Source organism: Diachasmimorpha longicaudata, chromosome 1 (genome assembly GCF_034640455.1).
Source record: "Diachasmimorpha longicaudata isolate KC_UGA_2023 chromosome 1, iyDiaLong2, whole genome shotgun sequence".
NCBI lineage: Eukaryota > Metazoa > Arthropoda > Insecta > Hymenoptera > Braconidae > Diachasmimorpha > Diachasmimorpha longicaudata.
The window spans coordinates 2,737,425-2,809,513 of NC_087225.1; the positions used below are offsets into that span (position 1 = coordinate 2,737,425).

The 72,089-nt window shown below is 42.2% G+C and overlaps 2 protein-coding genes across 2 annotated transcripts; both read right to left on the minus strand.

Annotated features, from left to right (window-relative positions):
* Nucleotides 1-3,741: 3,741 nt before the first annotated feature.
* LOC135162537 (uncharacterized) lies at nucleotides 3,742-7,215 on the minus strand. Its single transcript, XM_064121139.1, has 3 exons — nucleotides 6,867-7,215; nucleotides 5,686-6,559; nucleotides 3,742-3,874 (listed from the first exon to the last, which is right to left on the minus strand). The coding sequence occupies exons 1-2, from the start codon at nucleotides 7,081-7,083 to the stop codon at nucleotides 5,691-5,693; spliced, it is 1,086 nt and encodes a 361-aa protein (XP_063977209.1). The 5' UTR covers nucleotides 7,084-7,215; the 3' UTR covers nucleotides 3,742-3,874; nucleotides 5,686-5,690.
* A 3,932-nt stretch (nucleotides 7,216-11,147) lies between these two features.
* On the minus strand, nucleotides 11,148-14,621 carry LOC135162530 (uncharacterized). The gene is made up of 3 exons (XM_064121129.1): nucleotides 14,273-14,621; nucleotides 13,092-13,965; nucleotides 11,148-11,280 (listed from the first exon to the last, which is right to left on the minus strand). The coding sequence occupies exons 1-2, from the start codon at nucleotides 14,487-14,489 to the stop codon at nucleotides 13,097-13,099; spliced, it is 1,086 nt and encodes a 361-aa protein (XP_063977199.1). The 5' UTR covers nucleotides 14,490-14,621; the 3' UTR covers nucleotides 11,148-11,280; nucleotides 13,092-13,096.
* Nucleotides 14,622-72,089: the final 57,468 nt, after the last annotated feature.

The window sequence follows — 72,089 nt, forward strand, 5'->3', positions numbered from 1 at the left end:
ATGATTGAGTTTTTCTTGAGCTGTGGTCGCGAAGAAAACGATGTTGCATCAGTTTCCTTGGTTATTCGACGTGCTGAAACCGAATACGATGCCAGATTTTGTCTAGGTGCAGCAAAAAGAAAATGATTCCCACGATGTCGTAAAAACGCATATGTATAATCGACTTTTTCTCGAAGACAATTTGTTCCCACGCAAACTTCGACCATTGAACTCGTGTAGTTCGACGAGTCGAAGCCATTGAACGCGGTTTTATCGGCATACGACAATGTGTACTCACGTAATATGCCATCATATCGAACCCGAAAATAAACTTCTATGATTGAGTTTTTCGTGAGCTGTGGTTACGAAGGAAACGATGATGCATCAGTTTCCATGGTTCTTCGACGTGCTGAAACCGAATATGATGCGAGATTTCACCTAGGTGCAGCCGAAAAAAAGTGATTCCCACGATGTCGTAAAAACGCATATGTATAATCGACTTTTTCTTGGAGACAAATCGTTTACACGCAAACTTTGCGCATTGAACTCGTGTAGTTCGACGAAACGATGCTATTGCACGCGGTTTCATCGGCCTACGATAATGTGTACTCAAGTTATATGCCATCATATCGGACACGAATATTAACTTCTATGATTGAGTTTTTCGTGAGCTGTGGTCGCGAAAAAAACGATGTTGCATCAGTTTCCTTGGTTATTCGACGTCCTGAAACCGAATATGATGCCAGATTTCGCCTAGGTGCAGCCGAAAAAAAGTGATTCCCACGATGTCGTAAAAACGCATATGTATAATCGACTTTTTCTCGAAGACAAATCGTTCACACGCAAACTTCGCGCATTGCACTCGTGTAGTTCGACGAAACGAAGCTATTGCACGCGGTTTTATCGGCCTACGACAATGTGTACTCAAGTTATATGCCATCCTATCGGACACGAATATTAACTTCTATGATTGAGTTTTTCGTGAGCTGTGGTTGCGAAGGAAACGATGATGCATCAGTTTCCATGGTTCTTCGACGTGCTGAAACCGAATATGACGCCAGATTTCGTCCAGGTGCAGCCAAAAAAAATGATTCCCACGATGTCGTAAAAACACATATGTATAATGGACTTTTTCTCGAAGACAAGTTGTTCCCACGCAAACTTCGACCGTTGAACTCGTGTAGTTGGACGAGACGAAGCCATTGAACGCGGTTTTATCGGCATACGACAATGTGTACTCACGTAATCTGCCATCATATCGAACCCGAAAATAAACTTCTATGATTGAGTTTTTCGTGAGCTGTGGTTACGAAGGAAACGATGATGCATCAGTTTCCATGGTTCTTCGACGTGCTGAAACCGAATATGATGCCAGATTTCACCTAGGTGCAGCCAAAAAAAAGTCATTCCCACGATGTCGTGAAAACGCATATGTATAATCGACTTTTTCTTGGAGACAAATCGTTTACACGCAAACTTTGCGCATTGAACTCGTGTAGTTCGACGAAACGATGCTATTGCACGCGGTTTCATCGGCCTACGATAATGTGTACTCAAGTTATATGCCATCATATCGGACACGAATATTAACTTCTATGATTGAGTTTTTCGTGAGCTGTGGTCGCGAAAAAAACGATGTTGCATCAGTTTCCTTGGTTATTCGACGTCCTGAAACCGAATATGATGCCAGATTTCGCCTAGGTGCAGCCGAAAAAAAGTGATTCCCACGATGTCGTAAAAACGCATATGTATAATCGACTTTTTCTCGAAGACAAATCGTTCACACGCAAACTTCGCGCATTGCACTCGTGTAGTTCGACGAAACGAAGCTATTGCACGCGGTTTTATCGGCCTACGACAATGTGTACTCAAGTTATATGCCATCCTATCGGACACGAATATTAACTTCTATGATTGAGTTTTTCGTGAGCTGTGGTTGCGAAGGAAACGATGATGCATCAGTTTCCATGGTTCTTCGACGTGCTGAAACCGAATATGACGCCAGATTTCGTCCAGGTGCAGCCAAAAAAAATGATTCCCACGATGTCGTAAAAACACATATGTATAATGGACTTTTTCTCGAAGACAAGTTGTTCCCACGCAAACTTCGACCGTTGAACTCGTGTAGTTGGACGAGACGAAGCCATTGAACGCGGTTTTATCGGCATACGACAATGTGTACTCACGTAATCTGCCATCATATCGAACCCGAAAATAAACTTCTATGATTGAGTTTTTCGTGAGCTGTGGTTACGAAGGAAACGATGATGCATCAGTTTCCATGGTTCTTCGACGTGCTGAAACCGAATATGATGCCAGATTTCACCTAGGTGCAGCCAAAAAAAAGTCATTCCCACGATGTCGTGAAAACGCATATGTATAATTGAAAGATCAAACGAGCCCGCCGAAGGCGGGCGAAGTTTGATCAAAATTATATGAAAAGTCTCGTTCGAAGATGATAATTATTGTAGTCATGCTTGTCATGCTTAATATCACAACGTTCAACGCTAAAAATTTTATATTTTGGCGCCATCCGCCATTTTATCCCTATATTTCATCCTCCACCACCTTCATATTGTTTTGGCGTAACGATTTTCCGGATTATCACGGTAATCTGAAGATGATAATGGGAAGATGTTTTTTTTTTTTTTTTTTTTTTTTTTTTTTTTGGGAATAATTCCGGGTGGGAGAATTATCATCTTCGAACGAGACTTTTCATATAATTTTGATCAAACTTCGCCCGCCTTCCGCGGGCTCGTTTGATCTTTCAATTATATTGCAAGTCTCGTTCTCAATGATAATTATTGTAGGGTTTTAAAGGCTGTGATAATTCGAGATAATGCACTTTTAGAGAATGACATTATTTATTTTTCAAGCCTAAAAATTTTTTACCCAAAATTGTACAAGCAAATTGGTCATTGCGGGGCTGGATGGGTCTATTATAAAACTTGGAAAACATCTCAGACCCGGTGGACCATCCAGCAGTACGCCTAATAACAGCTATGTCAACGCCTCTTTGATGAGCAGCAGACACTGCAGCGTGTTTGGTGCTATAAGCAGAGAATATTTTAGTGTCAATCCCTGCTTTGCCTAAAAGAGATTTGACCCAATGACCTAAAGTTTGTGTACATACTTCTGTGAATGGCTTTTTAGTTGTAATAAATAACTTTTTCATTTCTGGATCTCGTAATTCTTTTGTAATATCGATATAATCTAAAATAGCAGATGCCACACACAGTCCTGGTTTCTCTCGGAAGAAAGGTAGGATCAAGTCAGGCTGAAAAGATCTTGGACATGACGTTTTGAGAGGGTCTGTAATTTTGATACTTATGCTAGTATCAGAAATTGAAATATTGTCAATATTTATGACACTTAGGGTTTGAAATCTCTGCGCTGTTGTCAGAGCTAGCAATGTTATCACCTTTTCAGCGGCATCTTTCAGTTTTAGGTCCTTCAGAGGATATAATTTATTCAAATACTCCAGGACCGGTGTGACATCCCAAGTTGTAGTGTATCTTGGCGTGGTCGGTTTTTGTTTGAAGACACCTTTCATAAAACGTGAAATTAAGCCATCCTTATTATTATCAGAAATCGAAATCAGAGAAATTGCCGATCGCGCCGTGTTCAGAGTACTATAACTAGCTCCCATGCGGAGTTTAAATGTCAAAAATGCAATAATTTCTGAAGAATTTGTGTCATGAATGTCCAGATTATTTTTGTGTACATAGTCCCACCAGTGCTTGAGACTGCAATTATATTGCTTGAGAGTTGAGTTAGTGACGGAGTTGACCATAACATCTAGGGAGTCTTCCGGTACTCCTTTCTTTAAGAACGCTGACCGGACAATTTCCCTGCCACCAGGGAAAGGCGGGATGCCAATGGGTGTATCTCGTTCCTATAAGGAGATTTTAATAAGCAGTTATCAGGTGAGAAAGTTATAGGTAATTCAGTAAGAAGAGATTGGAAAAGAGGATACCATGGCTGCGTTGGCCATAATGGTACTACAAGTACACCTGTGGCTTTGTCATTTAGAATTTTTCTCAATGTGCGGAGAATCATTGAAAATGGAGGGAATGCATAAAAGAACTCACTGTTCCAGTCGACAGTGAAGGCGTCAACTGAATGGGCTTCAGGATCCGGAAAACGAGAGAAAAATTTTTTACATTTTTTATTAATTCTGGAAGCGAATAAATCTACTGAAAAACAACCGAAACGTTTTTCAATTATCTCAAAATAAGATTGAGAAATTTCCCATTCAGTTTCGACCCTTACAATGCGTGAAGCTTTATCAGCATCACTATTACTCGCTGAACTAATGTATGAGGCCTTTATCCACAGATTTCTTAATTCGCACCACTCCCAAATACTTCTAGCTAAATTACTTAAATGTGGGAATTGTACACCGCCCGCTCTGTTTATATACGAAATTGCGGTTGTATTGTCCAGTCGGAGCAAAATTTCGCACTTAGATAAATCGAACGCAAAACATTTTAATGCGTAAAAGGCGGCGAGCAATTCCAGGTAATTTATATGCTTATTCTTTTCTTCCTCATCCCAAAAACCGTGAGCAGATACATTATTGCAATAACACCCCCAACCTGACAATGAAGCATCTGAGAAAATTTCTATGCTGAAATTATTTTTTCTAATTGGATTGCGGCCAATGTGGGCGTTCTGTTTCCACCAATTAAGATCGTTAAGCATACAATCCCTTATGTATAAACTTGCGTCATAATCCCCACCATTAAATTTTAGGGCTAGAAATTTCTGTCGCTCTAGGATCTTGCAGTGGATGAAACCATAACCTACAGCGGGGCAAGCTGCGGTTATCACTCCTAAAAATTTGGCAAAATCACGAATTTTGTAACTTTTTCCTACGTGGAAAGAAGAAGCTAAAAGAGATATTTGTTTCATCTTTTTGTCAGTTAAATTTAGTGAATAATCTACTGAGTCAATCACGAAACCTAAGTATTTGCATTTTTGTTTTCCAATCACAGAACTTTTTTCCCAATTTATCAAGAAACCTAAATCTTCCAGAAATTTCGATGCTTTAGATATTTGCAGTTCGCATGTGTCTTTTGCACTGTTCATAAATAAAAAATCATCTAGATACAGTACTAATAAAAAACCTTTCGATCTCAATACATTGACTACAGGTTTCATTATTTTGGTGAAAATGTAGGGACTAGTGCAAAGTCCGAATGGGAGGCACGTGAACTCAAAATGTGTTCCTTCAAATTCAAACCTGAGAAATTTTCTGTGGTGTTTATACATGGGTACTACAAAGTAGGCATCTTGAAGATCCACCGTTCCCATAAAATCGTTGGGTGATAAGAGATTCATAGCGGCCCTGATATCTTCAAGTTTAAAATGCGGAGCAACAATGAATTTGTTCAAGTTTTTTAAATTGAAAATAAAACGATACGATCCGTCAGGTTTTGGGACAAGAAAGTAAGAAGAGATGAATTGATCCTCACACGGAGTACATTCTTCAATGGCCCCTTTTGATAATAATTTATCAATTTCTATTCGCAACTGTTCCATTTCTTCATTAGAAAAGACATGTGCCTTTGGAGGATTCAACTGATAGGGTTTATGAGTAAATGGAATTCGATATCCTTCCAGATAACTCAAAATATATTTATCCGAGGTGATTTTTCGCCAGTTGTCTATAAAGAAACTCAGGCGTCCAGCTGGTTTCCGTACCTGCGTTACTTCTTTGATGAAGATTGGGTTGTCGTCCGAGAGCTCATCTTGGCTGAGCTGGAGGATGCACCTTGATTCGACCTCTTCTTGAATAGGAACTTCCGAGATTTCTGATGGTACCCCGTCTGACGAGAGTTCGTAGACGGGTACCTCGAGTTTCCCTGGACCTGTGATCTCATGATAGTTTTAGGCTGGGGTTTCTCCTTAATCTGTTCGCAAGCTTTGGCGATTTCTTTGACATCCTTCACTTTATCTTTTAAATCATTCCCATAGAGCCATTCGTCAGAAATCATCGCCTCAACCGCCGGTTTTATTGATTTATTGAGTTGAGGGGTGATGAATGATTTCCGAGCTACAGACTGCTGAAAGAATACGTCTGTTAATAGCTGTCCCGCCTGGCTCAAGTAATCGGTAAAGATGTCTTCATCTAGTCCATCATCTGGGGGGTCGATGAGCATGGAAATTGCGCCGCCTAGTGCAATCAACGCTGAACCGATACAATTTTGTGTCTCTGAAAAATGTTGGTCACGCTTTTTTGCCACATCAGAGAGAAGAGGGAGTATCTCCAAATTCACCTTGGGAGCCTCTGTGAACAGATCCCCTTTTCGGTTGTATGACTCTAGAATTTCAGTCTTGTTTTTCTCCGGGAGTCCCTGCTTCACCCATTTGGACCAGGTATTTTTCAATTCGGCGTGAAATTTGACTTTTTTAAATTTTGACTCATTCAAGTCTACTCCCAAAACTTTAAGGATGTTATCCTTGTCCGTTGCGTCTAGGGAAAAATCTGTCGCTGGACCCTTGAGGTCATCTCTCATGTTCGTTTCAGAGTTGGTGTTCGCAGCTTCCGGGATATTCTCTTTATCCTCTTTGTTGTCTGTAATTTTTAGACAAAAAACGACATGGAGAGGCGAGCAGAGAAGAAGAAGGACTATGGGAAGGTATTGGAGCACTTGTTGTGCATGTCAGTCTCGTATGGACACTGACTCCCAAATTTCGTATGGAATAAATGGGCAATACCTTTTACTCAGGAAAAAACTCGTATTTTTTAAAAATACTATGGAAAGGTATTAGAGCACTTGTTGTGCATGTCAGTCTCGTATGGACACTGACTCCCAAATTTCGTATGGAATAAATGGGCAATACCTTTTCCTAAGGAAAAAACTCGTATGGAATTTACTTACCAGCAATCTTAGTATTTGAAACCTCAATATTAGGTAGCTGGGCCCCATTATTTGGTGGCAAAGCTTGAGGTTGGTTGTTTTGGGCTCGGACCAAGCCCTCAACCGCCTTTGTGAGGTTATCCAATTGTAGCTGCATTTGGTCGACTTTGCGTCTTTTATGTCGACGATCTGATGACCGTGACCTGGACCTCGACCTTTTCTTTTTATGCTCTGGCATATTCCAGTAGAATAAAACGTTGTTTTTTATGTTTAGTTTAATAAAACGATGTGAAGAGTTAACGATGAACGTGTCGATACTTCGGCACAACAAAACAATATGAAGGTGGTGGAGGATGAAATATAGGGATAAAATGGCGGATGGCGCCAAAATATAAAATTTTTAGCGTTGAACGTTGTGATATTAAGCATGACAAGCATGACTACAATAATTATCATTGAGAACGAGACTTGCAATATAATCGACTTTTTCTCGAAGACAAATCGTTCACACGCAAACTCCACGCATTGCACTCGTCTAGTTCGACGAGACGAAGCTATTGCACGCGGTTTCATCGGCCTGGGGCAATGTGTACTCAAGTTATACGCCATCATATCGGACACGAATATCAATTTCTATGATTGAGTTTTTCTTGAGCTGTGGTCGCGAAGAAAACGATGTTGCATCAGTTTCCTTGGTTATTCGACGTGCTGAAACCGAATACGATGCCAGATTTTGTCTAGGTGCAGCAAAAAGAAAATGATTCCCACGATGTCGTAAAAACGCATATGTATAATCGACTTTTTCTCGAAGACAAGTTGTTCCCACGCAAACTTCGAGCATTGAACTCGTGTAGTTCGACGAGACGAAGCCATTGAACGCGGTTTTATCGGCATACGACAATGTGTACTTACGTAATATGTCATCATATCGAACCCGAAAATAAACTTCTATGATTGAGTTTTTCGTGAGCTGTGGTTACGAAGGAAACGATGATGCATCAGTTTCCATGGTTGTTCGACGTGCTGAAACCGAATATGAGGCCAGATTTCGCCTAGGTGCAGCCAAAAAAAAGTCATTCCCACGATGTCGTAAAAACGCATGTGGGATACTTGTCAATGGATAAAGCCGCTAGAATTTTATTTAAGTAACACTTTAATTTCTAAGAAATATTTACAGTCTTTCTGATATTAGAAGACTCACCACAAATACAAATGTTTACACTTCTACGAGAATTTATAATTATCTAAACTTGTACGTCTAATGCCTCATATGGGGACGTCGCCGAAACTTCCATGTTCTGCCGTATAACTACTCTACTCCACGATTTCCAACTGACCGCTAATCTTAAAAATTACCTTTCGCACCCCCGATTCCTCCAACTTGGCCTCTTCCCCCACCGCCGTTATGGGGCCCTGTTCGTCATTATCCGTCTCTGGGAAATTCCCCAAACGTGGCGGAGTGGGCCAGCTAATGGCCCAGGCGCCATTAGTCAGAGTGCGTGGACTCTACTTCAATGAAATCATAAAACTAGGTTCACAACTTAATCCTACATCTTAATAGAATATCTTAAATGCCGTAGACATCTGTCTGCCATATTCGATAGACTCCCATTTTTTATAATACTACCTCTAAAATTTTCCCGATACTACACGCATATGTATAATAGAGGATTTCTCGAAGACAACTCGTTCCCACGCAAAATTCGTGCATTTCACTCATGTGGTTCGACGCGACGAAGCTATTGCACGCGGTTTTATAGGCCTACGACAATGTGTACTCAAGTTATCTGCCATCATATCGAACCCGAAAATAAACTTCTATGATTGAGTTTTTCGTGAGCTGTGGTTACGAAGGAAACGATGATGCATCAGTTTCCATGGTTCTTCGACGTGCTGAAACCGAATATGATGCCAGATTTCACCTAGGTGCAGCCAAAAAAAAGTCATTCCCACGATGTCGTGAAAACGCATATGTATAATCGACTTTTTCTTGGAGACAAATCGTTTACACGCAAACTTTGCGCATTGAACTCGTGTAGTTCGACGAAACGATGCTATTGCACGCGGTTTCATCGGCCTACGATAATGTGTACTCAAGTTATATGCCATCATATCGGACACGAATATTAACTTCTATGATTGAGTTTTTCGTGAGCTGTGGTCGCGAAAAAAACGATGTTGCATCAGTTTCCTTGGTTATTCGACGTCCTGAAACCGAATATGATGCCAGATTTCGCCTAGGTGCAGCCGAAAAAAAGTGATTCCCACGATGTCGTAAAAACGCATATGTATAATCGACTTTTTCTCGAAGACAAATCGTTCACACGCAAACTTCGCGCATTGCACTCGTGTAGTTCGACGAAACGAAGCTATTGCACGCGGTTTTATCGGCCTACGACAATGTGTACTCAAGTTATATGCCATCCTATCGGACACGAATATTAACTTCTATGATTGAGTTTTTCGTGAGCTGTGGTTGCGAAGGAAACGATGATGCATCAGTTTCCATGGTTCTTCGACGTGCTGAAACCGAATATGACGCCAGATTTCGTCCAGGTGCAGCCAAAAAAAATGATTCCCACGATGTCGTAAAAACACATATGTATAATGGACTTTTTCTCGAAGACAAGTTGTTCCCACGCAAACTTCGACCGTTGAACTCGTGTAGTTGGACGAGACGAAGCCATTGAACGCGGTTTTATCGGCATACGACAATGTGTACTCACGTAATCTGCCATCATATCGAACCCGAAAATAAACTTCTATGATTGAGTTTTTCGTGAGCTGTGGTTACGAAGGAAACGATGATGCATCAGTTTCCATGGTTCTTCGACGTGCTGAAACCGAATATGATGCCAGATTTCACCTAGGTGCAGCCAAAAAAAAGTCATTCCCACGATGTCGTGAAAACGCATATGTATAATTGAAAGATCAAACGAGCCCGCCGAAGGCGGGCGAAGTTTGATCAAAATTATATGAAAAGTCTCGTTCGAAGATGATAATTATTGTAGTCATGCTTGTCATGCTTAATATCACAACGTTCAACGCTAAAAATTTTATATTTTGGCGCCATCCGCCATTTTATCCCTATATTTCATCCTCCACCACCTTCATATTGTTTTGGCGTAACGATTTTCCGGATTATCACGGTAATCTGAAGATGATAATGGGAAGATGTTTTTTTTTTTTTTTTTTTTTTTTTTTTTTTTGGGAATAATTCCGGGTGGGAGAATTATCATCTTCGAACGAGACTTTTCATATAATTTTGATCAAACTTCGCCCGCCTTCCGCGGGCTCGTTTGATCTTTCAATTATATTGCAAGTCTCGTTCTCAATGATAATTATTGTAGGGTTTTAAAGGCTGTGATAATTCGAGATAATGCACTTTTAGAGAATGACATTATTTATTTTTCAAGCCTAAAAATTTTTTACCCAAAATTGTACAAGCAAATTGGTCATTGCGGGGCTGGATGGGTCTATTATAAAACTTGGAAAACATCTCAGACCCGGTGGACCATCCAGCAGTACGCCTAATAACAGCTATGTCAACGCCTCTTTGATGAGCAGCAGACACTGCAGCGTGTTTGGTGCTATAAGCAGAGAATATTTTAGTGTCAATCCCTGCTTTGCCTAAAAGAGATTTGACCCAATGACCTAAAGTTTGTGTACATACTTCTGTGAATGGCTTTTTAGTTGTAATAAATAACTTTTTCATTTCTGGATCTCGTAATTCTTTTGTAATATCGATATAATCTAAAATAGCAGATGCCACACACAGTCCTGGTTTCTCTCGGAAGAAAGGTAGGATCAAGTCAGGCTGAAAAGATCTTGGACATGACGTTTTGAGAGGGTCTGTAATTTTGATACTTATGCTAGTATCAGAAATTGAAATATTGTCAATATTTATGACACTTAGGGTTTGAAATCTCTGCGCTGTTGTCAGAGCTAGCAATGTTATCACCTTTTCAGCGGCATCTTTCAGTTTTAGGTCCTTCAGAGGATATAATTTATTCAAATACTCCAGGACCGGTGTGACATCCCAAGTTGTAGTGTATCTTGGCGTGGTCGGTTTTTGTTTGAAGACACCTTTCATAAAACGTGAAATTAAGCCATCCTTATTATTATCAGAAATCGAAATCAGAGAAATTGCCGATCGCGCCGTGTTCAGAGTACTATAACTAGCTCCCATGCGGAGTTTAAATGTCAAAAATGCAATAATTTCTGAAGAATTTGTGTCATGAATGTCCAGATTATTTTTGTGTACATAGTCCCACCAGTGCTTGAGACTGCAATTATATTGCTTGAGAGTTGAGTTAGTGACGGAGTTGACCATAACATCTAGGGAGTCTTCCGGTACTCCTTTCTTTAAGAACGCTGACCGGACAATTTCCCTGCCACCAGGGAAAGGCGGGATGCCAATGGGTGTATCTCGTTCCTATAAGGAGATTTTAATAAGCAGTTATCAGGTGAGAAAGTTATAGGTAATTCAGTAAGAAGAGATTGGAAAAGAGGATACCATGGCTGCGTTGGCCATAATGGTACTACAAGTACACCTGTGGCTTTGTCATTTAGAATTTTTCTCAATGTGCGGAGAATCATTGAAAATGGAGGGAATGCATAAAAGAACTCACTGTTCCAGTCGACAGTGAAGGCGTCAACTGAATGGGCTTCAGGATCCGGAAAACGAGAGAAAAATTTTTTACATTTTTTATTAATTCTGGAAGCGAATAAATCTACTGAAAAACAACCGAAACGTTTTTCAATTATCTCAAAATAAGATTGAGAAATTTCCCATTCAGTTTCGACCCTTACAATGCGTGAAGCTTTATCAGCATCACTATTACTCGCTGAACTAATGTATGAGGCCTTTATCCACAGATTTCTTAATTCGCACCACTCCCAAATACTTCTAGCTAAATTACTTAAATGTGGGAATTGTACACCGCCCGCTCTGTTTATATACGAAATTGCGGTTGTATTGTCCAGTCGGAGCAAAATTTCGCACTTAGATAAATCGAACGCAAAACATTTTAATGCGTAAAAGGCGGCGAGCAATTCCAGGTAATTTATATGCTTATTCTTTTCTTCCTCATCCCAAAAACCGTGAGCAGATACATTATTGCAATAACACCCCCAACCTGACAATGAAGCATCTGAGAAAATTTCTATGCTGAAATTATTTTTTCTAATTGGATTGCGGCCAATGTGGGCGTTCTGTTTCCACCAATTAAGATCGTTAAGCATACAATCCCTTATGTATAAACTTGCGTCATAATCCCCACCATTAAATTTTAGGGCTAGAAATTTCTGTCGCTCTAGGATCTTGCAGTGGATGAAACCATAACCTACAGCGGGGCAAGCTGCGGTTATCACTCCTAAAAATTTGGCAAAATCACGAATTTTGTAACTTTTTCCTACGTGGAAAGAAGAAGCTAAAAGAGATATTTGTTTCATCTTTTTGTCAGTTAAATTTAGTGAATAATCTACTGAGTCAATCACGAAACCTAAGTATTTGCATTTTTGTTTTCCAATCACAGAACTTTTTTCCCAATTTATCAAGAAACCTAAATCTTCCAGAAATTTCGATGCTTTAGATATTTGCAGTTCGCATGTGTCTTTTGCACTGTTCATAAATAAAAAATCATCTAGATACAGTACTAATAAAAAACCTTTCGATCTCAATACATTGACTACAGGTTTCATTATTTTGGTGAAAATGTAGGGACTAGTGCAAAGTCCGAATGGGAGGCACGTGAACTCAAAATGTGTTCCTTCAAATTCAAACCTGAGAAATTTTCTGTGGTGTTTATACATGGGTACTACAAAGTAGGCATCTTGAAGATCCACCGTTCCCATAAAATCGTTGGGTGATAAGAGATTCATAGCGGCCCTGATATCTTCAAGTTTAAAATGCGGAGCAACAATGAATTTGTTCAAGTTTTTTAAATTGAAAATAAAACGATACGATCCGTCAGGTTTTGGGACAAGAAAGTAAGAAGAGATGAATTGATCCTCACACGGAGTACATTCTTCAATGGCCCCTTTTGATAATAATTTATCAATTTCTATTCGCAACTGTTCCATTTCTTCATTAGAAAAGACATGTGCCTTTGGAGGATTCAACTGATAGGGTTTATGAGTAAATGGAATTCGATATCCTTCCAGATAACTCAAAATATATTTATCCGAGGTGATTTTTCGCCAGTTGTCTATAAAGAAACTCAGGCGTCCAGCTGGTTTCCGTACCTGCGTTACTTCTTTGATGAAGATTGGGTTGTCGTCCGAGAGCTCATCTTGGCTGAGCTGGAGGATGCACCTTGATTCGACCTCTTCTTGAATAGGAACTTCCGAGATTTCTGATGGTACCCCGTCTGACGAGAGTTCGTAGACGGGTACCTCGAGTTTCCCTGGACCTGTGATCTCATGATAGTTTTAGGCTGGGGTTTCTCCTTAATCTGTTCGCAAGCTTTGGCGATTTCTTTGACATCCTTCACTTTATCTTTTAAATCATTCCCATAGAGCCATTCGTCAGAAATCATCGCCTCAACCGCCGGTTTTATTGATTTATTGAGTTGAGGGGTGATGAATGATTTCCGAGCTACAGACTGCTGAAAGAATACGTCTGTTAATAGCTGTCCCGCCTGGCTCAAGTAATCGGTAAAGATGTCTTCATCTAGTCCATCATCTGGGGGGTCGATGAGCATGGAAATTGCGCCGCCTAGTGCAATCAACGCTGAACCGATACAATTTTGTGTCTCTGAAAAATGTTGGTCACGCTTTTTTGCCACATCAGAGAGAAGAGGGAGTATCTCCAAATTCACCTTGGGAGCCTCTGTGAACAGATCCCCTTTTCGGTTGTATGACTCTAGAATTTCAGTCTTGTTTTTCTCCGGGAGTCCCTGCTTCACCCATTTGGACCAGGTATTTTTCAATTCGGCGTGAAATTTGACTTTTTTAAATTTTGACTCATTCAAGTCTACTCCCAAAACTTTAAGGATGTTATCCTTGTCCGTTGCGTCTAGGGAAAAATCTGTCGCTGGACCCTTGAGGTCATCTCTCATGTTCGTTTCAGAGTTGGTGTTCGCAGCTTCCGGGATATTCTCTTTATCCTCTTTGTTGTCTGTAATTTTTAGACAAAAAACGACATGGAGAGGCGAGCAGAGAAGAAGAAGGACTATGGGAAGGTATTGGAGCACTTGTTGTGCATGTCAGTCTCGTATGGACACTGACTCCCAAATTTCGTATGGAATAAATGGGCAATACCTTTTACTCAGGAAAAAACTCGTATTTTTTAAAAATACTATGGAAAGGTATTAGAGCACTTGTTGTGCATGTCAGTCTCGTATGGACACTGACTCCCAAATTTCGTATGGAATAAATGGGCAATACCTTTTCCTAAGGAAAAAACTCGTATGGAATTTACTTACCAGCAATCTTAGTATTTGAAACCTCAATATTAGGTAGCTGGGCCCCATTATTTGGTGGCAAAGCTTGAGGTTGGTTGTTTTGGGCTCGGACCAAGCCCTCAACCGCCTTTGTGAGGTTATCCAATTGTAGCTGCATTTGGTCGACTTTGCGTCTTTTATGTCGACGATCTGATGACCGTGACCTGGACCTCGACCTTTTCTTTTTATGCTCTGGCATATTCCAGTAGAATAAAACGTTGTTTTTTATGTTTAGTTTAATAAAACGATGTGAAGAGTTAACGATGAACGTGTCGATACTTCGGCACAACAAAACAATATGAAGGTGGTGGAGGATGAAATATAGGGATAAAATGGCGGATGGCGCCAAAATATAAAATTTTTAGCGTTGAACGTTGTGATATTAAGCATGACAAGCATGACTACAATAATTATCATTGAGAACGAGACTTGCAATATAATCGACTTTTTCTCGAAGACAAATCGTTCACACGCAAACTCCACGCATTGCACTCGTCTAGTTCGACGAGACGAAGCTATTGCACGCGGTTTCATCGGCCTGGGGCAATGTGTACTCAAGTTATACGCCATCATATCGGACACGAATATCAATTTCTATGATTGAGTTTTTCTTGAGCTGTGGTCGCGAAGAAAACGATGTTGCATCAGTTTCCTTGGTTATTCGACGTGCTGAAACCGAATACGATGCCAGATTTTGTCTAGGTGCAGCAAAAAGAAAATGATTCCCACGATGTCGTAAAAACGCATATGTATAATCGACTTTTTCTCGAAGACAAGTTGTTCCCACGCAAACTTCGAGCATTGAACTCGTGTAGTTCGACGAGACGAAGCCATTGAACGCGGTTTTATCGGCATACGACAATGTGTACTTACGTAATATGTCATCATATCGAACCCGAAAATAAACTTCTATGATTGAGTTTTTCGTGAGCTGTGGTTACGAAGGAAACGATGATGCATCAGTTTCCATGGTTGTTCGACGTGCTGAAACCGAATATGAGGCCAGATTTCGCCTAGGTGCAGCCAAAAAAAAGTCATTCCCACGATGTCGTAAAAACGCATGTGGGATACTTGTCAATGGATAAAGCCGCTAGAATTTTATTTAAGTAACACTTTAATTTCTAAGAAATATTTACAGTCTTTCTGATATTAGAAGACTCACCACAAATACAAATGTTTACACTTCTACGAGAATTTATAATTATCTAAACTTGTACGTCTAATGCCTCATATGGGGACGTCGCCGAAACTTCCATGTTCTGCCGTATAACTACTCTACTCCACGATTTCCAACTGACCGCTAATCTTAAAAATTACCTTTCGCACCCCCGATTCCTCCAACTTGGCCTCTTCCCCCACCGCCGTTATGGGGCCCTGTTCGTCATTATCCGTCTCTGGGAAATTCCCCAAACGTGGCGGAGTGGGCCAGCTAATGGCCCAGGCGCCATTAGTCAGAGTGCGTGGACTCTACTTCAATGAAATCATAAAACTAGGTTCACAACTTAATCCTACATCTTAATAGAATATCTTAAATGCCGTAGACATCTGTCTGCCATATTCGATAGACTCCCATTTTTTATAATACTACCTCTAAAATTTTCCCGATACTACACGCATATGTATAATAGAGGATTTCTCGAAGACAACTCGTTCCCACGCAAAATTCGTGCATTTCACTCATGTGGTTCGACGCGACGAAGCTATTGCACGCGGTTTTATAGGCCTACGACAATGTGTACTCAAGTTATCTGCCATCATATCCGACACGAATATCAATCTCTATGATTGAGTTTTTCGTGAGCTGTGGTGGCGAAGAAAACGATGTCGCATCAGTTTCCTTGGTTATTCGGCGTGCTGAAACCGAATATGATGCCAGATTTTGTCTAGGTGCAGCCAAAAAAAAGTGATTCCCACGATGTCGTGAAAACGCATATGTATAATCGACTTTTTCTTGGAGACAAATCGTTTACACGCAAACTTTGCGCATTGAACTCGTGTAGTTCGACGAAACGATGCTATTGCACGCGGTTTCATCGGCCTACGATAATGTGTACTCAAGTTATATGCCATCATATCGGACACGAATATTAACTTCTATGATTGAGTTTTTCGTGAGCTGTGGTCGCGAAAAAAACGATGTTGCATCAGTTTCCTTGGTTATTCGACGTCCTGAAACCGAATATGATGCCAGATTTCGCCTAGGTGCAGCCGAAAAAAGTGATTCCCACGATGTCGTAAAAACGCATATGTATAATCGACTTTTTCTCGAAGACAAATCGTTCACACGCAAACTTCGCGCATTGCACTCGTGTAGTTCGACGAAACGAAGCTATTGCACGCGGTTTTATCGGCCTACGACAATGTGTACTCAAGTTATACGCCATCATATCGGACACGAATATCAATTTCTATGATTGAGTTTTTCTTGAGCTGTGGTCGCGAAGAAAACGATGTTGCATCAGTTTCCTTGGTTATTCGACGTGCTGAAACCGAATACGATGCCAGATTTTGTCTAGGTGCAGCAAAAAGAAAATGATTCCCACGATGTCGTAAAAACGCATATGTATAATCGACTTTTTCTCGAAGACAAGTTGTTCCCACGCAAACTTCGAGCATTGAACTCGTGTAGTTCGACGAGACGAAGCCATTGAACGCGGTTTTATCGGCATACGACAATGTGTACTCACGTAATATGTCATCATATCGAACCCGAAAATAAACTTCTATGATTGAGTTTTTCGTGAGCTGTGGTTACGAAGGAAACGATGATGCATCAGTTTCCATGGTTGTTCGACGTGCTGAAACCGAATATGAGGCCAGATTTCGCCTAGGTGCAGCCAAAAAAAAGTCATTCCCACGATGTCGTAAAAACGCATGTGGGATACTTGTCAATGGATAAAGCCGCTAGAATTTTATTTAAGTAACACTTTAATTTCTAAGAAATATTTAGTCTTTCTGATATTAGAAGACTCACCACAAATACAAATGTTTACACTTCTACGAGAATTTATAATTATCTAAACTTGTACGTCTAATGCCTCATATGGGGACGTCGCCGAAACTTCCATGTTCTGCCGTATAACTACTCTACTCCACGATTTCCAACTGACCGCTAATCTTAAAAATTACCTTTGGCACCCCCGATTCCTCCAACTTGGCCTCTTCCCCCACCGCCGTTATGGGGCCCTGTTCGTCATTATCCGTCTCTGGGAAATTCCCCAAACGTGGCGGAGTGGGCCAGCTAATGGCCCAGGCGCCATTAGTCAGAGTGCGTGGACTCTACTTCAATGAAATCATAAAACTAGGTTCACAACTTAATCCTACATCTTAATAGAATATCTTAAATGCCGTAGACATCTGTCTGCCATATTCGATAGACTCCCATTTTTTATAATACTACCTCTAAAATTTTCCCGATACTACACGCATATGTATAATAGAGGATTTCTCGAAGACAACTCGTTCCCACGCAAAATTCGTGCATTTCACTCATGTGGTTCGACGCGACGAAGCTATTGCACGCGGTTTTATAGGCCTACGACAATGTGTACTCAAGTTATCTGCCATCATATCCGACACGAATATCAATCTCTATGATTGAGTTTTTCGTGAGCTGTGGTGGCGAAGAAAACGATGTCGCATCAGTTTCCTTGGTTATTCGGCATTCTGAAACCGAATATGATGCCAGATTTTGTCTAGGTGCAGCCAAAAAAAAGTGATTCCCACGATGTCGTGAAAACGCATATGTATAATCGACTTTTTCTTGGAGACAAATCGTTTACACGCAAACTTTGCGCATTGAACTCGTGTAGTTCGACGAAACGATGCTATTGCACGCGGTTTCATCGGCCTACGATAATGTGTACTCAAGTTATATGCCATCATATCGGACACGAATATTAACTTCTATGATTGAGTTTTTCGTGAGCTGTGGTCGCGAAAAAAACGATGTTGCATCAGTTTCCTTGGTTCTTCGACGTGCTGAAACCGAATATGATGCCAGATTTCACCTAGGTGCAGCCAAAAAAAAGTCATTCCCACGATGTCGTGAAAACGCATATGTATAATCGACTTTTTCTCGAAGACAAATCGTTCACACGCAAACTCCACGCATTGCACTCGTGTAGTTCGACGAGACGAAGCTATTGCAGGCGGTTTCATCGGCCTGGGGCAATGTGTACTCAAGTTATACGCCATCATATCGGACACGAATATCAATTTCTATGATTGAGTTTTTCTTGAGCTGTGGTCGCGAAGAAAACGATGTTGCATCAGTTTCCTTGGTTATTCGACGTGCTGAAACCGAATACGATGCCAGATTTTGTCTAGGTGCAGCAAAAAGAAAATGATTCCCACGATGTCGTAAAAACGCATATGTATAATCGACTTTTTCTCGAAGACAAGTTGTTCCCACGCAAACTTCGAGCATTGAACTCGTGTAGTTCGACGAGACGAAGCCATTGAACGCGGTTTTATCGGCATACGACAATGTGTACTCACGTAATATGTCATCATATCGAACCCGAAAATAAACTTCTATGATTGAGTTTTTCGTGAGCTGTGGTTACGAAGGAAACGATGATGCATCAGTTTCCATGGTTGTTCGACGTGCTGAAACCGAATATGAGGCCAGATTTCGCCTAGGTGCAGCCAAAAAAAAGTCATTCCCACGATGTCGTAAAAACGCATGTGGGATACTTGTCAATGGATAAAGCCGCTAGAATTTTATTTAAGTAACACTTTAATTTCTAAGAAATATTTACAGTCTTTCTGATATTACAGGACTCACCACAAATACAAATGTTTACACTTCTACGAGAATTTATAATTATCTAAACTTGTACGTCTAATGCCTCATATGGGGACGTCGCCGAAACTTCCATGTTCTGCCGTATAACTACTCTACTCCACGATTTCCAACTGACCGCTAATCTTAAAAATTACCTTTCGCACCCCCGATTCCTCCAACTTGGCCTCTTCCCCCACCGCCGTTATGGGGCCCTGTTCGTCATTATCCGTCTCTGTGAAATTCCCCAAACGTGGCGGAGTGGGCCAGCTAATGGCCCAGGCGCCATTAGTCAGAGTGCGTGGACTCTACTTCAATGAAATCATAAAACTAGGTTCACAACTTAATCCTACATCTTAATAGAATATCTTAAATGCCGTAGACATCTGTCTGCCATATTCGATAGACTCCCATTTTTTATAATACTACCTCTAAAATTTTCCCGATACTACACGCATATGTATAATAGAGGATTTCTCGAAGACAACTCGTTCCCACGCAAAATTCGTGCATTTCACTCATGTGGTTCGACGCGACGAAGCTATTGCACGCGGTTTTATAGGCCTACGACAATGTGTACTCAAGTTATCTGCCATCATATCCGACACGAATATCAATCTCTATGATTGAGTTTTTCGTGAGCTGTGGTGGCGAAGAAAACGATGTCGCATCAGTTTCCTTGGTTATTCGGCGTGCTGAAACCGAATATGATGCCAGATTTTGTCTAGGTGCAGCCAAAAAAAAGTGATTCCCACGATGTCGTGAAAACGCATATGTATAATCGACTTTTTCTCGAAGACAAGTTGTTCCCACGCAAACTTCGAGCATTGAACTCGTGTAGTTCGACGAGACGAAGCCATTGAACGCGGTTTTATCGGCATACGACAATGTGTACTCACGTAATATGCCATCATATCGAACCCGAAAATAAACATCTATGATTGAGTTTTTCGTGTGCTGTGGTTACGAAGGAAACGATGATGCATCAGTTTCCATGGTTGTTCGACGTGCTGAAACCGAATATGATGCCAGATTTCGCCTAGGTGCAGCCAAAAAAAAGTCATTCCCACGATGTCGTAAAAACGCATGTGGGATACTTGTCAATGGATAAAGCCGCTAGAATTTTATTTAAGTAACACTTTAATTTCTAAGAAATATTTACAGTCTTTCTGATATTAGAAGACTCACCACGAATACAAATGTTTATACTTCTACGAGAATTTATAATTATCTAAACTTGTACGTCTAATGCCTCATATGGGGACGTCGCCGAAACTTCCATGTTTTGCCGTATAACTACTCTACTCCACGATTTCCAACTGACCGCTAATCTTAAAAATTACCTTTCGCACCCCCGATTCCTCCAACTTGGCCTCTTCCCCCACCGCCGTTATGGGGCCCTGTTCGTCATTATCCGTCTCTGGGAAATTCCCCAAACGTGGCGGAGTGGGCCAGCTAATGGCCCAGGCGCCATTAGTCAGAGTGCGTGGACTCTACTTCAATGAAATCATAAAACTAGGTTCACAACTTAATCCTACATCTTAATAGAATATCTTAAATGCCGTAGACATCTGTCTGCCATATTCGATAGACTCCCATTTTTTATAATACTACCTCTAAAATTTTCCCGATACTACACGCATATGTATAATAGAGGATTTCTCGAAGACAACTCGTTCCCACGCAAAATTCGTGCATTTCACTCATGTGGTTCGACGCGACGAAGCTATTGCACGCGGTTTTATAGGCCTACGACAATGTGTACTCATGTTATATGCCGTCATATCGAACCCGAATATCAATCTCTATGATTGAGTTTTTCGTGAGCTGTGGTGGCGAAGAAAACGATGTCGCATCAGTTTCCTTGGTTATTCGGCGTGCTGAAACCGAATATGATGCCAGATTTTGTCTAGGTGCAGCCAAAAAAAAGTGATTCCCACGATGTCGTGAAAACGCATATGTATAATCGACTTTTTCTTGGAGACAAATCGTTTAGACGCAAACTTTGCGCATTGAACTCGTGTAGTTCGACGAAACGATGCTATTGCACGCGGTTTCATCGGCCTACGATAATGTGTACTCAAGTTATATGCCATCATATCGGACACGAATATTAACTTCTATGATTGAGTTTTTCGTGAGCTGTGGTCGCGAAAAAAACGATGTTGCATCAGTTTCCATGGTTGTTCGACGTGCTGAAACCGAATATGATGCCAGATTTCGCCTAGGTGCAGCCAAAAAAAAGTCATTCCCACGATGTCGTAAAAACGCATGTGGGATACTTGTCAATGGATAAAGCCGCTAGAATTTTATTTAAGTAACACTTTAATTTCTAAGAAATATTTACAGTCTTTCTGATATTAGAAGACTCACCACAAATACAAATGTTTACACTTCTACGAGAATTTATAATTATCTAAACTTGTACGTCTAATGCCTCATATGGGGACGTCGCCGAAACTTCCATGTTCTGCCGTATAACTACTCTACTCCACGATTTCCAACTGACCGCTAATCTTAAAAATTACCTTTCGCACCCCCGATTCCTCCAACTTGGCCTCTTCCCCCACCGCCGTTATGGGGCCCTGTTCGTCATTATCCGTCTCTGGGAAATTCCCCAAACGTGGCGGAGTGGGCCAGCTAATGGCCCAGGCGCCATTAGTCAGAGTGCGTGGACTCTACTTCAATGAAATCATAAAACTAGGTTCACAACTTAATCCTACATCTTAATAGAATATCTTAAATGCCGTAGACATCTGTCTGCCATATTCGATAGACTCCCATTTTTTATAATACTACCTCTAAAATTTTCCCGATACTACACGCATATGTATAATAGAGGATTTCTCGAAGACAACTCGTTCCCACGCAAAATTCGTGCATTTCACTCATGTGGTTCGACGCGACGAAGCTATTGCACGCGGTTTTATAGGCCTACGACAATGTGTACTCAAGTTATCTGCCATCATATCCGACACGAATATCAATCTCTATGATTGAGTTTTTCGTGAGCTGTGGTGGCGAAGAAAACGATGTCGCATCAGTTTCCTTGGTTATTCGGCGTGCTGAAACCGAATATGATGCCAGATTTTGTCTAGGTGCAGCCAAAAAAAAGTGATTCCCACGATGTCGTGAAAACGCATATGTATAATCGACTTTTTCTTGGAGACAAATCGTTTACACGCAAACTTTGCGCATTGAACTCGTGTAGTTCGACGAAACGATGCTATTGCACGCGGTTTCATCGGCCTACGATAATGTGTACTCAAGTTATATGCCATCATATCGGACACGAATATTAACTTCTATGATTGAGTTTTTCGTGAGCTGTGGTCGCGAAAAAAACGATGTTGCATCAGTTTCCTTGGTTATTCGACGTCCTGAAACCGAATATGATGCCAGATTTCGCCTAGGTGCAGCCGAAAAAAGTGATTCCCACGATGTCGTAAAAACGCATATGTATAATCGACTTTTTCTCGAAGACAAATCGTTCACACGCAAACTTCGCGCATTGCACTCGTGTAGTTCGACGAAACGAAGCTATTGCACGCGGTTTTATCGGCCTACGACAATGTGTACTCAAGTTATACGCCATCATATCGGACACGAATATCAATTTCTATGATTGAGTTTTTCTTGAGCTGTGGTCGCGAAGAAAACGATGTTGCATCAGTTTCCTTGGTTATTCGACGTGCTGAAACCGAATACGATGCCAGATTTTGTCTAGGTGCAGCAAAAAGAAAATGATTCCCACGATGTCGTAAAAACGCATATGTATAATCGACTTTTTCTCGAAGACAAGTTGTTCCCACGCAAACTTCGAGCATTGAACTCGTGTAGTTCGACGAGACGAAGCCATTGAACGCGGTTTTATCGGCATACGACAATGTGTACTCACGTAATATGTCATCATATCGAACCCGAAAATAAACTTCTATGATTGAGTTTTTCGTGAGCTGTGGTTACGAAGGAAACGATGATGCATCAGTTTCCATGGTTGTTCGACGTGCTGAAACCGAATATGAGGCCAGATTTCGCCTAGGTGCAGCCAAAAAAAAGTCATTCCCACGATGTCGTAAAAACGCATGTGGGATACTTGTCAATGGATAAAGCCGCTAGAATTTTATTTAAGTAACACTTTAATTTCTAAGAAATATTTAGTCTTTCTGATATTAGAAGACTCACCACAAATACAAATGTTTACACTTCTACGAGAATTTATAATTATCTAAACTTGTACGTCTAATGCCTCATATGGGGACGTCGCCGAAACTTCCATGTTCTGCCGTATAACTACTCTACTCCACGATTTCCAACTGACCGCTAATCTTAAAAATTACCTTTGGCACCCCCGATTCCTCCAACTTGGCCTCTTCCCCCACCGCCGTTATGGGGCCCTGTTCGTCATTATCCGTCTCTGGGAAATTCCCCAAACGTGGCGGAGTGGGCCAGCTAATGGCCCAGGCGCCATTAGTCAGAGTGCGTGGACTCTACTTCAATGAAATCATAAAACTAGGTTCACAACTTAATCCTACATCTTAATAGAATATCTTAAATGCCGTAGACATCTGTCTGCCATATTCGATAGACTCCCATTTTTTATAATACTACCTCTAAAATTTTCCCGATACTACACGCATATGTATAATAGAGGATTTCTCGAAGACAACTCGTTCCCACGCAAAATTCGTGCATTTCACTCATGTGGTTCGACGCGACGAAGCTATTGCACGCGGTTTTATAGGCCTACGACAATGTGTACTCAAGTTATCTGCCATCATATCCGACACGAATATCAATCTCTATGATTGAGTTTTTCGTGAGCTGTGGTGGCGAAGAAAACGATGTCGCATCAGTTTCCTTGGTTATTCGGCATTCTGAAACCGAATATGATGCCAGATTTTGTCTAGGTGCAGCCAAAAAAAAGTGATTCCCACGATGTCGTGAAAACGCATATGTATAATCGACTTTTTCTTGGAGACAAATCGTTTACACGCAAACTTTGCGCATTGAACTCGTGTAGTTCGACGAAACGATGCTATTGCACGCGGTTTCATCGGCCTACGATAATGTGTACTCAAGTTATATGCCATCATATCGGACACGAATATTAACTTCTATGATTGAGTTTTTCGTGAGCTGTGGTCGCGAAAAAAACGATGTTGCATCAGTTTCCTTGGTTCTTCGACGTGCTGAAACCGAATATGATGCCAGATTTCACCTAGGTGCAGCCAAAAAAAAGTCATTCCCACGATGTCGTGAAAACGCATATGTATAATCGACTTTTTCTCGAAGACAAATCGTTCACACGCAAACTCCACGCATTGCACTCGTGTAGTTCGACGAGACGAAGCTATTGCAGGCGGTTTCATCGGCCTGGGGCAATGTGTACTCAAGTTATACGCCATCATATCGGACACGAATATCAATTTCTATGATTGAGTTTTTCTTGAGCTGTGGTCGCGAAGAAAACGATGTTGCATCAGTTTCCTTGGTTATTCGACGTGCTGAAACCGAATACGATGCCAGATTTTGTCTAGGTGCAGCAAAAAGAAAATGATTCCCACGATGTCGTAAAAACGCATATGTATAATCGACTTTTTCTCGAAGACAAGTTGTTCCCACGCAAACTTCGAGCATTGAACTCGTGTAGTTCGACGAGACGAAGCCATTGAACGCGGTTTTATCGGCATACGACAATGTGTACTCACGTAATATGTCATCATATCGAACCCGAAAATAAACTTCTATGATTGAGTTTTTCGTGAGCTGTGGTTACGAAGGAAACGATGATGCATCAGTTTCCATGGTTGTTCGACGTGCTGAAACCGAATATGAGGCCAGATTTCGCCTAGGTGCAGCCAAAAAAAAGTCATTCCCACGATGTCGTAAAAACGCATGTGGGATACTTGTCAATGGATAAAGCCGCTAGAATTTTATTTAAGTAACACTTTAATTTCTAAGAAATATTTACAGTCTTTCTGATATTACAGGACTCACCACAAATACAAATGTTTACACTTCTACGAGAATTTATAATTATCTAAACTTGTACGTCTAATGCCTCATATGGGGACGTCGCCGAAACTTCCATGTTCTGCCGTATAACTACTCTACTCCACGATTTCCAACTGACCGCTAATCTTAAAAATTACCTTTCGCACCCCCGATTCCTCCAACTTGGCCTCTTCCCCCACCGCCGTTATGGGGCCCTGTTCGTCATTATCCGTCTCTGTGAAATTCCCCAAACGTGGCGGAGTGGGCCAGCTAATGGCCCAGGCGCCATTAGTCAGAGTGCGTGGACTCTACTTCAATGAAATCATAAAACTAGGTTCACAACTTAATCCTACATCTTAATAGAATATCTTAAATGCCGTAGACATCTGTCTGCCATATTCGATAGACTCCCATTTTTTATAATACTACCTCTAAAATTTTCCCGATACTACACGCATATGTATAATAGAGGATTTCTCGAAGACAACTCGTTCCCACGCAAAATTCGTGCATTTCACTCATGTGGTTCGACGCGACGAAGCTATTGCACGCGGTTTTATAGGCCTACGACAATGTGTACTCAAGTTATCTGCCATCATATCCGACACGAATATCAATCTCTATGATTGAGTTTTTCGTGAGCTGTGGTGGCGAAGAAAACGATGTCGCATCAGTTTCCTTGGTTATTCGGCGTGCTGAAACCGAATATGATGCCAGATTTTGTCTAGGTGCAGCCAAAAAAAAGTGATTCCCACGATGTCGTGAAAACGCATATGTATAATCGACTTTTTCTCGAAGACAAGTTGTTCCCACGCAAACTTCGAGCATTGAACTCGTGTAGTTCGACGAGACGAAGCCATTGAACGCGGTTTTATCGGCATACGACAATGTGTACTCACGTAATATGCCATCATATCGAACCCGAAAATAAACATCTATGATTGAGTTTTTCGTGTGCTGTGGTTACGAAGGAAACGATGATGCATCAGTTTCCATGGTTGTTCGACGTGCTGAAACCGAATATGATGCCAGATTTCGCCTAGGTGCAGCCAAAAAAAAGTCATTCCCACGATGTCGTAAAAACGCATGTGGGATACTTGTCAATGGATAAAGCCGCTAGAATTTTATTTAAGTAACACTTTAATTTCTAAGAAATATTTACAGTCTTTCTGATATTAGAAGACTCACCACGAATACAAATGTTTATACTTCTACGAGAATTTATAATTATCTAAACTTGTACGTCTAATGCCTCATATGGGGACGTCGCCGAAACTTCCATGTTTTGCCGTATAACTACTCTACTCCACGATTTCCAACTGACCGCTAATCTTAAAAATTACCTTTCGCACCCCCGATTCCTCCAACTTGGCCTCTTCCCCCACCGCCGTTATGGGGCCCTGTTCGTCATTATCCGTCTCTGGGAAATTCCCCAAACGTGGCGGAGTGGGCCAGCTAATGGCCCAGGCGCCATTAGTCAGAGTGCGTGGACTCTACTTCAATGAAATCATAAAACTAGGTTCACAACTTAATCCTACATCTTAATAGAATATCTTAAATGCCGTAGACATCTGTCTGCCATATTCGATAGACTCCCATTTTTTATAATACTACCTCTAAAATTTTCCCGATACTACACGCATATGTATAATAGAGGATTTCTCGAAGACAACTCGTTCCCACGCAAAATTCGTGCATTTCACTCATGTGGTTCGACGCGACGAAGCTATTGCACGCGGTTTTATAGGCCTACGACAATGTGTACTCATGTTATATGCCGTCATATCGAACCCGAATATCAATCTCTATGATTGAGTTTTTCGTGAGCTGTGGTGGCGAAGAAAACGATGTCGCATCAGTTTCCTTGGTTATTCGGCGTGCTGAAACCGAATATGATGCCAGATTTTGTCTAGGTGCAGCCAAAAAAAAGTGATTCCCACGATGTCGTGAAAACGCATATGTATAATCGACTTTTTCTTGGAGACAAATCGTTTAGACGCAAACTTTGCGCATTGAACTCGTGTAGTTCGACGAAACGATGCTATTGCACGCGGTTTCATCGGCCTACGATAATGTGTACTCAAGTTATATGCCATCATATCGGACACGAATATTAACTTCTATGATTGAGTTTTTCGTGAGCTGTGGTCGCGAAAAAAACGATGTTGCATCAGTTTCCATGGTTGTTCGACGTGCTGAAACCGAATATGATGCCAGATTTCGCCTAGGTGCAGCCAAAAAAAAGTCATTCCCACGATGTCGTAAAAACGCATGTGGGATACTTGTCAATGGATAAAGCCGCTAGAATTTTATTTAAGTAACACTTTAATTTCTAAGAAATATTTACAGTCTTTCTGATATTAGAAGACTCACCACAAATACAAATGTTTACACTTCTACGAGAATTTATAATTATCTAAACTTGTACGTCTAATGCCTCATATGGGGACGTCGCCGAAACTTCCATGTTCTGCCGTATAACTACTCTACTCCACGATTTCCAACTGACCGCTAATCTTAAAAATTACCTTTCGCACCCCCGATTCCTCCAACTTGGCCTCTTCCCCCACCGCCGTTATGGGGCCCTGTTCGTCATTATCCGTCTCTGGGAAATTCCCCAAACGTGGCGGAGTGGGCCAGCTAATGGCCCAGGCGCCATTAGTCAGAGTGCGTGGACTCTACTTCAATGAAATCATAAAACTAGGTTCACAACTTAATCCTACATCTTAATAGAATATCTTAAATGCCGTAGACATCTGTCTGCCATATTCGATAGACTCCCATTTTTTATAATACTACCTCTAAAATTTTCCCGATACTACACGCATATGTATAATAGAGGATTTCTCGAAGACAACTCGTTCCCACGCAAAATTCGTGCATTTCACTCATGTGGTTCGACGCGACGAAGCTATTGCACGCGGTTTTATAGGCCTACGACAATGTGTACTCACGTTATATGCCGTCATATCGAACCCGAATATCAATCTCTATGATTGAGTTTTTCGTGAGCTGTGGTGGCGAAGAAAACGATGTCGCATCAGTTTCCTTGGTTATTCGGCGTGCTGAAACCGAATATGATGCCAGATTTTGTCTAGGTGCAGCCAAAAAAAAGTGATTCCCACGATGTCGTGAAAACGCATATGTATAATCGACTTTTTCTTGGAGACAAATCGTTTACACGCAAACTTTGCGCATTGAACTCGTGTAGTTCGACGAAACGATGCTATTGCACGCGGTTTCATCGGCCTACGATAATGTGTACTCAAGTTATATGCCATCATATCGGACACGAATATTAACTTCTATGAATGAGTTTTTCGTGAGCTGTGGTTACGAAGGAAACGATGATGCATCAGTTCCCATGGTTCTTCGACGTGCTGAAACCGAATATGATGCCAGATTTCACCTAGGTGCAGCCAAAAAAAAGTCATTCCCACGATGTCGTGAAAACGCATATGTATAATCGACTTTTTCTCGAAGACAAATCGTTCACACGCAAACTCCACGCATTGCACTCGTGTAGTTCGACGAGACGAAGCTATTGCACGCGGTTTCATCGGCCTGGGGCAATGTGTACTCAAGTTATACGCCATCATATCGGACACGAATATCAATTTCTATGATTGAGTTTTTCTTGAGCTGTGGTCGCGAAGAAAACGATGTTGCATCAGTTTCCTTGGTTATTCGACGTGCTGAAACCGAATACGATGCCAGATTTTGTCTAGGTGCAGCAAAAAGAAAATGATTCCCACGATGTCGTAAAAACGCATATGTATAATCGACTTTTTCTCGAAGACAAGTTGTTCCCACGCAAACTTCGAGCATTGAACTCGTGTAGTTCGACGAGACGAAGCCATTGAACGCGGTTTCATCGGCATACGACAATGTGTACTCACGTAATATGCCATCATATCGAACCCGAAAATAAACTTCTATGATTGAGTTTTTCTTGAGCTGTGGTCGCGAAGAAAACGATGTTGCATCAGTTTCCTTGGTTATTCGACGTGCTGAAACCAAATACGATGCCAGATTTTGTCTAGGTGCAGCAAAAAGAAAATGATTCCCACGATTTCGTAAAAACGCATATGTATAATCTACTTTTTCTCGAAGACAAGTTGTTCCCACGCAAACTTCGAGCATTGAACTCGTGTAGTTCGACGAGTCGAAGCCATTGAACGCGGTTTTATCGGCATACGACAATGTGTACTCACGTAATATGCCATCATATCGAACCCGAAAATAAACTTCTATGATTGAGTTTTTCGTGAGCTGTGGTTACGAAGGAAACGATGATGCATCAGTTTCCATGGTTCTTCGACGTGCTGAAACCGAATATGATGCGAGATTTCACCTAGGTGCAGCCAAAAAAAAGTCATTCCCACGATGTCGTAAAAACGCATGTGGGATACTTGTCAATGGATAAAGCCGCTAGAATTTTATTTAAGTAACCCTTTAATTTCTAAGAAATATTTACAGTCTTTCTGATATTAGAAGACTCACCACGAATACAAATGTTTACACTTCTACGAGAATTTATAATTATCTAAACTTGTACGTCTAATGCCTCAGATGGGGACGTCGCCGAAACTTCCATGTTCTGCCGTATAACTACTCTACTCCACGATTTCCAACTGACCGCTAATCTTAAAAATTACCTTTCGCACCCCCGATTCCTCCAACTTGGCCTCTTCCCCCACCGCCGTTATGGGGCCCTGTTCGTCATTATCCGTCTCTGGGAAATTCCCCAAACGTGGCGGAGTGGGCCAGCTAATGGCCCAGGCGCCATTAGTCAGAGTGCGTGGACTCTACTTCAATGAAATCATAAAACTAGGTTCACAACGTAATCCTACAGCTTAATAGAATATCTTAAATGCCGTAGACATCTGTCTGCCATATTCGATAGACTCCCATTTTTTATAATACTACCTCTAAAATTTTCCCGATACTACACGCATATGTATAATGGAGGATTTCTCGACGACAAATCGTTCACACGCAAACTCCGCGCATTGAACTCGTGTAGTTCGACGAGACGAAGCCATTGAACGCGGTTTTATCGGCATACGACAATGTGTACTCACGTAATATGCCATCATATCGAACCCGAAAATAAACATCTATGATTGAGTTTTTCGTGAGCTGTGGTTACGAAGGAAACGATGATGCATCAGTTTCCATGGTTGTTCGACGTGCTGAAACCGAATATGATGCCAGATTTCGCATAGGTGCAGCCAAAAATAAGTCATTCCCACGATGTCGTGAAAACGCATATGTATAATCGACTTTTTCTCGAAGACAAATCGTTCACACGCAAACTCCACGCATTGCACTCGTGTAGTTCGACGAGACGAAGCTATTGCACGCGGTTTCATCGGCCTGGGGCAATGTGTACTCAAGTTATACGCCATCATATCGGACACGAATATCAATTTCTATGATTGAGTTTTTCGTGAGCTGTGGTGGCGAAGAAAACGATGTCGCATCAGTTTCCTTGGTTATTCGGCGTGCTGAAACCGAATATGACGCCAGATTTCGTCCAGGTGCAGCCAAAAAAAATGATTCCCACGATGTCGTAAAAACACATATGTATAATGGACTTTTTCTCGAAGACAAGTTGTTCCCACGCAAACTTCGACCGTTGAACTCGTGTAGTTGGACGAGACGGAGCCATTGAACGCGGTTTTATCGGCATACGACAATGTGTACTCACGTAATCTGCCATCATATCGAACCCGAAAATAAACTTCTATGATTGAGTTTTTCGTGAGCTGTGGTTACGAAGGAAACGATGATGCATCAGTTTCCATGGTTCTTCGACGTGCTGAAACCGAATATGATGCCAGATTTCGCATAGGTGCAGCCAAAAATAAGTCATTCCCACGATGTCGTGAAAACGCATATGTATAATCGACTTTTTCTCGAAGACAAATCGTTCACACGCAAACTCCACGCATTGCACTCGTGTAGTTCGACGAGACGAAGCTATTGCACGCGGTTTCATCGGCCTGGGGCAATGTGTACTCAAGTTATACGCCATCATTTCGGACACGAATATCAATTTCTATGATTGAGTTTTTCTTGAGCTGTGGTCGCGAAGAAAACGATGTTGCATCAGTTTCCTTGGTTATTCGACGTGCTGAAACCGAATACGATGCCAGATTTTGTCTAGGTGCAGCAAAAAGAAAATGATTCCCACGATGTCGTAAAAACGCATATGTATAATCGACTTTTTCTCGAAGACAAGTTGTTCCCACGCAAACTTCGAGCATTGAACTCGTGTAGTTCGACGAGACGAAGCCATTGAACGCGGTTTTATCGGCATACGACAATGTGTACTCACGTAATATGCCATCATATCGAACCCGAAAATAAACTTCTGTGATTGAGTTTTTCGTGAGCTGTGGTTACGAAGGAAACGATGATGCATCAGTTTCCATGGTTCTTCGACGTGCTGAAACCGAATATGATGCGAGATTTCACCTAGGTGCAGCCAAAAAAAAGTCATTCCCACGATGTCGTAAAAACGCATGTGGGATACTTGTCAATGGATAAAGCCGCTAGAATTTTATTTAAGTAACACTTTAATTTCTAAGAAATATTTACAGTCTTTCTGATATTAGAAGACTCACCACGAATACAAATGTTTACACTTCTACGAGAATTTATAATTATCTAAACTTGTACGTCTAATGCCTCAGATGGGGACGTCGCCGAAACTTCCATGTTCTGCCGTATAACTACTCTACTCCACGATTTCCAACTGACCGCTAATCTTAAAAATTACCTTTCGCACCCCCGATTCCTCCAACTTGGCCTCTTCCCCCACCGCCGTTATGGGGCCCTGTTCGTCATTATCCGTCTCTGGGAAATTCCCCAAACGTGGCGGAGTGGGCCAGCTAATGGCCCAGGCGCCATTAGTCAGAGTGCGTGGACTCTACTTCAATGAAATCATAAAACTAGGTTCACAACGTAATCCTACAGCTTAATAGAATATCTTAAATGCCGTAGACATCTGTCTGCCATATTCGATAGACTCCCATTTTTTATAATACTACCTCTAAAATTTTCCCGATACTACACGCATATGTATAATGGAGGATTTCTCGACGACAAATCGTTCACACGCAAACTCCGCGCATTGAACTCGTGTAGTTCGACGAGACGAAGCCATTGAACGCGGTTTTATCGGCATACGACAATGTGTACTCACGTAATATGCCATCATATCGAACCCGAAAATAAACATCTATGATTGAGTTTTTCGTGAGCTGTGGTTACGAAGGAAACGATGATGCATCAGTTTCCATGGTTGTTCGACGTGCTGAAACCGAATATGATGCCAGATTTCGCCTAGGTGCAGCCAAAAAAAAGTCATTCCCACGATGTCGTAAAAACGCATGTGGGATACTTGTCAATGGATAAAGCCGCTAGAATTTTATTTAAGTAACACTTTAATTTCTAAGAAATATTTACAGTCTTTCTGATATTAGAAGACTCACCACAAATACAAATGTTTACACTTCTACGAGAATTTATAATTATCTAAACTTGTACGTCTAATGCCTCATATGGGGACGTCGCCGAAACTTCCATGTTCTGCCGTATAACTACTCTACTCCACGATTTCCAACTGACCGCTAATCTTAAAAATTACCTTTCGCACCCCCGATTCCTCCAACTTGGCCTCTTCCCCCACCGCCGTTATGGGGCCCTGTTCGTCATTATCCGTCTCTGGGAAATTCCCCAAACGTGGCGGAGTGGGCCAGCTAATGGCCCAGGCGCCATTAGTCAGAGTGCGTGGACTCTACTTCAATGAAATCATAAAACTAGGTTCACAACTTAATCCTACATCTTAATAGAATATCTTAAATGCCGTAGACATCTGTCTGCCATATTCGATAGACTCCCATTTTTTATAATACTACCTCTAAAATTTTCCCGATACTACACGCATATGTATAATAGAGGATTTCTCGAAGACAACTCGTTCCCACGCAAAATTCGTGCATTTCACTCATGTGGTTCGACGCGACGAAGCTATTGCACGCGGTTTTATAGGCCTACGACAATGTGTACTCACGTTATATGCCGTCATATCGAACCCGAATATCAATCTCTATGATTGAGTTTTTCGTGAGCTGTGGTGGCGAAGAAAACGATGTCGCATCAGTTTCCTTGGTTATTCGGCGTGCTGAAACCGAATATGATGCCAGATTTCGCCTAGGTGCAGCCGAAAAAAGTGATTCCCACGATGTCGTAAAAACGCATATGTATAATCAAATTTTTCTCGAAGACAAATCGTTCACACGCAAACTCCACGCATTGCACTCGTGTAGTTCGACGAGACGAAGCTATTGCACGCGGTTTCATCGGCCTGAGGCAATGTGTACTCAAGTTATACGCCATCATATCGGACACGAATATTAACTTCTATGATTGAGTTTTTCGTGAGCTGTGGTCGCGAAAAAAACGATGTTGCATCAGTTTCCTTGGTTATTCGACGTCCTGAAACCGAATATGATGCCAGATTTCGCCTAGGTGCAGCCGAAAAAAGTGATTCCCACGATGTCGTAAAAACGCATATGTATAATCGACTTTTTCTCGAAGACAAATCGTTCACACGCAAACTTCGCGCATTGCACTCGTGTATTTCGACGAAACGAAGCTATTGCACGCGGTTTTATCGGCCTACGACAATGTGTACTCACGTTATATGCCGTCATATCGAACCCGAATATCAATCTCTATGATTGAGTTTTTCGTGAGCTGTGGTTACGAAGGAAACGATGATGCATCAGTTCCCATGGTTCTTCGACGTGCTGAAACCGAATATGATGCCAGATTTCACCTAGGTGCAGCCAAAAAAAAGTCATTCCCACGATGTCGTGAAAACGCATATGTATAATCGACTTTTTCTCGAAGACAAATCGTTCACACGCAAACTCCACGCATTGCACTCGTGTAGTTCGACGAGACGAAGCTATTGCACGCGGTTTCATCGGCCTGGGGCAATGTGTACTCAAGTTATACGCCATCATATCGGACACGAATATCAATTTCTATGATTGAGTTTTTCTTGAGCTGTGGTCGCGAAGAAAACGATGTTGCATCAGTTTCCTTGGTTATTCGACGTGCTGAAACCGAATACGATGCCAGATTTTGTCTAGGTGCAGCAAAAAGAAAATGATTCCCACGATGTCGTAAAAACGCATATGTATAATCGACTTTTTCTCGAAGACAAGTTGTTCCCACGCAAACTTCGAGCATTGAACTCGTGTAGTTCGATGAGACGAAGCCATTGAACGCGGTTTTATCGGCATACGACAATGTGTACTCCCGTAATATGCCATCATATCGAACCCGAAAATAAACTTCTAGGATTGAGTTTTTCGTGAGCTGTGGTTACGAAGGAAACGATGATGCATCAGTTTCCATGGTTGTTCGACGTGCTGAAACCGAATATGATGCCAGATTTCGCCTAGGTGCAGCCAAAAAAAAGTCATTCCCACGATGTCGTAAAAACGCATGTGGGATACTTGTCAATGGATAAAGCCGCTAGAATTTTATTTAAGTAACACTTTAATTTCTAAGAAATATTTACAGTCTTTCTGATATTAGAAGACTCACCACAAATACAAATGTTTACACTTCTACGAGAATTTATAATTATCTAAACTTGTACGTCTAATGCCTCAGATGGGGACGTCGCCGAAACTTCCATGTTCTGCCGTATAACTACTCTACTCCACGATTTCCAACTGACCGCTAATCTTAAAAATTACCTTTCGCACCCCCGATTCCTCCAACTTGGCCTCTTCCCCCACCGCCGTTATGGGGCCCTGTTCGTCATTATCCGTCTCTGGGAAATTCCCCAAACGTGGCGGAGTGGGCCAGCTAATGGCCCAGGCGCCATTAGTCAGAGTGCGTGGACTCTACTTCAATGAAATCATAAAACTAGGTTCACAACTTAATCCTACATCTTAATAGAATATCTTAAATGCCGTAGACATCTGTCTGCCATATTCGATAGACTCCCATTTTTTATAATACTACCTCTAAAATTTTCCCGATACTACACGCATATGTATAATAGAGGATTTCTCGAAGACAACTCGTTCCCACGCAAAATTCGTGCATTTCACTCATGTGGTTCGACGCGACGAAGCTATTGCACGCGGTTTTATAGGCCTACGACAATGTGTACTCACGTTATATGCCGTCATATCGAACCCGAATATCAATCTCTATGATTGAGTTTTTCGTGAGCTGTGGTGGCGAAGAAAACGATGTCGCATCAGTTTCCTTGGTTATTCGGCGTGCTGAAACCGAATATGATGCCAGATTTTGTCTAGGTGCAGCCAAAAAAAAGTGATTCCCACGATGTCGTGAAAACGCATATGTATAATCGACTTTTTCTTGGAGACAAATCGTTCACACGCAAACTTCGCGCATTGCACTCGTGTAGTTCGACGAAACGAAGCTATTGCACGCGGTTTTATCGGCCTACGACAATGTGTACTCACGTTATATGCCGTCATATCGAACCCGAATATCAATCTCTATGATTGAGTTTTTCGTGAGCTGGGGTTACGAAGGAAACGATGATGCATCAGTTTCCATGGTTCTTCGACGTGCTGAAACCGAATATGATGCCAGATTTCACCTAGGTGCAGCCAAAAAAAAGTCATTCCCACGATGTCGTGAAAACGCATATGTATAATCGACTTTTTCTCGAAGACAAATCGTTCACACGCAAACTCCACGCATTGCACTCGTGTAGTTCGACGAGACGAAGCTATTGCACGCGGTTTCATCGGCCTGGGGCAATGTGTACTCAAGTTATACGCCATCATATCGGACACGAATATCAATTTCTATGATTGAGTTTTTCTTGAGCTGTGGTCGCGAAGAAAACGATGTTGCATCAGTTTCCTTGGTTATTCGACGTGCTGAAACCGAATACGATGCCAGATTTTGTCTAGGTGCAGCAAAAAGAAAATGATTCCCACGATGTCGTAAAAACGCATATGTATAATCGACTTTTTCTCGAAGACAAGTTGTTCCCACGCAAACTTCGAGCATTGAACTCGTGTAGTTCGACGAGACGAAGCCATTGAACGCGGTTTCATCGGCATACGACAATGTGTACTCACGTAATATGCCATCATATCGAACCCGAAAATAAACTTCTATGATTGAGTTTTTCTTGAGCTGTGGTCGCGAAGAAAACGATGTTGCATCAGTTTCCTTGGTTATTCGACGTGCTGAAACCAAATACGATGCCAGATTTTGTCTAGGTGCAGCAAAAAGAAAATGATTCCCACGATTTCGTAAAAACGCATATGTATAATCTACTTTTTCTCGAAGACAAGTTGTTCCCACGCAAACTTCGAGCATTGAACTCGTGTAGTTCGACGAGTCGAAGCCATTGAACGCGGTTTTATCGGCATACGACAATGTGTACTCACGTAATATGCCATCATATCGAACCCGAAAATAAACTTCTATGATTGAGTTTTTCGTGAGCTGTGGTTACGAAGGAAACGATGATGCATCAGTTTCCATGGTTCTTCGACGTGCTGAAACCGAATATGATGCGAGATTTCACCTAGGTGCAGCCAAAAAAAAGTCATTCCCACGATGTCGTAAAAACGCATGTGGGATACTTGTCAATGGATAAAGCCGCTAGAATTTTATTTAAGTAACACTTTAATTTCTAAGAAATATTTACAGTCTTTCTAATATTAGAAGACTCACCACGAATACAAATGTTTACACTTCTACGAGAATTTATAATTATCTAAACTTGTACGTCTAATGCCTCAGATGGGGACGTCGCCGAAACTTCCATGTTCTGCCGTATAACTACTCTACTCCACGATTTCCAACTGACCGCTAATCTTAAAAATTACCTTTCGCACCCCCGATTCCTCCAACTTGGCCTCATCCCCCACCGCCGTTATGGGGCCCTGTTCGTCATTATCCGTCTCTGGGAAATTCCCCAAACGTGGCGGAGTGGGCCAGCTAATGGCCCAGGCGCCATTAGTCAGAGTGCGTGGACTCTACTTCAATGAAATCATAAAACTAGGTTCACAACGTAATCCTACAGCTTAATAGAATATCTTAAATGCCGTAGACATCTGTCTGCCATATTCGATAGACTCCCATTTTTTATAATACTACCTCTAAAATTTTCCCGATACTACACGCATATGTATAATGGAGGATTTCTCGACGACAAATCGTTCACACGCAAACTCCGCGCATTGAACTCGTGTAGTTCGACGAGACGAAGCCATTGAAAGCGGTTTTATCGGCATACGACAATGTGTACTCACGTAATATGCCATCATATCGAACCCGAAAATAAACATCTATGATTGAGTTTTTCGTGAGCTGTGGTTACGAAGGAAACGATGATGCATCAGTTCCAATGGTTGTTCGACGTGCTGAAACCGAATATGATGCCAGATTTCGCCTAGGTGCAGCCAAAAAAAAGTCATTCCCACGATGTCGTAAAAACGCATGTGGGATACTTGTCAATGGATAAAGCCGCTAGAATTTTATTTAAGTAACACTTTAATTTCTAAGAAATATTTACAGTCTTTCTGATATTAGAAGACTCACCACAAATACAAATGTTTACACTTCTACGAGAATTTATAATTATCTAAACTTGTACGTCTAATGCCTCATATGGGGACGTCGCCGAAACTTCCATGTTTTGCCGTATAACTACTCTACTCCACGATTTCCAACTGACCGCTAATCTTAAAAATTACCTTTCGCACCCCCGATTCCTCCAACTTGGCCTCTTCCCCCACCGCCGTTATGGGGCCCTGTTCGTCATTATCCGTCTCTGGGAAATTCCCCAAACGTGGCGGAGTGGGCCAGCTAATGGCCCAGGCGCCATTAGTCAGAGTGCGTGGACTCTACTTCAATGAAATCATAAAACTAGGTTCACAACGTAATCCTACAGCTTAATAGAATATCTTAAATGCCGTAGACATCTGTCTGCCATATTCGATAGACTCCCATTTTTTATAATACTACCTCTAAAATTTTCCCGATACTACACGCATATGTATAATGGAGGATTTCTCGACGACAAATCGTTCACACGCAAACTCCGCGCATTGAACTCGTGTAGTTCGACGAGACGAAGCCATTGAAAGCGGTTTTATCGGCATACGACAATGTGTACTCACGTAATATGCCATCATATCGAACCCGAAAATAAACATCTATGATTGAGTTTTTCGTGAGCTGTGGTTACGAAGGAAACGATGATGCATCAGTTCCAATGGTTGTTCGACGTGCTGAAACCGAATATGATGCCAGATTTCGCCTAGGTGCAGCCAAAAAAAAGTCATTCCCACGATGTCGTAAAAACGCATGTGGGATACTTGTCAATGGATAAAGCCGCTAGAATTTTATTTAAGTAACACTTTAATTTCTAAGAAATATTTACAGTCTTTCTGATATTAGAAGACTCACCACAAATACAAATGTTTACACTTCTACGAGAATTTATAATGATCTAAACTTGTACGTCTAATGCCTCATATGGGGACGTCGCCGAAACTTCCATGTTCTGCCGTATAACTACTCTACTCCACGATTTCCAACTGACCGCTAATCTTAAAAATTACCATTCGCACCCCCGATTCCTCCAACTTGGCCTCTTCCCCCACCGCCGTTATGGGGCCCTGTTCGTCATTATCCGTCTCTGGGAAATTCCCCAAACGTGGCGGAGTGGGCCAGCTAATGGCCCAGGCGCCATTAGTCAGAGTGCGTGGACTCTACTTCAATGAAATCATAAAACTAGGTTCACAACTTAATCCTACATCTTAATAGAATATCTTAAATGCCGTAGACATCTGTCTGCCATATTCGATAGACTCCCATTTTTTATAATACTACCTCGAAAATTTTCCCGATACTACACGCATATGTATAATAGAGGATTTTTCGAAGACAACTCGTTCTCACGCAAAATTCGTGCATTTCACTCATGTGGTTCGACGCGACGAAGCTATTGCACGCGGTTTTATAGGCCTACGACAATGTGTACTCACGTTATATGCCGTCATATCGAACCCGAATATCAATCTCTATGATTGAGTTTTTCGTGAGCTGTGGTGGCGAAGAAAACGATGTCGCATCAGTTTCCTTGGTTATTCGGCGTGCTGAAACCGAATATGATGCCAGATTTTGTCTAGGTGCAGCCAAAAAAAAGTGATTCCCACGATGTCGTGAAAACGCATATGTATAATCGACTTTTTCTCGAAGACAAGTTGTTCCCACGCAAACTTCGAGCATTGAACTCGTGTAGTTCGACGAGACGAAGCCATTGAACGCGGTTTTATCGGCATACGACAATGTGTACTCACGTAATATGCCATCATATCGAACCCGAAAATAAACATCTATGATTGAGTTTTTCGTGAGCTGTGGTTACGAAGGAAACGATGATGCATCAGTTTCCATGGTTGTTCGACGTGCTGAAACCGAATATGATGCCAGATTTCGCCTAGGTGCAGCCAAAAAAAAGTCATTCCCACGATGTCGTAAAAACGCATGTGGGATACTTGTCAATGGATAAAGCCGCTAGAATTTTATTTAAGTAACACTTTAATTTCTAAGAAATATTTACAGTCTTTCTGATATTAGAAGACTCACCACGAATACAAATGTTTACACTTCTACGAGAATTTATAATTATCTAAACTTGTACGTCTAATGCCTCAGATGGGGACGTCGCCGAAACTTCCATGTTCTGCCGTATAACTACTCTACTCCACGATTTCCAACTGACCGCTAATCTTAAAAATTACCTTTCGCACCCCCGATTCCTCCAACTTGGCCTCTTCCCCCACCGCCGTTATGGGGCCCTGTTCGTCATTATCCGTCTCTGGGAAATTCCCCAAACGTGGCGGAGTGGGCCAGCTAATGGCCCAGGCGCCATTAGTCAGAGTGCGTGGACTCTACTTCAATGAAATCATAAAACTAGGTTCACAACGTAATCCTACAGCTTAATAGAATATCTTAAATGCCGTAGACATCTGTCTGCCATATTCGATAGACTCCCATTTTTTATAATACTACCTCTAAAATTTTCCCGATACTACACGCATATGTATAATGGAGGATTTCTCGACGACAAATCGTTCACACGCAAACTCCGCGCATTGAACTCGTGTAGTTCGACGAGACGAAGCCATTGAACGCGGTTTTATCGGCATACGACAATGTGTACTCACGTAATATGCCATCATATCGAACCCGAAAATAAACATCTATGATTGAGTTTTTCGTGAGCTGTGGTTACGAAGGAAACGATGATGCATCAGTTCCAATGGTTGTTCGACGTGCTGAAACCGAATATGATGCCAGATTTCGCCTAGGTGCAGCCAAAAAAAAGTCATTCCCACGATGTCGTAAAAACGCATGTGGGATACTTGTCAATGGATAAAGCCGCTAGAATTTTATTTAAGTAACACTTTAATTTCTAAGAAATATTTACAGTCTTTCTGATATTAGAAGACTCACCACAAATACAAATGTTTACACTTCTACGAGAATTTATAATTATCTAAACTTGTACGTCTAATGCCTCATATGGGGACGTCGCCGAAACTTCCATGTTTTGCCGTATAACTACTCTACTCCACGATTTCCAACTGACCGCTAATCTTAAAAATTACCTTTCGCACCCCCGATTCCTCCAACTTGGCCTCTTCCCCCACCGCCGTTATGGGGCCCTGTTCGTCATTATCCGTCTCTGGGAAATTCCCCAAACGTGGCGGAGTGGGCCAGCTAATGGCCCAGGCGCCATTAGTCAGAGTGCGTGGACTCTACTTCAATGAAATCATAAAACTAGGTTCACAACTTAATCCTACATCTTAATAGAATATCTTAAATGCCGTAGACATCTGTCTGCCATATTCGATAGACTCCCATTTTTTATAATACTACCTCTAAAATTTTCCCGATACTACACGCATATGTATAATAGAGGATTTCTCGAAGACAACTCGTTCCCACGCAAAATTCGTGCATTTCACTCATGTGGTTCGACGCGACGAAGCTATTGCACGCGGTTTTATAGGCCTACGACAATGTGTACTCACGTTATATGCCGTCATATCGAACCCGAATATCAATCTCTATGATTGAGTTTTTCGTGAGCTGTGGTGGCGAAGAAAACGATGTCGCATCAGTTTCCTTGGTTATTCGGCGTGCTGAAACCGAATATGATGCCAGATTTTGTCTAGGTGCAGCCAAAAAAAAGTGATTCCCACGATGTCGTGAAAACGCATATGTATAATCGACTTTTTCTTGGAGACAAATCGTTTACACGCAAACTTTGCGCATTGAACTCGTGTAGTTCGACGAAACGATGCTATTGCACGCGGTTTCATCGGCCTACGATAATGTGTACTCAAGTTATATGCCATCATATCGGACACGAATATTAACTTCTATGATTGAGTTTTTCGTGAGCTGTGGTCGCGAAAAAAACGATGTTGCATCAGTTTCCTTGGTTATTCGACGTCCTGAAACCGAATATGATGCCAGATTTCGCCTAGGTGCAGCCGAAAAAAGTGATTCCCACGATGTCGTAAAAACGCATATGTATAATCGACTTTTTCTCGAAGACAAATCGTTCACACGCAAACTCCACACATTGCACTCGTGTAGTTCGACGAGACGAAGCTATTGCACGCGGTTTCATCGGCCTGAGGCAATGTGTACTCAAGTTATACGCCATCATATCGGACACGAATATTAACTTCTATGATTGAGTTTTTCGTGAGCTGTGGTCGCGAAAGAAACGATGTTGCATCAGTTTCCATGGTTGTTCGACGTGCTGAAACCGAATATGAGGCCAGATTTCGCCTCGGTGCAGCCAAAAAAAAAGTCATTCCCACGATGTCGTAAAAACGCATGTGGGATACTTGTCAATGGATAAAGCCGCTAGAATTTTATTTAAGTAACACTTTAATTTCTAAGAAATATTTACAGTCTTTCTGATATTAGAAGACTCACCACAAATACAAATGTTTACACTTCTACGAGAATTTATAATTATCTAAACTTGTACGTCTAATGCCTCATATGGGGACGTCGCCGAAACTTCCATGTTCTGCCGTATAACTACTCTACTCCACGATTTCCAACTGACCGCTAATCTTAAAAATTACCATTCGCACCCCCGATTCCTCCAACTTGGCCTCTTCCCCCACCGCCGTTATGGGGCCCTGTTCGTCATTATCCGTCTCTGGGAAATTCCCCAAACGTGGCGGAGTGGGCCAGCTAATGGCCCAGGCGCCATTAGTCAGAGTGCGTGGACTCTACTTCAATGAAATCATAAAACTAGGTTCACAACTTAATCCTACATCTTAATAGAATATCTTAAATGCCGTAGACATCTGTCTGCCATATTCGATAGACTCCCATTTTTTATAATACTACCTCTAAAATTTTCCCGATACTACACGCATATGTATAATAGAGGATTTCTCGAAGACAACTCGTTCTCACGCAAAATTCGTGCATTTCACTCATGTGGTTCGACGCGACGAAGCTATTGCACGCGGTTTTATAGGCCTACGACAATGTGTACTCACGTTATATGCCGTCATATCGAACCCGAATATCAATCTCTATGATTGAGTTTTTCGTGAGCTGTGGTGGCGAAGAAAACGATGTCGCATCAGTTTCCTTGGTTATTCGGCGTGCTGAAACCGAATATGATGCCAGATTTTGTCTAGGTGCAGCCAAAAAAAAGTGATTCCCACGATGTCGTGAAAACGCATATGTATAATCGACTTTTTCTCGAAGACCAGTTGTTCCCACGCAAACTTCGAGCATTGAACTCGTGTAGTTCGACGAGACGAAGCCATTGAACGCGGTTTTATCGGCATACGACAATGTGTACTCACGTAATATGCCATCATATCGAACCCGAAAATAAACATCTATGATTGAGTTTTTCGTGAGCTGTGGTTACGAAGGAAACGATGATGCATCAGTTTCCATGGTTGTTCGACGTGCTGAAACCGAATATGATGCCAGATTTCGCCTAGGTGCAGCCAAAAAAAAGTCATTCCCACGATGTCGTAAAAACGCATGTGGGATACTTGTCAATGGATAAAGCCGCTAGAATTTTATTTAAGTAACACTTTAATTTCTAAGAAATATTTACAGTCTTTCTGATATTAGAAGACTCACCACAAATACAAATGTTTACACTTCTACGAGAATTTATAATTATCTAAACTTGTACGTCTAATGCCTCATATGGGGACGTCGCCGAAACTTCCATGTTTTGCCGTATAACTACTCTACTCCACGATTTCCAACTGACCGCTAATCTTAAAAATTACCTTTCGCACCCCCGATTCCTCCAACTTGGCCTCTTCCCCCACCGCCGTTATGGGGCCCTGTTCGTCATTATCCGTCTCTGGGAAATTCCCCAAACGTGGCGGAGTGGGCCAGCTAATGGCCCAGGCGCCATTAGTCAGAGTGCGTGGACTCTACTTCAATGAAATCATAAAACTAGGTTCACAACTTAATCCTACATCTTAATAGAATATCTTAAATGCCGTAGACATCTGTCTGCCATATTCGATAGACTCCCATTTTTTATAATACTACCTCTAAAATTTTCCCGATACTACACGCATATGTATAATAGAGGATTTCTCGAAGACAACTCGGTCCCACGCAGAATTCGTGCATTTCACTCATGTGGTTCGACGCGACGAAGCTATTGCACGCGGTTTTATAGGCCTACGACAATGTGTACTCACGTTATATGCCGTCATATCGAACCCGAATATCAATCTCTATGATTGAGTTTTTCGTGAGCTGTGGTGGCGAAGAAAACGATGTCGCATCAGTTTCCTTGGTTATTCGGCGTGCTGAAACCGAATATGATGCCAGATTTTGTCTAGGTGCAGCCAAAAAAAAGTGATTCCCACGATGTCGTGAAAACGCATATGTATAATCGACTTTTTCTTGGAGACAAATCATTTACACGCAAACTTTGCGCATTGAACTCGTGTAGTTCGACGAAACGATGCTATTGCACGCGGTTTCATCGGCCTACGATAATGTGTACTCAAGTTATATGCCATCATATCGGACACGAATATTAACTTCAATGATTGAGTTTTTCGTGAGCTGTGGTCGCGAAAAAAACGATGTTGCATCAGTTTCCTTGGTTATTCGACGTCCTGAAACCGAATATGATGCCAGATTTCGCCTAGGTGCAGCCGAAAAAAGTGATTCCCACGATGTCGTAAAAACGCATATGTATAATCGACTTTTTCTCGAAGACAAATCGTTCACACGCAAACTCCACGCATTGCACTCGTGTAGTTCGACGAGACGAAGCTATTGCACGCGGTTTCATCGGCCTGAGGCAATGTGTACTCAAGTTATACGCCATCATATCGGACACGAATATCAATTTCTATGATTGAGTTTTTCTTGAGCTGTGGTCGCGAAGAAAACGATGTTGCATCAGTTTCCTTGGTTATTCGACGTGCTGAAACCGAATACGATGCCAGATTTTGTCTAGGTGCAGCAAAAAGAAAATGATTTCCACGATGTCGTAAAAACGCATATGTATAATCGACTTTTTCTCGAAGACAAGTTGTTCCCACGCAAACTTCGAGCATTGAACTCGTGTAGTTCGACGAGACGAAGCCATTGAACGCGGTTTTATCGGCATACGACAATGTGTACTCACGTAATATGCCATCATATCGAACCCGAAAATAAACTTCTATGATTGAGTTTTTCGTGAGCTGTGGTTACGAAGGAAACGATGATGCATCAGTTTCCATGGTTGTTCGACGTGCTGAAACCGAATATGATGCCAGATTTCGCATAGGTGCAGCCAAAAATAAGTCATTCCCACGATGTCGTGAAAACGCATATGTATAATCGACTTTTTCTCGAAGACAAATCGTTCACACGCAAACTCCACGCATTGCACTCGTGTAGTTCGACGAGACGAAGCTATTGCACGCGGTTTCATCGGCCTGGGGCAATGTGTACTCAAGTTATACGCCATCATATCGGACACGAATATCAATTTCTATGATTGAGTTTTTCTTGAGCTGTGGTCGCGAAGAAAACGATGTTGCATCAGTTTCCTTGGTTATTCGACGTGCTGAAACCGAATACGATGCCAGATTTTGTCTAGGTGCAGCAAAAAGAAAATGATTCCCACGATGTCGTAAAAACGCATATGTATAATCGACTTTTTCTCGAAGACAAGTTGTTCCCACGCAAACTTCGAGCATTGAACTCGTGTAGTTCGATGAGACGAAGCCATTGAACGCGGTTTTATCGGCATACGACAATGTGTACTCCCGTAATATGCCATCATATCGAACCCGAAAATAAACTTCTAGGATTGAGTTTTTCGTGAGCTGTGGTTACGAAGGAAACGATGATGCATCAGTTTCCATGGTTGTTCGACGTGCTGAAACCGAATATGATGCCAGATTTCGCCTAGGTGCAGCCAAAAAAAAGTCATTCCCACGATGTCGTAAAAACGCATGTGGGATACTTGTCAATGGATAAAGCCGCTAGAATTTTATTTAAGTAACACTTTAATTTCTAAGAAATATTTACAGTCTTTCTGATATTAGAAGACTCACCACAAATACAAATGTTTACACTTCTACGAGAATTTATAATTATCTAAACTTGTACGTCTAATGCCTCAGATGGGGACGTCGCCGAAACTTCCATGTTCTGCCGTATAACTACTCTACTCCACGATTTCCAACTGACCGCTAATCTTAAAAATTACCTTTCGCACCCCCGATTCCTCCAACTTGGCCTCTTCCCCCACCGCCGTTATGGGGCCCTGTTCGTCATTATCCGTCTCTGGGAAATTCCCCAAACGTGGCGGAGCGGGCCAGCTAATGGCCCAGGCGCCATTAGTCAGAGTGCGTGGACTCTACTTCAATGAAATCATAAAACTAGGTTCACAACGTAATCCTACATCTTAATAGAATACCTTAAATGCCGTAGACATCTGTCTGCCATATTCGATAGACTCCCATTTTTTATAATACCACCTCTAAAATTTTCCCGATACTACACGCATATGTATAATGGAGGATTTCTCGACGACAAATCGTTCACACGCAAACTCCGCGCACTGCACTCGTGTAGTTCGACGAGAAGAAGATATTGCACGCGGTTTCATCGACCTACGACAATGTGTACTCAAGTTATCTGCCATCATATCCGACACGAATATCAATCTCTATGACTGAGTTTTTCGTGAGCATTGGTCGCGAAGAAGACGATGTTGCATCATTTTCCTTGGTTATTCGACGTGCTGAAACCGAATATGATGTCAGATTTGGTCTAGGTGCAGCCAAAAAAAAGTGATTCCCACGATGTCGTAAAAACGCATATATATAATAGACTTTTTCTCGAAGACAAGTTGTTCCCACGCAAACTTCGAGCATTGCACTCGTGTAGTTCGACGAGACGAAGCTATTGCACGCGGTTTCATCGGCCTACGGCAATGTGTACTCAAGTTATATGCCATCATATCGGACAGGAATATTAACTTCTATGATTGAGTTTTTCGTGAGCTGTGGTCGCGAAAAAAACGATGTTGCATCAGTTTCCTTGGTTATTCGACGTCCTGAAACCGAATATGATGCCAGATTTCGCCTAGGTGCAGCCGAAAAAAGTGATTCCCACGATGTCGTAAAAACGCATATGTATAATCGACTTTTTCTCGAAGACAAATCGTTCACACGCAAACTCCACGCATTGCACTCGTGTAGTTCGACGCGACGAAGCTATTGCACGCGGTTTTATAGGCCTACGACAATGTGTACTCACGTTATATGCCGTCATATCGAACCCGAATATCAATCTCTATGATTGAGTTTTTCGTGAGCTGTGGTGGCGAAGAAAACGATGTCGCATCAGTTTCCTTGGTTATTCGGCGTGCTGAAACCGAATATGATGCCAGATTTTGTCTAGGTGCAGCCAAAAAAAACTGATTCCCACGATGTCGTGAAAACGCATATGTATAATCGACTTTTTCTTGGAGACAAATCGTTTACACGCAAACTTTGCGCATTGAACTCGTGTAGTTCGACGAAACGATGCTATTGCACGCGGTTTCATCGGCCTACGATAATGTGTACTCACGTTATATGCCATCATATCGGACACGAATATTAACTTCTATGATTGAGTTTTTCGTGAGCTGTGGTCGCGAAAAAAACGATGTTGCATCAGTTTCCTTGGTTATTCGACGTCCTGAAACCGAATATGACGCCAGATTTCGTCCAGGTGCAGCCAAAAAAAATGATTCCCACGATGTCGTAAAAACACATATGTATAATGGACTTTTTCTCGAAGACAAGTTGTTCCCACGCAAACTTCGACCGTTGAACCCGTGTAGTTGGACGAGACGAAGCCATTGAACGCGGTTTTATCGGCATACGACAATGTGTACTCACGTAATATGCCATCATATCGAACCCGAAAATAAACTTCTATGATTGAGTTTTTCGTGAGCTGTGGTTACGAAGGAAACGATGATGCATCAGTTTCCATGGTTGTTCGACGTGCTGAAACCGAATATGATGCCAGATTTCGCATAGGTGCAGCCAAAAATAAGTCATTCCCACGATGTCGTGAAAACGCATATGTATAATCGACTTTTTCTCGAAGACAAATCGTTCACACGCAAACTCCGCGCACTGCACTCGTGTAGTTCGACGAGAAGAAGATATTGCACGCGGTTTCATCGACCTACGACAATGTGTACTCAAGTTATCTGCCATCATATCCGACACGAATATCAATCTCTATGACTGAGTTTTTCGTGAGCATTGGTCGCGAGGAAGACGATGTTGCATCATTTTCCTTGGTTATTCGACGTGCTGAAACCGAATATGATGTCAGATTTGGTCTAGGTGCAGCCAAAAAAAAGTGATTCCCACGATGTCGTAAAAACGCATATATATAATAGACTTTTTCTCGAAGACAAGTTGTTCCCACGCAAACTTCGAGCATTGCACTCGTGTAGTTCGACGAGACGAAGCTATTGCACGCGGTTTCATCGGCCTACGGCAATGTGTACTCAAGTTATACGCCATCATATCGGACATGAATATCAATTTCTATGATTGAGTTTTTCTTGAGCGGTGGTGGCGAAGAAAACGATGTTGCATCAGTTTCCTTGGTTATTCGACGTGCTGAAACCAAATACGATGCCAGATTTTGTCTAGGTGCAGCAAAAAGAAAATGATTCCCACGATGTCGTAAAAACGCATATGTATAATCGACTTTTTCTCGAAGACAAGTTGTTCCCACGCAAACTTCGAGCATTGAACTCGTGTAGTTCGACGAGACGAAGCCATTGAACGCGGTTTTATCGGCATACGACAATGTGTACTCACGTAATATGCCATCATATCGAACCCGAAAATAAACTTCTATGATTGAGTTTTTCGTGAGCTGTGGTTACGAAGGAAACGATGATGCATCAGTTTCCATGGTTGTTCGACGTGCTGAAACCGAATATGATGCCAGATTTCGCCTAGGTGCAGCCAAAAAAAAGTCATTCCCACGATGTCGTAAAAACGCATGTGGGATACTTGTCAATGGATAAAGCCGCTAGAATTTTATTTAAGTAACACTTTAATTTCTAAGAAATATTTACAGTCTTTCTGATATTAGAAGACTCACCACAAATACAAATGTTTACACTTCTACGAGAATTTATAATTATCTAAACTTGTACGTCTAATGCCTCATATGGGGACGTCGCCGAAACTTCCATGTTTTGCCGTATAACTACTCTACCCCACGATTTCCAACTGACCGCTAATCTTAAAAATTACCTTTCGCACCCCCGATTCCTCCAACTTGGCCTCTTCCCCCACCGCCGTTATGGGGCCCTGTTCGTCATTATCCGTCTCTGGGAAATTCCCCAAACGTGGCGGAGTGGGCCAGCTAATGGCCCAGGCGCCATTAGTCAGAGTGCGTGGACTCTACTTCAATGAAATCATAAAACTAGGTTCACAACTTAATCCTACATCTTAATAGAATATTTTAAATGCCGTAGACATCTGTCTGCCATATTCGATAGACTCCCATTTTTTATAATACTACCTCTAAAATTTTCCCGATACTACACGCATATGTATAATAGAGGATTTTTCGAAGACAACTCGTTCCCACGCAAAATTCGTGCATTTCACTCATGTGGTTCGACGCGACGAAGCTATTGCACGCGGTTTTATAGGCCTACGACAATGTGTACTCACGTTATATGCCGTCATATCGAACCCGAATATCAATCTCTATGATTGAGTTTTTCGTGAGCTGTGGTGGCGAAGAAAACGATGTCGCATCAGTTTCCTTGGTTATTCGGCGTGCTGAAACCGAATATGATGCCAGATTTTGTCTAGGTGCAGCCAAAAAAAAGTGATTCCCACGATGTCGTGAAAACGCATATGTATAATCGACTTTTTCTTGGAGACAAATCGTTTACACGCAAACTTTGCGCATTGAACTCGTGTAGTTCGACGAAACGATGCTATTGCACGCGGTTTCATCGGCCTACGATAATGTGTACTCAAGTTATATGCCATCATATCGGACACGAATATTAACTTCTATGATTGAGTTTTTCGTGAGCTGTGGTCGCGAAAAAAACGATGTTGCATCAGTTTCCTTGGTTATTCGACGTCCTGAAACCGAATATGATGCCAGATTTCGCCTAGGTGCAGCCGAAAAAAGTGATTCCCACGATGTCGTAAAAACGCATATGTATAATCGACTTTTTCTCGAAGACAAATCGTTCACACGCAAACTCCACGCATTGCACTCGTGTAGTTCGACGAGACGAAGCTATTGCACGCGGTTTCATCGGCCTGAGGCAATGTGTACTCAAGTTATACGCCATCATATCGGACACGAATATCAATTTCTATGATTGAGTTTTTCTTGAGCTGTGGTCGCGAAGAAAACGATGTTGCATCAGTTTCCTTGGTTATTCGACGTGCTGAAACCGAATACGATGCCAGATTTTGTCTAGGTGCAGCAAAAAGAAAATGATTCCCACGATGTCGTAAAAACGCATATGTATAATCGACTTTTTCTCGAAGACAAGTTGTTCCCACGCAAACTTCGAGCATTGAACTCGTGTAGTTCGACGAGACGAAGCCATTGAACGCGGTTTTATCGGCATACGACAATGTGTACTCACGTAATATGCCATCATATCGAACCCGAAAATAAACTTCTATGATTGAGTTTTTCGTGAGCTGTGGTTACGAAGGAAACGATGATGCATCAGTTTCCATGGTTGTTCGACGTGCTGAAACCGAATATGATGCCAGATTTCGCATAGGTGCAGCCGAAAATAAGTCATTCCCAGGATGTCGTGAAAACGCATATGTATAATCGACTTTTTCTCGAAGACAAATCGTTCACACGCAAACTCCACGCATTGCACTCGTGTAGTTCGACGAGACGAAGCTATTGCACGCGGTTTCATCGGCCTGGGGCAATGTGTACTCAAGTTATACGCCATCATATCGGACACGAATATCAATTTCTATGATTGAGTTTTTCTTGAGCTGTGGTGGCGAAGAAAACGATGTCGCATCAGTTTCCTTGGTTATTCGGCGTGCTGAAACCGAATATGATGCCAGATTTTGTCTAGGTGCAGCCAAAAAAAACTGATTCCCACGATGTCGTGAAAACGCATATGTATAATCGACTTTTTCTTGGAGACAAATCGTTTACACGCAAACTTTGCGCATTGAACTCGTGTAGTTCGACGAAACGATGCTATTGCACGCGGTTTCATCGGCCTACGATAATGTGTACTCAAGTTATATGCCATCATATCGGACACGAATATTAACTTCTATGATTGAGTTTTTCGTGAGCTGTGGTCGCGAAAAAAACGATGTTGCATCAGTTTCCTTGGTTATTCGACGTCCTGAAACCGAATATGATGCCAGATTTCGCCTAGGTGCAGCCGAAAAAAGTGATTCCCACGATGTCGTAATAACGCATATGTATAATCGACTTTTTCTCGAAGACAAATCGTTCACACGCAAACTTCGCGCATTGCACTCGTGTAGTTCGACGAAACGAAGCTATTGCACGCGGTTTTATCGGCCTACGACAATGTGTACTCAAGTTATATGCCATCCTATCGGACACGAATATTAACTTCTATGATTGAGTTTTTCGTGAGCTGTGGTTGCGAAGGAAACGATGATGCATCAGTTTCCATGGTTCTTCGACGTGCTGAAACCGAATATGACGCCAGATTTCGTCCAGGTGCAGCCAAAAAAAATGATTCCCACGATGTCGTAAAAACACATATGTATAATGGACTTTTTCTCGAAGACAAGTTGTTCCCACGCAAACTTCGACCGTTGAACTCGTGTAGTTGGACGAGACGAAGCCATTGAACGCGGTTTTATCGGCATACGACAATGTGTACTCACGTAATCTGCCATCATATCGAACGCGAAAATAAACTTCTATGATTGAGTTTTTCGTGAGCTGTGGTTACGAAGGAAACGATGATGCATCAGTTTCCATGGTTCTTCGACGTGCTGAAACCGAATATGATGCCAGATTTCACCTAGGTGCAGCCAAAAAAAAGTCATTCCCACGATGTCGTGAAAACGCATATGTATAATCGACTTTTTCTCGAAGACAAATCGTTCACACGCAAACTCCACGCATTGCACTCGTGTAGTTCGACGAGACGAAGCTATTGCACGCGGTTTCATCGGCCTGGGGCAATGTGTACTCAAGTTATACGCCATCATATCGGACACGAATATCAATTTCTATGATTGAGTTTTTCTTGAGCTGTGGTCGCGAAGAAAACGATGTTGCATCAGTTTCCTTGGTTATTCGACGTGCTGAAACCGAATACGATGCCAGATTTTGTCTAGGTGCAGCAAAAAGAAAATGATTCCCACGATGTCGTAAAAACGCATATGTATAATCGACTTTTTCTCGAAGACAAGTTGTTCCCACGCAAACTTCGAGCATTGAACTCGTGTAGTTCGACGAGACGAAGCCATTGAACGCGGTTTTATCGGCATACGACAATGTGTACTCACGTAATATGTCATCATATCGAACCCGAAAATAAACTTCTATGATTGAGTTTTTCGTGAGCTGTGGTTACGAAGGAAACGATGATGCATCAGTTTCCATGGTTGTTCGACGTGCTGAAACCGAATATGAGGCCAGATTTCGCCTAGGTGCAGCCGAAAATAAGTCATTCCCAGGATGTCGTGAAAACGCATATGTATAATCGACTTTTTCTCGAAGACAAATCGTTCACACGCAAACTCCACGCATTGCACTCGTGTAGTTCGACGAGACGAAGCTATTGCACGCGGTTTCATCGGCCTGGGGCAATGTGTACTCAAGTTATACGCCATCATATCGGACACGAATATCAATTTCTATGATTGAGTTTTTCTTGAGCTGTGGTCGCGAAGAAAACGATGTTGCATCAGTTTCCTTGGTTATTCGACGTGCTGAAACCGAATGCGATGCCAGATTTTGTCTAGGTGCAGCAAAAAGAAAATGATTCCCACGATGTCGTAAAAACGCATATGTATAATCGACTTTTTCTCGAAGACAAGTTGTTCCCACGCAAACTTCGAGCATTGAACTCGTGTAGTTCGACGAGACGAAGCCATTGAACGCGGTTTTATCGGCATACGACAATGTGTACTCACGTAATATGCCATCATATCGAACCCGAAAATAAACTTCTATGATTGAGTTTTTCGTGAGCTGTGGTTACGAAGGAAACGATGATGCATCAGTTTCCATGGTTGTTCGACGTGCTGAAACCGAATATGATGCCAGATTTCGCATAGGTGCAGCCAAAAATAAGTCATTCCCACGATGTCGTGAAAACGCATATGTATAATCGACTTTTTCTCGAAGACAAATCGTTCACACGCAAACTCCACGCATTGCACTCGTGTAGTTCGACGAGACGAAGCTATTGCACGCGGTTTCATCGGCCTGGGGCAATGTGTACTCAAGTTATATGCCATCATATCGGACACGAATATTAACTTCTATGATTGAGTTTTTCGTGAGCTGTGGTTGCGAAGGAAACGATGATGCATCAGTTTCCATGGTTCTTCGACGTGCTGAAACCGAATATGACGCCAGATTTCGTCCAGGTGCAGCCAAAAAAAATGATTCCCACGATGTCGTAAAAACACATATGTATAATGGACTTTTTCTCGAAGACAAGTTGTTCCCACGCAAACTTCGACCGTTGAACTCGTGTAGTTGGACGAGACGAAGCCATTGAACGCGGTTTTATCGGCATACGACAATGTGTACTCACGTAATCTGCCATCATATCGACCCCGAAAATAAACTTCTATGATTGAGTTTTTCGTGAGCTGTGGTTACGAAGGAAACGATGATGCATCAGTTTCCATGGTTCTTCGACGTGCTGAAACCGAATATGATGCCAGATTTCGCATAGGTGCAGCCAAAAATAAGTCATTCCCACGATGTCGTGAAAACGCATATGTATAATCGACTTTTTCTCGAAGACAAATCGTTCACACGCAAACTCCACGCATTGCACTCGTGTAGTTCGACGAGACGAAGCTATTGCACGCGGTTTCATCGGCCTGGGGCAATGTGTACTCAAGTTATACGCCATCATATCGGACACGAATATCAATTTCTATGATTGAGTTTTTCGTGAGCTGTGGTGGCGAAGAAAACGATGTCGCATCAGTTTCCTTGGTTATTCGGCGTGCTGAAACCGAATATGACGCCAGATTTCGTCCAGGTGCAGCCAAAAAAAATGATTCCCACGATGTCGTAAAAACACATATGTATAATGGACTTTTTCTCGAAGACAAGTTGTTCCCACGCAAACTTCGACCGGTGAACTCGTGTAGTTGGACGAGACGAAGCCATTGAACGCGGTTTTATCGGCATACGACAATGTGTACTCACGTAATCTGCCATCATATCGAACCCGAAAATAAACTTCTATGATTGAGTTTTTCGTGAGCTGTGGTTACGAAGGAAACGATGATGCATCAGTTTCCATGGTTCTTCGACGTGCTGAAACCGAATATGATGCCAGATTTCGCATAGGTGCAGCCAAAAATAAGTCATTCCCACGATGTCGTGAAAACGCATATGTATAATCGACTTTTTCTCGAAGACAAATCGTTCACACGCAAACTCCACGCATTGCACTCGTGTAGTTCGACGAGACGAAGCTATTGCACGCGGTTTCATCGGCCTGGGGCAATGTGTACTCAAGTTATACGCCATCATATCGGACACGAATATCAATTTCTATGATTGAGTTTTTCTTGAGCTGTGGTCGCGAAGAAAACGATGTTGCATCAGTTTCCTTGGTTATTCGACGTGCTGAAACCGAATACGATGCCAGATTTTGTCTAGGTGCAGCAAAAAGAAAATGATTCCCACGATGTCGTAAAAACGCATATGTATAATCGACTTTTTCTCGAAGACAAGTTGTTCCCACGCAAACTTCGAGCATTGAACTCGTGTAGTTCGACGAGACGAAGCCATTGAACGCGGTTTTATCGGCATACGACAATGTGTACTCACGTAATATGCCATCATATCGAACCCGAAAATAAACTTCTATGATTGAGTTTTTCGTGAGCTGTGGTTACGAAGGAAACGATGATGCATCAGTTTCCATGGTTGTTCGACGTGCTGAAACCGAATATGATGCCAGATTTCGCATAGGTGCAGCCAAAAATAAGTCATTCCCACGATGTCGTGAAAACGCATATGTATAATCGACTTTTTCTCGAAGACAAATCGTTCACACGCAAACTCCACGCATTGCACTCGTGTAGTTCGACGAGACGAAGCTATTGCACGCGGTTTCATCGGCCTGGGGCAATGTGTACTCAAGTTATACGCCATCATATCGGACACGAATATCAATTTCTATGATTGAGTTTTTCTTGAGCTGTGGTCGCGAAGAAAACGATGTTGCATCAGTTTCCTTGGTTATTCGACGTGCTGAAACCGAATACGATGCCAGATTTTGTCTAGGTGCAGCAAAAAGAAAATGATTCCCACGATGTCGTAAAAACGCATATGTATAATCGACTTTTTCTCGAAGACAAATCGTTCACACGCAAACTTCGCGCATTGCACTCGTGTAGTTCGACGAAACGAAGCTATTGCACGCGGTTTTATCGGCCTACGACAATGTGTACTCAAGTTATATGCCATCCTATCGGACACGAATATTAACTTCTATGATTGAGTTTTTCGTGAGCTGTGGTTGCGAAGGAAACGATGATGCATCAGTTTCCATGGTTCTTCGACGTGCTGAAACCGAATATGACGCCAGATTTCGTCCAGGTGCAGCCAAAAAAAATGATTCCCACGATGTCGTAAAAACACATATGTATAATGGACTTTTTCTCGAAGACAAGTTGTTCCCACGCAAACTTCGACCGTTGAACTCGTGTAGTTGGACGAGACGAAGCCATTGAACGCGGTTTTATCGGCATACGACAATGTGTACTCACGTAATCTGCCATCATATCGAACGTGAAAATAAACTTCTATGATTGAGTTTTTCGTGAGCTGTGGTTACGAAGGAAACGATGATGCATCAGTTTCCATGGTTCTTCGACGTGCTGAAACCGAATATGATGCCAGATTTCACCTAGGTGCAGCCAAAAAAAAGTCATTCCCACGATGTCGTGAAAACGCATATGTATAATCGACTTTTTCTCGAAGACAAATCGTTCACACGCAAACTCCACGCATTGCACTCGTGTAGTTCGACGAGACGAAGCTATTGCACGCGGTTTCATCGGCCTGGGGCAATGTGTACTCAAGTTATATGCCACCCTATCGGACACGAATATTAACTTCTATGATTGAGTTTTTCGTGAGCTGTGGTTGCGAAGGAAACGATGATGCATCAGTTTCCATGGTTCTTCGACGTGCTGAAACCGAATATGACGCCAGATTTCGTCCAGGTGCAGCCAAAAAAAATGATTCCCACGATGTCGTAAAAACACATATGTATAATGGACTTTTTCTCGAAGACAAGTTGTTCCCACGCAAACTTCGACCGTTGAACTCGTGTAGTTGGACGAGACGAAGCCATTGAACGCGGTTTTATCGGCATACGACAATGTGTACTCACGTAATCTGCCATCATATCGAACCCGAAAATAAACTTCTATGATTGAGTTTTTCGTGAGCTGTGGTTACGAAGGAAACGATGATGCATCAGTTTCCATGGTTCTTCGACGTGCTGAAACCGAATATGATGCCAGATTTCGCATAGGTGCAGCCAAAAATAAGTCATTCCCACGATGTCGTGAAAACGCATATGTATAATCGACTTTTTCTCGAAGACAAATCGTTCACACGCAAACTCCACGCATTGCACTCGTGTAGTTCGACGAGACGAAGCTATTGCACGCGGTTTCATCGGCCTGGGGCAATGTGTACTCAAGTTATACGCCATCATATCGGACACGAATATCAATTTCTATGATTGAGTTTTTCTTGAGCTGTGGTCGCGAAGAAAACGATGTTGCATCAGTTTCCTTGGTTATTCGACGTGCTGAAACCGAATACGATGCCAGATTTTGTCTAGGTGCAGCAAAAAGAAAATGATTCCCACGATGTCGTAAAAACGCATATGTATAATCGACTTTTTCTCGAAGACAAGTTGTTCCCACGCAAACTTCGAGCATTGAACTCGTGTAGTTCGACGAGACGAAGCCATTGAACGCGGTTTTATCGGCATACGACAATGTGTACTCACGTAATATGCCATCATATCGAACCCGAAAATAAACTTCTATGATTGAGTTTTTCGTGAGCTGTGGTTACGAAGGAAACGATGATGCATCAGTTTCCATGGTTGTTCGACGTGCTGAAACCGAATATGATGCCAGATTTCGCATAGGTGCAGCCAAAAATAAGTCATTCCCACGATGTCGTGAAAACGCATATGTATAATCGACTTTTTCTCGAAGACAAATCGTTCACACGCAAACTCCACGCATTGCACTCGTGTAGTTCGACGAGACGAAGCTATTGCACGCGGTTTCATCGGCCTGGGGCAATGTGTACTCAAGTTATACGCCATCATATCGGACACGAATATCAATTTCTATGATTGAGTTTTTCTTGAGCTGTGGTCGCGAAGAAAACGATGTTGCATCAGTTTCCTTGGTTATTCGACGTGCTGAAACCGAATACGATGCCAGATTTTGTCTAGGTGCAGCAAAAAGAAAATGATTCCCACGATGTCGTAAAAACGCATATGTATAATCGACTTTTTCTCGAAGACAAGTTGTTCCCACGCAAACTTCGAGCATTGAACTCGTGTAGTTCGACGAGACGAAGCCACTGAACGCGGTTTTATCGGCATACGACAATGTGTACTCACGTAATATGCCATCATATCGAACCCGAAAATAAACTTCTATGATTGAGTTTTTCGTGAGCTGTGGTTACGAAGGAAACGATGATGCATCAGTTTCCATGGTTGTTCGACGTGCTGAAACCGAATATGATGCCAGATTTCGCATAGGTGCAGCCAAAAATAAGTCATTCCCACGATGTCGTGAAAACGCATATGTATAATCGACTTTTTCTCGAAGACAAATCGTTCACACGCAAACTCCACGCATTGCACTCGTGTAGTTCGACGAGACGAAGCTATTGCACGCGGTTTCATCGGCCTGGGGCAATGTGTACTCAAGTTATACGCCATCATATCGGACACGAATATCAATTTCTATGATTGAGTTTTTCTTGAGCTGTGGTCGCGAAGAAAACGATGTTGCATCAGTTTCCTTGGTTATTCGACGTGCTGAAACCGAATACGATGCCAGATTTTGTCTAGGTGCAGCAAAAAGAAAATGATTCCCACGATGTCGTAAAAACGCATATGTATAATCGACTTTTTCTCGAAGACAAATCGTTCACACGCAAACTTCGCGCATTGCACTCGTGTAGTTCGACGAAACGAAGCTATTGCACGCGGTTTTATCGGCCTACGACAATGTGTACTCAAGTTATATGCCATCCTATCGGACACGAATATTAACTTCTATGATTGAGTTTTTCGTGAGCTGTGGTTGCGAAGGAAACGATGATGCATCAGTTTCCATGGTTCTTCGACGTGCTGAAACCGAATATGACGCCAGATTTCGTCCAGGTGCAGCCAAAAAAAATGATTCCCACGATGTCGTAAAAACACATATGTATAATGGACTTTTTCTCGAAGACAAGTTGTTCCCACGCAAACTTCGACCGTTGAACTCGTGTAGTTGGACGAGACGAAGCCATTGAACGCGGTTTTATCGGCATACGACAATGTGTACTCACGTAATCTGCCATCATATCGAACCCGAAAATAAACTTCTATGATTGAGTTTTTCGTGAGCTGTGGTTACGAAGGAAACGATGATGCATCAGTTTCCATGGTTCTTCGACGTGCTGAAACCGAATATGATGCCAGATTTCGCATAGGTGCAGCCAAAAATAAGTCATTCCCACGATGTCGTGAAAACGCATATGTATAATCGACTTTTTCTCGAAGACAAATCGTTCACACGCAAACTCCACGCATTGCACTCGTGTAGTTCGACGAGACGAAGCTATTGCACGCGGTTTCATCGGCCTGGGGCAATGTGTAGTCAAGTTATACGCCATCATATCGGACACGAATATCAATTTCTATGATTGAGTTTTTCTTGAGCTGTGGTCGCGAAGAAAACGATGTTGCATCAGTTTCCTTGGTTATTCGACGTGCTGAAACCGAATACGATGCCAGATTTTGTCTAGGTGCAGCAAAAAGAAAATGATTCCCACGATGTCGTAAAAACGCATATGTATAATCGACTTTTTCTCGAAGACAAGTTGTTCCCACGCAAACTTCGAGCATTGAACTCGTGTAGTTCGACGAGACGAAGCCATTGAACGCGGTTTTATCGGCATACGACAATGTGTACTCACGTAATATGCCATCATATCGAACCCGAAAATAAACTTCTATGATTGAGTTTTTCGTGAGCTGTGGTTACGAAGGAAACGATGATGCATCAGTTTCCATGGTTGTTCGACGTGCTGAAACCGAATATGATGCCAGATTTCGCATAGGTGCAGCCAAAAATAAGTCATTCCCACGATGTCGTGAAAACGCATATGTATAATCGACTTTTTCTCGAAGACAAATCGTTCACACGCAAACTCCACGCATTGCACTCGTGTAGTTCGACGAGACGAAGCTATTGCACGCGGTTTCATCGGCCTGGGGCAATGTGTACTCAAGTTATACGCCATCATATCGGACACGAATATCAATTTCTATGATTGAGTTTTTCGTGAGCTGTGGTGGCGAAGAAAACGATGTCGCATCAGTTTCCTTGGTTATTCGGCGTGCTGAAACCGAATATGACGCCAGATTTCGTCCAGGTGCAGCCAAAAAAAATGATTCCCACGATGTCGTAAAAACACATATGTATAATGGACTTTTTCTCGAAGACAAGTTGTTCCCACGCAAACTTCGACCGTTGAACTCGTGTAGTTGGACGAGACGAAGCCATTGAACGCGGTTTTATCGGCATACGACAATGTGTACTCACGTAATCTGCCATCATATCGAACCCGAAAATAAACTTCTATGATTGAGTTTTTCGTGAGCTGTGGTTACGAAGGAAACGATGATGCATCAGTTTCCATGGTTCTTCGACGTGCTGAAACCGAATATGATGCCAGATTTCGCATAGGTGCAGCCAAAAATAAGTCATTCCCACGATGTCGTGAAAACGCATATGTATAATCGACTTTTTCTCGAAGACAAATCGTTCACACGCAAACTCCACGCATTGCACTCGTGTAGTTCGACGAGACGAAGCTATTGCACGCGGTTTCATCGGCCTGGGGCAATGTGTACTCAAGTTATACGCCATCATATCGGACACGAATATCAATTTCTATGATTGAGTTTTTCTTGAGCTGTGGTCGCGAAGAAAACGATGTTGCATCAGTTTCCTTGGTTATTCGACGTGCTGAAACCGAATACGATGCCAGATTTTGTCTAGGTGCAGCAAAAAGAAAACCATTCCCACGATGTCGTAAAAACGCATATGTATAATCGACTTTTTCTCGAAGACAAGTTGTTCCCACGCAAACTTCGAGCATTGAACTCGTGTAGTTCGACGAGACGAAGCCATTGAACGCGGTTTTATCGGCATACGACAATGTGTACTCACGTAATATGTCATCATATCGAACCCGAAAATAAACTTCTATGATTGAGTTTTTCGTGAGCTGTGGTTACGAAGGAAACGATGATGCATCAGTTTCCATGGTTGTTCGACGTGCTGAAACCGAATATGAGGCCAGATTTCGCCTAGGTGCAGCCGAAAATAAGTCATTCCCAGGATGTCGTGAAAACGCATATGTATAATCGACTTTTTCTCGAAGACAAATCGTTCACACGCAAACTCCACGCATTGCACTCGTGTAGTTCGACGAGACGAAGCTATTGCACGCGGTTTCATCGGCCTGGGGCAATGTGTACTCAAGTTATACGCCATCATATCGGACACGAATATCAATTTCTATGATTGAGTTTTTCTTGAGCTGTGGTCGCGAAGAAAACGATGTTGCATCAGTTTCCTCGGTTATTCGACGTGCTGAAACCGAATACGATGCCAGATTTTGTCTAGGTGCAGCAAAAAGAAAATGATTCCCACGATGTCGTAAAAACGCATATGTATAATCGACTTTTTCTCGAAGACAAGTTGTTCCCACGCAAACTTCGAGCATTGAACTCGTGTAGTTCGACGAGACGAAGCCATTGAACGCGGTTTTATCGGCATACGACAATGTGTACTCACGTAATATGCCATCATATCGAACCCGAAAATAAACTTCTATGATTGAGTTTTTCGTGAGCTGTGGTTACGAAGGAAACGATGATGCATCAGTTTCCATGGTTGTTCGACGTGCTGAAACCGAATATGATGCCAGATTTCGCATAGGTGCAGCCAAAAATAAGTCATTCCCACGATGTCGTGAAAACGCATATGTATAATCGACTTTTTCTCGAAGACAAATCGTTCACACGCAAACTCCACGCATTGCACTCGTGTAGTTCGACGAGACGAAGCTATTGCACGCGGTTTCATCGGCCTGGGGCAATGTGTACTCAAGTTATACGCCATCATATCGGACACGAATATCAATTTCTATGATTGAGTTTTTCTTGAGCTGTGGTCGCGAAGAAAACGATGTTGCATCAGTTTCCTTGGTTATTCGACGTGCTGAAACCGAATACGATGCCAGATTTTGTCTAGGTGCAGCAAAAAGAAAATGATTCCCACGATGTCGTAAAAACGCATATGTATAATCGACTTTTTCTCGAAGACAAGTTGTTCCCACGCAAACTTCGAGCATTGAACTCGTGTAGTTCGACGAGACGAAGCCATTGAACGCGGTTTTATCGGCATACGACAATGTGTACTCACGTAATATGCCATCATATCGAACCCGAAAATAAACTTCTATGATTGAGTTTTTCGTGAGCTGTGGTTACGAAGGAAACGATGATGCATCAGTTTCCATGGTTGTTCGACGTGCTGAAACCGAATATGATGCCAGATTTCGCATAGGTGCAGCCAAAAATAAGTCATTCCCACGATGTCGTGAAAACGCATATGTATAATCGACTTTTTCTCGAAGACAAATCGTTCACACGCAAACTCCACGCATTGCACTCGTGTAGTTCGACGAGACGAAGCTATTGCACGCGGTTTCATCGGCTTGGGGCAATGTGTACTCAAGTTATACGCCATCATATCGGACACGAATATCAATTTCTATGATTGAGTTTTTCTTGAGCTGTGGTCGCGAAGAAAACGATGTTGCATCAGTTTCCTTGGTTATTCGACGTGCTGAAACCGAATACGATGCCAGATTTTGTCTAGGTGCAGCAAAAAGAAAATGATTCCCACGATGTCGTAAAAACGCATATGTATAATCGACTTTTTCTCGAAGACAAATCGTTCACACGCAAACTTCGCGCATTGCACTCGTGTAGTTCGACGAAACGAAGCTATTGCACGCGGTTTTATCGGCCTACGACAATGTGTACTCAAGTTATATGCCATCCTATCGGACACGAATATTAACTTCTATGATTGAGTTTTTCGTGAGCTGTGGTTGCGAAGGAAACGATGATGCATCAGTTTCCATGGTTCTTCGACGTGCTGAAACCGAATATGACGCCAGATTTCGTCCAGGTGCAGCCAAAAAAAATGATTCCCACGATGTCGTAAAAACACATATGTATAATGGACTTTTTCTCGAAGACAAGTTGTTCCCACGCAAACTTCGACCGTTGAACTCGTGTAGTTGGACGAGACGAAGCCATTGAACGCGGTTTTATCGGCATACGACAATGTGTACTCACGTAATCTGCCATCATATCGAACCCGAAAATAAACTTCTATGATTGAGTTTTTCGTGAGCTGTGGTTACGAAGGAAACGATGATGCATCAGTTTCCATGGTTCTTCGACGTGCTGAAACCGAATATGATGCCAGATTTCGCATAGGTGCAGCCAAAAATAAGTCATTCCCACGATGTCGTGAAAACGCATATGTATAATCGACTTTTTCTCGAAGACAAATCGTTCACACGCAAACTCCACGCATTGCACTCGTGTAGTTCGACGAGACGAAGCTATTGCACGCGGTTTCATCGGCCTGGGGCAATGTGTAGTCAAGTTATACGCCATCATATCGGACACGAATATCAATTTCTATGATTGAGTTTTTCTTGAGCTGTGGTCGCGAAGAAAACGATGTTGCATCAGTTTCCTTGGTTATTCGACGTGCTGAAACCGAATACGATGCCAGATTTTGTCTAGGTGCAGCAAAAAGAAAATGATTCCCACGATGTCGTAAAAACGCATATGTATAATCGACTTTTTCTCGAAGACAAGTTGTTCCCACGCAAACTTCGAGCATTGAACTCGTGTAGTTCGACGAGACGAAGCCATTGAACGCGGTTTTATCGGCATACGACAATGTGTACTCACGTAATATGCCATCATATCGAACCCGAAAATAAACTTCTATGATTGAGTTTTTCGTGAGCTGTGGTTACGAAGGAAACGATGATGCATCAGTTTCCATGGTTGTTCGACGTGCTGAAACCGAATATGATGCCAGATTTCGCATAGGTGCAGCCAAAAATAAGTCATTCCCACGATGTCGTGAAAACGCATATGTATAATCGACTTTTTCTCGAAGACAAATCGTTCACACGCAAACTCCACGCATTGCACTCGTGTAGTTCGACGAGACGAAGCTATTGCACGCGGTTTCATCGGCCTGGGGCAATGTGTACTCAAGTTATACGCCATCATATCGGACACGAATATCAATTTCTATGATTGAGTTTTTCGTGAGCTGTGGTGGCGAAGAAAACGATGTCGCATCAGTTTCCTTGGTTATTCGGCGTGCTGAAACCGAATATGACGCCAGATTTCGTCCAGGTGCAGCCAAAAAAAATGATTCACACGATGTCGTAAAAACACATATGTATAATGGACTTTTTCTCGAAGACAAGTTGTTCCCACGCAAACTTCGACCGTTGAACTCGTGTAGTTGGACGAGACGAAGCCATTGAACGCGGTTTTATCGGCATACGACAATGTGTACTCACGTAATCTGCCATCATATCGAACCCGAAAATAAACTTCTATGATTGAGTTTTTCGTGAGCTGTGGTTACGAAGGAAACGATGATGCATCAGTTTCCATGGTTCTTCGACGTGCTGAAACCGAATATGATGCCAGATTTCGCATAGGTGCAGCCAAAAATAAGTCATTCCCACGATGTCGTGAAAACGCATATGTATAATCGACTTTTTCTCGAAGACAAATCGTTCACACGCAAACTCCACGCATTGCACTCGTGTAGTTCGACGAGACGAAGCTATTGCACGCGGTTTCATCGGCCTGGGGCAATGTGTACTCAAGTTATACGCCATCATATCGGACACGAATATCAATTTCTATGATTGAGTTTTTCTTGAGCTGTGGTCGCGAAGAAAACGATGTTGCATCAGTTTCCTTGGTTATTCGACGTGCTGAAACCGAATACGATGCCAGATTTTGTCTAGGTACAGCAAAAAGAAAACCATTCCCACGATGTCGTAAAAACGCATATGTATAATCGACTTTTTCTCGAAGACAAGTTGTTCCCACGCAAACTTCGAGCATTGAACTCGTGTAGTTCGACGAGACGAAGCCATTGAACGCGGTTTTATCGGCATACGACAATGTGTACTCACGTAATATGCCATCATATCGAACCCGAAAATAAACTTCTAGGATTGAGTTTTTCGTGAGCTGTGGTTACGAAGGAAACGATGATGCATCAGTTTCCATGGTTGTTCGACGTGCTGAAACCGAATATGATGCCAGATTTCGCCTAGGTGCAGCCAAAAAAAAGTCATTCCCACGATGTCGTAAAAACGCATGTGGGATACTTGTCAATGGATAAAGCCGCTAGAATTTTATTTAAGTAACACTTTAATTTCTAAGAAATATTTACAGTCTTTCTGATATTAGAAGACTCACCACAAATACAAATGTTTACACTTCTACGAGAATTTATAATTATCTAAACTTGTACGTCTAATGCCTCAGATGGGGACGTCGCCGAAACTTCCATGTTCTGCCGTATAACTACTCTACTCCACGATTTCCAACTGACCGCTAATCTTAAAAATTACCTTTCGCACCCCCGATTCCTCCAACTTGGCCTCTTCCCCCACCGCCGTTATGGGGCCCTGTTCGTCATTATCCGTCTCTGGGAAATTCCCCAAACGTGGCGGAGCGGGCCAGCTAATGGCCCAGGCGCCATTAGTCAGAGTGCGTGGACTCTACTTCAATGAAATCATAAAACTAGGTTCACAACGTAATCCTACATCTTAATAGAATACCTTAAATGCCGTAGACATCTGTCTGCCATATTCGATAGACTCCCATTTTTTATAATACTACCTCTAAAATTTTCCCGATACTACACGCATATGTATAATGGAGGATTTCTCGACGACAAATCGTTCACACGCAAACTCCACGCATTGCACTCGTGTAGTTCGACGAGACGAAGCTATTGCACGCGGTTTCATCGGCCTGGGGCAATGTGTACTCAAGTTATACGCCATCATATCGGACACGAATATCAATTTCTATGATTGAGTTTTTCTTGAGCTGTGGTCGCGAAGAAAACGATGTTGCATCAGTTTCCTTGGTTATTCGACGTGCTGAAACCGAATACGATGCCAGATTTTGTCTAGGTGCAGCAAAAAGAAAATGATTCCCACGATGTCGTAAAAACGCATATGTATAATCGACTTTTTCTCGAAGACCAGTTGTTCCCACGCAAACTTCGAGCATTAAACTCGTGTAGTTCGATGAGACGAAGCCATTGAACGCGGTTTTATCGGCATACGACAATGTGTACTCACGTAATATGCCATCATATCGAACCCGAAAATAAACTTCTAGGATTGAGTTTTTCGTGAGCTGTGGTTACGAAGGAAACGATGATGCATCAGTTTCCATGGTTGTTCGACGTGCTGAAACCGAATATGATGCCAGATTTCGCCTAGGTGCAGCCAAAAAAAAGTCATTCCCACGATGTCGTAAAAACGCATGTGGGATACTTGTCAATGGATAAAGCCGCTAGAATTTTATTTAAGTAACACTTTAATTTCTAAGAAATATTTACAGTCTTTCTGATATTAGAAGACTCACCACAAATACAAATGTTTACACTTCTACGAGAATTTATAATTATCTAAACTTGTACGTCTAATGCCTCAGATGGGGACGTCGCCGAAACTTCCATGTTCTGCCGTATAACTACTCTACTCCACGATTTCCAACTGACCGCTAATCTTAAAAATTACCTTTCGCACCCCCGATTCCTCCAACTTGGCCTCTTCCCCCACCGCCGTTATGGGGCCCTGTTCGTCATTATCCGTCTCTGGGAAATTCCCCAAACGTGGCGGAGCGGGCCAGCTAATGGCCCAGGCGCCATTAGTCAGAGTGCGTGGACTCTACTTCAATGAAATCATAAAACTAGGTTCACAACGTAATCCTACATCTTAATAGAATACCTTAAATGCCGTAGACATCTGTCTGCCATATTCGATAGACTCCCATTTTTTATAATACTACCTCTAAAATTTTCCCGATACTACACGCATATGTATAATGGAGGATTTCTCGACGACAAATCGTTCACACGCAAACTCCACGCATTGCACTCGTGAGGTTCGACGAGACGAAGCTATTGCACGCGGTTTCATCGGCCTGGGGCAATGTGTACTCAAGTTATACGCCATCATATCGGACACGAATATCAATTTCTATGATTGAGTTTTTCTTGAGCTGTGGTCGCGAAGAAAACGATGTTGCATCAGTTTCCTTGGTTATTCGACGTGCTGAAACCGAATACGATGCCAGATTTTGTCTAGGTGCAGCAAAAAGAAAATGATTCCCACGATGTCGTAAAAACGCATATGTATAATCGACTTTTTCTCGAAGACCAGTTGTTCCCACGCAAACTTCGAGCATTGAACTCGTGTAGTTCGATGAGACGAAGCCATTGAACGCGGTTTTATCGGCATACGACAATGTGTACTCACGTAATATGCCATCATATCGAACCCGAAAATAAACTTCTAGGATTGAGTTTTTCGTGAGCTGTGGTTACGAAGGAAACGATGATGCATCAGTTTCCATGGTTGTTCGACGTGCTGAAACCGAATATGATGCCAGATTTCGCCTAGGTGCAGCCAAAAAAAAGTCATTCCCACGATGTCGTAAAAACGCATGTGGGATACTTGTCAATGGATAAAGCCGCTAGAATTTTATTTAAGTAACACTTTAATTTCTAAGAAATATTTACAGTCTTTCTGATATTAGAAGACTCACCACAAATACAAATGTTTACACTTCTACGAGAATTTATAATTATCTAAACTTGTACGTCTAATGCCTCAGATGGGGACGTCGCCGAAACTTCCATGTTCTGCCGTATAACTACTCTACTCCACGATTTCCAACTGACCGCTAATCTTAAAAATTACCTTTCGCACCCCCGATTCCTCCAACTTGGCCTCTTCCCCCACCGCCGTTATGGGGCCCTGTTCGTCATTATCCGTCTCTGGGAAATTCCCCAAACGTGGCGGAGCGGGCCAGCTAATGGCCCAGGCGCCATTAGTCAGAGTGCGTGGACTCTACTTCAATGAAATCATAAAACTAGGTTCACAACGTAATCCTACATCTTAATAGAATACCTTAAATGCCGTAGACATCTGTCTGCCATATTCGATAGACTCCCATTTTTTATAATACTACCTCTAAAATTTTCCCGATACTACACGCATATGTATAATGGAGGATTTCTCGACGACAAATCGTTCACACGCAAACTCCACGCATTGCACTCGTGTAGTTCGACGAGACGAAGCTATTGCACGCGGTTTCATCGGCCTGGGGCAATGTGTACTCAAGTTATACGCCATCATATCGGACACGAATATCAATTTCTATGATTGAGTTTTTCTTGAGCTGTGGTCGCGAAGAAAACGATGTTGCATCAGTTTCCTTGGTTATTCGACGTGCTGAAACCGAATACGATGCCAGATTTTGTCTAGGTGCAGCAAAAAGAAAATGATTCCCACGATGTCGTAAAAACGCATATGTATAATCGACTTTTTCTCGAAGACCAGTTGTTCCCACGCAAACTTCGAGCATTGAACTCGTGTAGTTCGATGAGACGAAGCCATTGAACGCGGTTTTATCGGCATACGACAATGTGTACTCACGTAATATGCCATCATATCGAACCCGAAAATAAACTTCTAGGATTGAGTTTTTCGTGAGCTGTGGTTACGAAGGAAACGATGATGCATCAGTTTCCATGGTTGTTCGACGTGCTGAAACCGAATATGATGCCAGATTTCGCCTAGGTGCAGCCAAAAAAAAGTCATTCCCACGATGTCGTAAAAACGCATGTGGGATACTTGTCAATGGATAAAGCCGCTAGAATTTTATTTAAGTAACACTTTAATTTCTAAGAAATATTTACAGTCTTTCTGATATTAGAAGACTCACCACAAATACAAATGTTTACACTTCTACGAGAATTTATAATTATCTAAACTTGTACGTCTAATGCCTCAGATGGGGACGTCGCCGAAACTTCCATGTTCTGCCGTATAACTACTCTACTCCACGATTTCCAACTGACCGCTAATCTTAAAAATTACCTTTCGCACCCCCGATTCCTCCAACTTGGCCTCTTCCCCCACCGCCGTTATGGGGCCCTGTTCGTCATTATCCGTCTCTGGGAAATTCCCCAAACGTGGCGGAGCGGGCCAGCTAATGGCCCAGGCGCCATTAGTCAGAGTGCGTGGACTCTACTTCAATGAAATCATAAAACTAGGTTCACAACGTAATCCTACATCTTAATAGAATACCTTAAATGCCGTAGACATCTGTCTGCCATATTCGATAGACTCCCATTTTTTATAATACTACCTCTAAAATTTTCCCGATACTACACGCATATGTATAATGGAGGATTTCTCGACGACAAATCGTTCACACGCAAACTCCACGCATTGCACTCGTGTAGTTCGACGAGACGAAGCTATTGCACGCGGTTTCATCGGCCTGGGGCAATGTGTACTCAAGTTATACGCCATCATATCGGACACGAATATCAATTTCTATGATTGAGTTTTTCTTGAGCTGTGGTCGCGAAGAAAACGATGTTGCATCAGTTTCCTTGGTTATTCGACGTGCTGAAACCGAATACGATGCCAGATTTTGTCTAGGTGCAGCAAAAAGAAAATGATTCCCACGATGTCGTAAAAACGCATATGTATAATCGACTTTTTCTCGAAGACCAGTTGTTCCCACGCAAACTTCGAGCATTGAACTCGTGTAGTTCGATGAGACGAAGCCATTGAACGCGGTTTTATCGGCATACGACAATGTGTACTCACGTAATATGCCATCATATCGAACCCGAAAATAAACTTCTAGGATTGAGTTTTTCGTGAGCTGTGGTTACGAAGGAAACGATGATGCATCAGTTTCCATGGTTGTTCGACGTGCTGAAACCGAATATGATGCCAGATTTCGCCTAGGTGCAGCCAAAAAAAAGTCATTCCCACGATGTCGTAAAAACGCATGTGGGATACTTGTCAATGGATAAAGCCGCTAGAATTTTATTTAAGTAACACTTTAATTTCTAAGAAATATTTACAGTCTTTCTGATATTAGAAGACTCACCACAAATACAAATGTTTACACTTCTACGAGAATTTATAATTATCTAAACTTGTACGTCTAATGCCTCAGATGGGGACGTCGCCGAAACTTCCATGTTCTGCCGTATAACTACTCTACTCCACGATTTCCAACTGACCGCTAATCTTAAAAATTACCTTTCGCACCCCCGATTCCTCCAACTTGGCCTCTTCCCCCACCGCCGTTATGGGGCCCTGTTCGTCATTATCCGTCTCTGGGAAATTCCCCAAACGTGGCGGAGCGGGCCAGCTAATGGCCCAGGCGCCATTAGTCAGAGTGCGTGGACTCTACTTCAATGAAATCATAAAACTAGGTTCACAACGTAATCCTACATCTTAATAGAATACCTTAAATGCCGTAGACATCTGTCTGCCATATTCGATAGACTCCCATTTTTTATAATACTACCTCTAAAATTTTCCCGATACTACACGCATATGTATAATGGAGGATTTCTCGACGACAAATCGTTCACACGCAAACTCCACGCATTGCACTCGTGTAGTTCGACGAGACGAAGCTATTGCACGCGGTTTCATCGGCCTGGGGCAATGTGTACTCAAGTTATACGCCATCATATCGGACACGAATATCAATTTCTATGATTGAGTTTTTCTTGAGCTGTGGTCGCGAAGAAAACGATGTTGCATCAGTTTCCTTGGTTATTCGACGTGCTGAAACCGAATACGATGCCAGATTTTGTCTAGGTGCAGCAAAAAGAAAACCATTCCCACGATGTCGTAAAAACGCATATGTATAATCGACTTTTTCTCGAAGACAAGTTGTTCCCACGCAAACTTCGAGCATTGAACTCGTGTAGTTCGACGAGACGAAGCCATTGAACGCGGTTTTATCGGCATACGACAATGTGTACTCACGTAATATGTCATCATATCGAACCCGAAAATAAACTTCTATGATTGAGTTTTTCGTGAGCTGTGGTTACGAAGGAAACGATGATGCATCAGTTTCCATGGTTGTTCGACGTGCTGAAACCGAATATGAGGCCAGATTTCGCCTAGGTGCAGCCGAAAATAAGTCATTCCCAGGATGTCGTGAAAACGCATATGTATAATCGACTTTTTCTCGAAGACAAATCGTTCACACGCAAACTCCACGCATTGCACTCGTGTAGTTCGACGAGACGAAGCTATTGCACGCGGTTTCATCGGCCTGGGGCAATGTGTACTCAAGTTATACGCCATCATATCGGACACGAATATCAATTTCTATGATTGAGTTTTTCTTGAGCTGTGGTCGCGAAGAAAACGATGTTGCATCAGTTTCCTCGGTTATTCGACGTGCTGAAACCGAATACGATGCCAGATTTTGTCTAGGTGCAGCAAAAAGAAAATGATTCCCACGATGTCGTAAAAACGCATATGTATAATCGACTTTTTCTCGAAGACAAGTTGTTCCCACGCAAACTTCGAGCATTGAACTCGTGTAGTTCGACGAGACGAAGCCATTGAACGCGGTTTTATCGGCATACGACAATGTGTACTCACGTAATATGCCATCATATCGAACCCGAAAATAAACTTCTATGATTGAGTTTTTCGTGAGCTGTGGTTACGAAGGAAACGATGATGCATCAGTTTCCATGGTTGTTCGACGTGCTGAAACCGAATATGATGCCAGATTTCGCATAGGTGCAGCCAAAAATAAGTCATTCCCACGATGTCGTGAAAACGCATATGTATAATCGACTTTTTCTCGAAGACAAATCGTTCACACGCAAACTCCACGCATTGCACTCGTGTAGTTCGACGAGACGAAGCTATTGCACGCGGTTTCATCGGCCTGGGGCAATGTGTACTCAAGTTATACGCCATCATATCGGACACGAATATCAATTTCTATGATTGAGTTTTTCTTGAGCTGTGGTCGCGAAGAAAACGATGTTGCATCAGTTTCCTTGGTTATTCGACGTGCTGAAACCGAATACGATGCCAGATTTTGTCTAGGTGCAGCAAAAAGAAAATGATTCCCACGATGTCGTAAAAACGCATATGTATAATCGACTTTTTCTCGAAGACAAGTTGTTCCCACGCAAACTTCGAGCATTGAACTCGTGTAGTTCGACGAGACGAAGCCATTGAACGCGGTTTTATCGGCATACGACAATGTGTACTCACGTAATATGCCATCATATCGAACCCGAAAATAAACTTCTATGATTGAGTTTTTCGTGAGCTGTGGTTACGAAGGAAACGATGATGCATCAGTTTCCATGGTTGTTCGACGTGCTGAAACCGAATATGATGCCAGATTTCGCATAGGTGCAGCCAAAAATAAGTCATTCCCACGATGTCGTGAAAACGCATATGTATAATCGACTTTTTCTCGAAGACAAATCGTTCACACGCAAACTCCACGCATTGCACTCGTGTAGTTCGACGAGACGAAGCTATTGCACGCGGTTTCATCGGCTTGGGGCAATGTGTACTCAAGTTATACGCCATCATATCGGACACGAATATCAATTTCTATGATTGAGTTTTTCTTGAGCTGTGGTCGCG

Bases quoted from the DNA above. Each gene is read 5' to 3' on its own strand.
- LOC135162537 (XM_064121139.1), bottom strand. From the start codon at position 7,083: ATGCCAGAGCATAAAAAGAAAAGGTCGAGGTCCAGGTCACGGTCATCA. The intron at 6,560-6,866 runs GTAAGTAAATTC...TAAAAATTACAG, and splicing joins TTCAAATACTAAGATTGCTG to ACAACAAAGAGGATAAAGAG.
- LOC135162530 (XM_064121129.1), bottom strand. From the start codon at position 14,489: ATGCCAGAGCATAAAAAGAAAAGGTCGAGGTCCAGGTCACGGTCATCA. The intron at 13,966-14,272 runs GTAAGTAAATTC...TAAAAATTACAG, and splicing joins TTCAAATACTAAGATTGCTG to ACAACAAAGAGGATAAAGAG.